We start from the raw sequence: 70273 nt of genomic DNA on the forward strand, positions 1-70273 counted from the left end.
CATGCGGACGGGGAGATGAGCTCAAGCACACTCTGGGATCCCTGCTCCAGCACACAGCAACCCAGCTATCTGGGACCCGGGGCCTGGCCGCCCCCCACAATCCCCAGGCACGGAGCGGGGCTTGTGGTGAAGGGGCGAAGACCACAGCAAGGCCCCCTTGACAACAGGGGCGGGGGCTGTGCCCGGAGAAGCAGCCGGCTCTTCAAACATAGCCCGAGGAGAGGCTCCCAGTGCAGCCAGGCCCGGGACAAATCTCAGATCCTGGCAGGCCTCGGGCCCAGGCCCGGACACACACCCCTTGACACCAGGAGGTCCCTTCAAGGGCAGACCCCAAACTGCCCCCGACACGTGCCCTCTTCAAACCACTCCTGCCTGTGGGCTGCGGACCGTCCCATCTGGGCAGCGACCGGGCAGCGAGGAGACGCTCAGCTGGATGGCCTGTGGCCTTAGTCACGTCCTCCTGTGATCAAGTCACTTGTCACCTGCCAAGGAAAGACCCTCCCAACCTCAGGCCTTGACCCCTCAGTTACAGGACATAGGAGTGCCAGGAAGGTCCTGAAAAACCCCAATCTGCTTTAAAAAACGGAGGGCGGGGCGGGGGGGAAGCTTAACACGTAAGAAGTGCCCGGGGCAATCTTCGGAGCTGACGTTTACAACCCAGCAGGCAAAAGGCTCGCGTCGCAAGACCCGAAAGCGGGGCTGTGGGATCTTTGTAACCGTCTAAGCCGCAGGATCGGAGCCAGGAAGCCTGCGGGAAGTTCGGCCAGGCAGGAGAGGGGTTAACTGCTTTCAAAAGCCCGAGCTGCCCGGCTCCGGCTCCCACCGTGCCCTCGGCCAGCGGCAGGCCAGGCCTCCCTGCCAGCCCGCAGCGCCCACTGCTGAGTCAGGCCAGCCGCGCTCCCGCCCGATTGTTCTCGTTCGCAAAGACAAAAGACAAAAGGGACGCTGACGGCCCAACTCTCCCAACTGAGGGGCACTGTGGGGGGGTAGAGGGGACGGCTGACCCCGGGCAGCCCCGCCCCACCTCTCTGGGGACAGCACCCCAGGGGCCCCTCCCACCACCCCGGAGCCCAGCAGGGCCTGGTGGGAGGGCGGCGTGAACCTGAGAGGCTTCGGTCCACCGGCCGCTGGAAACGAAGAGCTGGACGGTCCCCCTGACCCCTTGTCCCTGTTTGGGTCTCCGCCCCCTGGCAACCGGCAAATAGAGCTGGCGGCCTCCTCATTGTCGCGGGAGTCAGACGCCAGCCAGAGATTCAGTTACCAAACACCGTCACCTGAAGTCAGGAACGCACAGCGGTAAAATCCATGCTGACCCCCCGCTACCCTGGTGTGGATGGCATTCAAGGGCCCCTGAGGGGAAAGGCTGGGGCACCCTTCCCAGCCGCCTGCCCCAGAGAGTGGCGGGGCAGACTGTGGGTTTGGAGCCAGCCAGCCTGGTTTCAGATCCTGTCACTCAGGTCACCTTGGCAGACCATGAACCTCTGCCTCAGTTTCCTCATCGAGGAAGCGAGGATAACATCGGTTCCGACCTCAGAGGGCTGTCGCGAGGACAGGAGGGAGTGGGGGCCAGGGGCACGGAGCACCCAGCCCCAGGCGCTGGCACTGCGGGGAGGGCTTATCATTTCCATCCAGGAAACAACAGATGAGGCACCATCACCGGCCGAATGGGCCCGGCTGGACCGTGCCGGAGCCAGGACTGGAACTCTGCAGGCTCCAGAGGCTGAGTCCTGATGGTTAGTGGAGCCTTAGAGCAGCTGTAATGGATCAGAAAAGAGCTTGAACTTGGGAGGGGAAGGCACTGCTTCATCTGAAGCAGGACGGAGCCGCAGGTGCTCCCGGCCTGTGCCCTGAGCTTTGTGCACCCGGCCGCCCCCTCCGGCCCCGGTCCCAGCTGCGTGGGATGGACCTGGGGAACAGAGCCAAGGCTATGGAAATTGAAGAACGCCCTCCCCGTGTGACCTGAATCCCAAAGAGGAAGGACTAGGGTGATGGCAGGTGTCCCCAGATACCTTCCAAGATGGCTCCAGATGCTGATGAAGCAGATCCCAGGGCGAGAAGGAAACCCAGAACCACCTGCTCCCGGCCGCCCCCGGGCTTCCTCCCAGGGAACAGACCAAGAGCTGAGCTCCCACACACGCCAATCCACGCCAGGCCACCATGCAGACACAGATGCTGCCCGTCTGCGCAAGCACCCCAAGTCGCCCCCGAAGGGAGGTGACAGAGCAAGTCCTGAGCCATCTGTCTGACCCGCGCAGTCCACCCGAGCCCAGCTCCCACCCTTGCCCGGGAGCCAGGCCGCCCCTGAGCCTGGCCTTCCTAGGGCAGACGCAGACACACGCTCACACAACGTGAAGCACAAAACCCAAGGCCGGGATCTGGTCTCTGAGAGCTTAGGAAGTGCTGAAAGGGGCCACCTGTCTGGTAACGGCCCTCGCCACCCCCATCAACCTGCTCCCGGCCCTGGGGCACACGGCTGACATCAATCACGGGGCTGGGAAGGCACATCGCAGGGCAGGCTCCTTTGTGGCCCTGAAGCGTGCGTGTGTGCCCTTCCGCAACCAGCTGCCAGAACTCATTAGAAGTTAAAAAAAAAAAAAAAAAGTGAGGAGAGAGTGGGATGGGCCACACCAAAGCACGGCGGACAAAAAGGTCCACAGGCCGGGCCCCCTTGGGCTGGACATCTGGCCTGGGGCCTGTCTCACCTTCTGCAGCTCTCCTAGGCACCAGACCCTGGGAGGCAGAGACCTGCTGCCACCATCTGTCAGGCACCAGAGCGGTCAGCAGGCCCCCTGAGGAGAGCCCAGCCGCCAGTCCCACAGAACGTGGGCCATGTTTCCAGAGTTGCTCCTGTGCCCCCGCTGGGCCCAGCCGGAAGCTCTCCACCCACAGGACTCAGAGATGCCGCTACCGTCCCTGTTTCCCAGGGAGGAAACTGAGGCACAGATGGCCATGTAAGCCACTAGAGACCATACACCTAGCAAGGGGGGAGCCAGGACTGGAGACTAGGCTGGCAGGCTCCTGTGCCCACGCACTGTGGCCTCTGTTGGGGAGTGGAGAAGCACTCTCTGCCTTCTCTTAGTTCTCCCAGCCTACCACACCCTGCCCGCCCTCAGAACGCAATCCCGTTTCTGGGAATCAGAGAAAATGTGGAGGCGAACAGCACAGTCAACGCTGTGGGGCCAGCAGCCCTGGGGAGGAAGACTCCCTTGGACCGAGGAGCGCCCGTGGCCTGCTCCGGGTGGTCTGCCACCCCACCCCCAACCCTGCCCCCAGCAGCCACATCCACTCACCCGTAAGTCCGCTGGATCAAGGTGGGGTGAAGCTGCTGTACACCAATGGCAAAGCCTAAAATGAGACAGCAGTCAGGGGCTCGGCCTCAGCCCAGGGAGCAGGAGGAGCACACAGCTGTACCCCCACCAGCCCCAACAAAAGGGACCCATAATGGGCTTCCTCTACACTCCCAGGCCACCATCCCACCAAGCCCAAAGCGCCCTGCCCAAACCAGACAGGGTGGCAGCAGCCTCTGGCGGTCCGTCCTCCCACTCTCCAGCCCCGGGAACCAACTTCCTCCCTTCCTCCAAGACAGCTGAGGACTGGGTGATGTGCCCTCCTCACCCTGCCCCACGCGTAGGGTGCCTCCCATGCCCCTAGACCAAGGTGTCCAGCTCCCAAGCTGGGGGAGGACGGCCTCGTGATGGTTCTGCAAGCACATGATAGCAGACAGCCGCTCCTGGGGCAGGGCCGGGGAGGGGGGGGGGCCGTTTCCACCCCACAGACACCAACACTGAATATAGCAATCAAGACGAGCTGGGGAAGGAAAACACGGGCTCTCTTACCCGTCTGGAGGCTCCTCGGCTTGGCACCCAGATAGGCCAGGTTCACGTTGGCCTTGCGGCCATCAATGTTGGGATTAGGGTCTTTGCAAGCTCTCTCAGCTGCTGCCCGGTCGGCCATGGTCACCTGGAGGAGCACAGACGGTTCAGGGGCTTCCCTTACTGGGTGGGAGGAGCAGAGGGTTCTGCTCCCGCAAGGGGCCCTCACTTCCCCCTCTGGGGGGGGGGGGGGGGGGGAGGGGGCGGGGGCAGTGACCCAGAACCTCTGGCCCCATCCCCACTGGCCTCCCACCCTGGGGCCCTCCCACAGAGGGGCCCCTGGATTCCAACTCCTCCCTCCAAGTTCATGTGCTGGGAAACCCAGCCTTCAAGGACAGAAAGGATGCCCAGGGGAAACAAGGCACCCTCCCCCGCCCCAGGGAAGGCAGCGGCCCCAGCCCTTTCTGCCCGCCTGCCCGCGGGGGGTGCGAGTGTCCTCAGGGGAGAGGTTGGGGGATGCTACTTAGAAGGGAAGGAGGAGACAATTCTTCAGGCCGTTTTTTACTTAAACTGACGTTTCTTTGGGGCGGTTAAGGGAGCTTTTGTAAAATACTGGAGAGGGGGTACTAAAGGCCTCCAAAGCGCCCTGAGGCGAAGCCGAGGCTTCTGCTTGCTTGTTGCTCCAGGAGGTCCTGGCAGCAGCCAACTGTCCCCAAAACCTCTCCGCAAACTCCGAAGTACTAACTGAACACAACTGCTCTGCCTTTTAAACCGGGAGTGGGGTGGGGGAGGGAGCCGGGGCCAGGTAGCGGCGGTGCGACCGGCTGGAGCGTGAACCTCCGCCCCCGAGCCCAGGAGGGGGCGGCAGGTGCCGGGGCGGCTGGGCGTGCGCCCGCCGGTCGACTCAGCGCCCCCGGCGCAATAAGTGCGGGACCGGGTGCGCGCCCGGCCGCGGGGCCACTTACGAAGCCGTAGCCGCGGGACTTGCCCGTCTGACGGTCGGTGATGACCACGGCCTCCTCGATGTCCCCGAAGCCCTCGAAGTACTTCCTGAGCGAGGCGTCGGTGGTGTGGTAGGGCAGGCCGCCCACGAAGATCTTGGTGAACGTGGTGTCCTTCTGCGAGCCGTGCATGGCGCCGGGGGCGGCCGGGGGCCGCGGGAAGCCCGCGCTCGGAACGCACGGCGCGGGCTGCAGCAGCATGGGGGGGGGGCGCCCCGCCGCCTACAGACCCGGGCCGCGCGGCGCTGGGCTCATGGGCGGCGGCGGGGAGCGAGCAGGGCAGCACCGGCGCCGATCCAGCCGCCGGGCCCGTCCACTCGCGGGCCGCTAGCGCCGTGCGCGCCTCGCTGCGCTGCGCTCTGGCCGGCGCTGCGGGCACTCTGCGCCGCGGCGCCCGCCCCCGGGCTTTGTAAGCGGCCCCGCCCCCCGCCGGCCGCGGCCCCGCCCCCCCAGCCGCGGCCCCGCCCCGCCCCGGGCGCGCAGGGGCCGCCGGGAAGCGTAGTCGCGGCCCCGCCCCGCCTCGCCCCGTGGGCCCGGGAAACCCTGGGGCGGGGCGGAGCGGGGCGGGGGCGGGGGCGCGGCCGGCCGACTCCACTGTTCCTCCGCGAGAGGGGCGGTCAGCATACCCGCCGGATTCCCGCCACTGCCCTCGTGCAGTGAACTAGAGGGGAGCGATGATGAGTAACATGTTTATTGAGCCAACATTTATCTCAGGGCGAGGTAAGATACAGCAACATGTATTAGAAGGTGAAATGATTTGTGTTTTATATGCAAATATGATTCATTCGACGAATCCTTTTCAGGGCCCCTCATGCAACAGGCACCCCAGGATGGGGCCGCATGGGTGCATGGAACATACACTCTAGCTCCACGGAGTTCTATGAATAAGGCAGGTCAACGTCAAAAATACAGTGTACCACCGGGAGGGACAGAAACCTGGCGTCTGCCATCCAGGAGGGTCCAGAGTGATCGCAGAGACCTCCGGAGGGTGTCTAGGTAGGGGGAATTGTTCTGGCCTCGTCAAAAGTCCATCCGCAGCTGATATCACGGATTCCTCCTTCTATATGCGCGACCCTGGGGGAAACGCAAGCTCAGGGTGGTCCGGACCCTCTGTCCCTATCCCAGCCACAGAAACAGGCCATGCCAGGGCCTCTGTGAGCTCCACACCAGGCAGGACTGGCTACAGAACTCATTCAAACTCATTAGCAATTTCACATCAAACAGCAGAGCATTAAACCCTGCGTGGGGCCTTTCTGAGTTCGGGGCGTTGAAGCTGGCTCGGGCATCAGCGCTCCCCGCTGGCGGGTCACAACTTCGGGCAGAGCAGGGCGCTGCTCCGGGCCTCCAACCCCCCGCACGGCCAGGGGCAGCAGTGCACACACTAGCGCCGCTGAGAACTGCAGCTCTAAGTGAGGTCACTTTGGGCGGAGCCTGTCGCCTCGGGGACGGTGGGACACAGGCCGGGGTCTGCTGGACTGGGAGTGGCACGGCCTGCCTTGTGCCCTAGTGTTTCAGGTGTTCATCCCGCACCTTCTCTGTCTAGGCTGTGTTCGACTCCAGACCAAGACTGTCTCAAGTCCGAGGTCCCCTGGCCCTGCTCTCCTTCCCTCAAACCTGTGCCTGAGCCTCCCCCCGACGCGGGGAGGGGAGCCCCCAATCTTTAGCAGTCCTCCTAGGACACAGTTCTCTGTCCCACCTCATTCCTCCCTCAGTCCTATCGCTCAAGTCCCTCCAACACCCCAGCCACACTCCTGCCTCCTTTATCCTGCTTTTTATTTCCTTCGAAGTCCTCGGGTTTTCAGACCCCGCCCACCTGTGCGTGTGTGGCTCTCCCTCTTCTGCTAGGTGAGATCTCGGACGTCTTGCTCAAGCTGAAGGCCTGGCAAGCAGAGGGCCCTCGGCAAGTGTTTGCTGAGTGAATGCGCGATGAAACGGAGGTGAGGAGAGCTCTCCCGCAGACAAGGGGCCCTCAGAGCGCCCTTTGGAAACTTTGATTAAAGTGTGGCCTAAACGTGTTTCCTAGAGGCCAGGGAAGGCGGCCATCACTCGACCGCGCGATCTTGGGTAAGCAGAGTCCCTTCGGCCGGGCCTCAATTTCCCCTTCCGTCGCAGACAGGGCCTCTCGGAGGCTGCCCCAGCCCTGGCCAGGACGCACTTGGGAGGGGTGGGCGGTGCATTTGCGGCGGGCGCCGGCAGCTGAGGCTCTCCGCCTACAAGTCCCAGAGCCCCCTGCGCCCGGCCCCGCCCACCTCGCGGCGGCCCCGCCCGCCCCGCGCCCCGAGCCCCTCCCGGCGAAAACCTGGCGCGGGAGGAGCGCCGGCGTGGAGCGCGGCTGCACGCGGGCGGCGGGCGTTTGCGGAGCACGTGCTGGCGCCGTGGGGGCCTGGGGTTCCCCAGTCAGGGGCGGCCGCCCAGGGCGGGGACACAGGCTCGGAAAAGCGGAAAGCGCGGGGCTCGGGCGGGGCGTTTGTCCACGGCGGGCTGGCTGCGTGCACCTCGGGCTCCTTGGCCCGGGGAAGGGGACCCCTCCTCCTACCCCCGGCGGGGGGCCGTGTGTGCCCTCACGCGCGAATGCTTGGGTAGGGGTTCCTTCACTCGTTCACTGTGGCCCCCTGAGTTTCTGCATTCCTGACATCTCCCGTCGGGTGGCGCCACTTCCCCACGTGCCCCATCTCCGCTTGGGAATCCGCTCTTCCCCCATCAGATCCTTATGAATGGTCCATGGGGGTCAGGCCCCGGGACACTGCAGGTAAGAAACGAGCCCGCACCGCCGCCACCACCCCGAGGGCTTACATTTCAGGAGTGGAGAGACATGAATGAATGCGACTGTTCGTTTAGGTGTCTAGGGCGGTGAGAAGGGAGCAGACAGCAATAGGTGTTCTTTATAGAGTCGGAAGGCCTGTGGGAACCGAGCCAGAGCCACACTGAAGGGCAGGGAACAGCAGGGAGAACAGAATGCAAAGGCTCAGGGCCACCAACGTCGGTCCAACATTTTTTGAGTGCTGGGCACTTTTACGTGGTCAATCCTCGCACACCACTAATAATGATAAAGTTCTTTATTTGTTTGGGGCCAGCTCCTTGAGTAGGTGACCTTACGTACATTAGATGATCTAACTCAAACCAGCCTTTGTTATCAGTAGGTACTATTAGCCCAGTTTTCAGAGGAGGCCACCTAGGCTCCAGGTGCCTTCTCCAAGGCCATGGAGGGCTGTAAATGATGGCCAATCCATGGTCTCATTTATTCTCCCCATACCTTTTTTTTTTTTTTTTTAAGATTTTTATTTATTTGACAGAAAGAAACAGCGAGGGAGGGAACACAAGCAGGGGGAGGGGGAGAGGGACAACAGGCTTCCCACAGAGCAGGGAGCCCCATGCGGGGCTAATCCCAGGCCCTGGGGATCATGACCTGAGCCAAAGGCAGACACTTAAGGACTGAGCCACCCAGGCACCCCTCCCCATAGCTTTTAAGGAAGACTTGTCTCCCCACTTTGAGGGCTGGGCCCACATTGAGGGTGGGACCACAGAGAGGTTAAGTGAAGCAGAAGTCTTGGGGGGAAAGCCCAGACTCATGACCCTAGTCTGGAAACATGGGTCCTTGCGTGAGACCGTGCCTGGGTGTGGCCACGTGTAGGTTGAATTGCGTCTCCCCCCAAATATGTTCAGGTCCTAACCCCCTAGGACCCGTGAATGTGACCTTATTTGGAGGTAGGGTTTTTTTTTTTTATAATATAATCAATTTAAAAGAAGGTCATATTGGATTAATATGGGGCCTAATATAATAACTGTGGTCCTTACAAGAAGCCCATGAGATGATGGGCACACAGGTGACAACAGAGCAGAGGCTGAAGAGAGGCATCTACAAGCCAACCATGCTTGCTGATGGCACTGGAAGCTGAGAGAAAGGCACGCACGGAACAGACTCTCCCTTCTTCACGCGTTCAGAGGGAGTGCAGCCCTCCTGACACCTTGACTGTGGACTTCGGGCCTCCAGAACCATGTGCGAGTACATTTCTGTCGCTTTAAGCCACCCACTCTGGTCGTCGGCTGCGGCAGCCCTAGGAGACTCACGCAGTTAGAGGTCCTGAGGAGGACAGAGCTCTGAGTGGATGAAATCCCACAGCCTGTCCCTCTTGGGTCTGGGAACAACCTTCAGAGCCCGCCAAGGGTCCTGGGACTCCTGGGTGTCATTCCCATACCCAGGCATGGGTGGCAGTCCTGTACCGCTCTGGGCTTCAGCTGCTCAGCCGGGATAGGGGGGATCCAAGTAAGGGTTCTTCCACTTACACCATCCTCCTCCTCCCCACCCAAGCCCCACTGGGAACAGAACCAGCACCTGCCTTCCCTGCGCCCCTCCCGGTGGTCCCCAGATCCTGGGCTCTTCCCCTCAGCGAGCAACCAGGCTAGGACCCCACCATCCCCACCTGCATCTCAGAGGCACTGTCTCCTCTCTAACATCCCTCAAAAGCTAGTGTCCCTGCCCAGCCGCCCCCCCCCCCACCTCCGTTTGCTTCTCTAGGGACTGGCCGTCTCCCCGCCAGAGGCCAGCTCCAAGAGGACAGGCTGCTGTGACCCCAGGGCCTGGCACAGGGAAAGCACTCGGTCAGTGTGTGTTGAGTGAGGGAACAAGTACCCAAAGGAGCCCATTCCAGAAGACTGGGAGTGGGGGTGTGCAGGCGTCTTCGTGGAGACCCGAAGAACTCAGGGTTTCTGTGGCTTCGGGCTGGATTCACCTCAAAGCCAGGCTGGGGGTTGGGGGGGGCAGCGTGCAGACCCCCTGCACCCAACTCCCCCCCGAACTGGAGGCTCAGGGAACCTTGAAATAAAACATCAGGGCAACAAACAAAGGAGGAAGCGCAGGAGACTTCAGGCGTGCAGACTTTCTTGGGCTGGCTGAGCCCGACTGGCCTGCACACAGCTTGGCGGGGCCCCTCCTGCTCCCCCTCCGCGGGTGCTGAAAGCCACTCAGCTTTCTTTGCGGGCACCGGTGGGGGGTGGGGAGCAGAGGGCAGGCCGAGCCCAGACAGCCCCAAGCTCGTGTCCTGCGTGCATCACACATCCGCCAGCGGCAAGCCCCCTGGGCCTCAGTTTCCTCAGCTCTGAAATGGGCATCATGGTAGCGGCTTCCTCATAGACGCCCTTGTGAGCTGCAGGAGGAAAACACAGAAAGTGCTGAGGTCATCCTCGTGCTGGGAGCTTGGTAAATGCCAACTCCTGCGATTTTCGGGTTTTGTTTTACCAACACGCCTCTGCCTGCAGCCTACACAGCCACCTGTGGCCCTGTGGGGAGGTGGGGACGTCACCATCCCTCCCACACAGGCTCCTTCAGGGGTTCCCATGGCTTGTGGGACAGAGTCCCAAACCCCTCTGTTGGAGAGGCCTTCCCGACTCCCAGCTGGTGTGGAAAGGCCCAGCCTGCCCCAGCGGTGTCCCCTGTCGGGGGCCCCCAACTCTTTATGGGCCTGGGGTCCCCGGCAGTCTGCCAAGACCTTACTCCCCTCCTCAGACGGATGGTTTCAAACAGTAAGATGGTTAGCAGTGCAAAGGAGAAGAATCACCTTAAAATACAGCTGTTAAAACATTTTTTAAAAAGTGTGTGATACAGGCATGTGTGTGCCCTTTTGCTGACGCGTTAAGTCACAAGAGCGAGTGGTAGTTTTAACCGTGCTGCGGTAGTGAAGGAGCGATGAGCAAAATGTCCGGGAGCACCGTGCCCTGCATGCCACGGAGCCCCAGGGTTCAGGGTCACAGGGGCTGTGGAGATAGTGCTGGTTGCCTGTGCCCGCCTCTGTGAAGAAGACTCTTTCCCCATCAAGTTCACGACCCTGCATTCCGCCCCTGGGCTGGGTGGGTCTGCGGCCCTGCTAGGAACTCCTTTGCATTACTGCTCAAGCGACCCACCCTTTACGGCTTAAAGCAACGCAGATCTCCTCTCTCCTCCTCCTTGTTCTGGAGGTCAGAGCCCCACAGGGGTCTCCCTGGACCAAAGTCAAGATGTAGGCAGGGCTGGTTCCCTCTGGAGACTCTGGGGGGCAATCCGTCCCCTTGCCCTTTCTCAGCTACTGGGTTCCTTGGCCTGCAGCCCTCGCCCCGGTCCTCAGAGCCCACTGCTGCTCGGTGGTCTGTCCCACGCCGCAGGAAGGGGACGCTCTCTCCCTCTGCCTCCGGCTCCCACCGCTACGTGAAAGATGATCTCCCCATAATACGGATCATCTCCCCGTCTCAAGGTCCAGAGCCTCAGTCACATCCGCAAAGTCCCTTTGCCACATGAGGTAGCATGGAAAGCAGGGGCCATCTCGGGGCTAGTGGGGGTGTTTCATCAGCGGACAGCGTGGGCCACTGCCTCGGTCACCCTTAGGAAAGTGGCCAGTGCTGATTTGAAAACATGGATTATAAGCACGGCAGTTCCCACTCTGAAGGCTTCACACCTTCTGCCACTCTACAGGTTAGCGGGTGTGGTGTGTGGCTCATCCCTGAGCTTCGAGAACTCTATGAGGTCCGAGGCTGGAGAGAGGCTGAGCCTGTCCCCGCAGTGGGAATGAGGGAGCTGGCCTGCTTCTGGGGACTGCCGGTCCGGGGGCCTGCCCCAGCAGGTGCAAGACACACTTCCCCTGGGAGCCCGGGAGTGTGTTGGTGACGGTGCCTGCAGGTGCCTCATGGACATGGGTCTGTTCTGGCCCCACGGTGGGGGCAGGGGGCACCATGGCACACGGTTGAAAGGGGAAAAGCTACTGGGAACGCTGTCCTAGGAAGCTCAGGCTGCTATGGCAGAAGACCACAGACTCGGGGGCGGGGGGTGCTTAAAAGACAGAAGTTTATTTCCGCACAGTTTTGGAGGCAGAAGACCACGATCGAGGTGTTGGCAGGGTTGGTTTTTTGTGAAGCCCCTGTCCTTGGCTTGCAGCCAGCTGTCTCCTCCCCGTGTCCTCACATGGTCTCTCCTGTGTGTCTGTGTCCTAATCTCTTCCTAGAAGGACACCAGCCACACTGGATTAGGGCCCATTCTGATGACCTCGTGTAATTTAATCACGTCTGTAAAGACCCTGTCTCTCAATGTTGTCACATTCTGGCGCACTGGGGGTTGGGACTAACCACAGGGATTTGGCGGGGACACGATTTATTCCATAACATCTACTTACTCTGCTTTGGCAGACAAATCACAGAATTGCTCTTGGGGCCTCCCATGTGGGTCACCACGAGGCCCCTCCTGCAAAGTCCCAGTGAGGCGGCCAAGGACTGGGGTCATGTCACAGGAGGTCCCAAGAGAGGAAGTGGCCCCCAGCACCAGGACACATGCCACACACCTAAAGACAGTGGGAAACCCCATGCCTTAAAGAATTCCCTCAGCAAAACTCAGCCTCCATTGCACGTTTTGCTTTAAAGTTCAAGCCCAGGACTCCTGGGTGGCTCCGTTGGTTAAGCGTCTGCCTTGGGCGGTTCAGGCCGATGCACAGACTCCTGGGATCGAGTCCCACGTCCGGCTTCCCGCTCAGCAGGGAGTCCGCTTCTCTCTCTCTCAAATAAGTAAAATCTTACAAAAATAAATAAAGGTCAAGCCCAGAGTCAGAAAGATGTGGAGTAGAAATGCAGATTTATGTGGTGCCTCAGGCCCAAGGTCAGGAGGGGGTGCTCAGCCTGCTGAGGAAGGCCCCGGAACACAGAGAGTCAAAGGCAGCCCCTCCAGTCCCTGGAGTCACGGTGACACTGCCCTTCGTGCTACCAGTGTCACGGCTCCAAAGCAGAGGAAGGGCCTCATGCTTCCGAGCCGTCCCCCTCGTGGAGAAGAATCAGGAGCAGGAGGCAGCATGGCCGGTGCCCGGGCGACCCGAGGGCCAGCGTGGGCTAGGGCACCCCGGGTGCTGGCAGTTGAGCTGCTTCTAGCACTTTCGTCCACCCCGTCCCTGCCCGCCCCTGCTCAGGAGGAGACTCCAAAGATGAGCTCACCCGCCGGGTCTCTCTAGGGCCTGCCTCACGTTTTCAGCAAGTTTGCAACAGGCTTTTGTTTGCTTTGGCAACAGCCCTCATCTCCGTATTTCTCCGTGTGTCGAAGCAAATTCACAACAGACTCACAGCGGGCTAGCCGATGGTTTCGTCTGCTGTTGTGACACACACACACACCTCTTAGTGCGGCAGCCCCGTGGTTCTCCTGCCTCCTCCCGCCTCGTGCAGCTGGAGCTCTGAAATCAGGGCACCGCACTTTGCAGGCAATCCCACCGCTGAGCTGGGAAGCGCTGGTCGTCTGCGGGCGCCAGTCCAGCTCCTGTCACAAGAATGGGACGCTCCTACAGCCAGGACGGACGTCCCCCGACCAGCACATGTACGTCTAGAGTGTTCAGAGTTACTAAAATTTGCCTCAAAATGGCCCTGTTGGCCACCAGCACCCATCCGGGATGAGGCTGGCATTTCCTTCTCTTTCTGTCCCAAACCAGGGTGGGTGAGTGGGGAATCCAGGGTCGTCAACACCACAGGCAACAGAACTTCAGTGTTCCACAAGGAAACCGGGCAGTGGTGGGGGGGGGCATTAAATCTTAAGTAGGAAAATCAGGAATCTGACCTCTGAAAAATTACCGAATTTAGTATTTTCTAAGGAGGCCATCAATCCTTGTAAAGGTAAAAGTGTATAATTTTAAAGGATATTTTTCTAACAGGATAAATAATCCCTCAACCCCACTTCCCAACTATCTTACAAGCTTGGTAACACCACCACGTGGGGAGCCCGCACTCACTTCTGCCAACAAGCCCAAGTCCCAGCCGGAGAATACGCAGCCGCTCCCTGCAGCCCGGCCCTGGGGTCGTGGGCGCCATCTGCCGGCGGCCTGGAAACAGGGCCTGGGGCTGCCCGAGGCCTCCTCCCGGAGGATACTGTGGACATTTTGGGATAATTTGGTCCTTTGGGCGAGGAACTTCCGTGGACGTCACCGCACCTGGACACCCCACCAGGTCACCCCACCTGGACAGCAGTAGCAGCTAGAATTTGAGCACTTACTATGGACCAGCTACAGAAGCACTTTGCAGGTTTGAACCCTGAACACTCTCACCAATCTTTGGCGAATGTATTTAATGTCTCGCGTTCTACAGATGAGGTCCCTGGGGCTCAGAGAAGTAGAAATCACATGCTCACGGTCCCAGGGCAGGACTGCGAGGCAGGCAGTCCACGTCCTTAACTCCGTACAATGCTATACGGGTATTTCAAAGGTCCTATTACAGTCCATAGACAGTCCTTCTCCCATCTGGGGGGAAGTGCAAGGAAGCAGTCATGACCCTTACACGTGGCAGTGTTACCTGTCCTCAGCCACGTAAGACATGACGGGGGAAAGCCCCAGTCCACGACATGACTGAGGTCTGTAACACATACACGTGTAGACCCATACAGACACACAGAATGGTAGCCCGTCGAGCAAGCAGTGATGCCTACCATCACTGTGTGAGGTGGGGAAACGTGTCTATTTTAATGCAGTCTTGGAGCTCCGTTAAAAAGGCACTGGTAGCAACAACTACACTCATTTCACCACCGTGATCACGAATTAGTCCGGAAAATGCTGACTTCTGTGTTCCTCGTGTGTTTGGTAATTTCTCATAGAGCCCCTCCTTCAAAGGAAAATCACATTTTGGTTGAATGAAAAAGAAAAAAAAAAAAGAGTGGATTGACTTGGGGCGCCTGGGTGGCTCAGTGGGTTAAAGCCTCCGCCCTCGGCTCAGGTCATGATCCCAGGGTCCTGGGATCGAGCCCCGCATCGGGCTCTCTGCTCGGCAGGGAGCCTACTTCCCTTCCTCTCTCTGCCTGCCTCTCTGCCTACTTGTGATCTCTGTCAAGTAAATAAATAAAATCTTAAAAAAAAAAAAAAAGAAGTGGATTGACTTAAAGAAAAATGAGAAAATCACGGTGAAAATGGTGACTGGATGAGTGCTTGGGGAGCTGCCCGGGAACCGGCCCTGAAACACCCCAGCAGGCGCCTGAGCAGCTCCTCATGCGACTGAATCCCGCTTCTCGGGAGGAAGGGCGAGGACACGAGCTGGCCGCTCACCCTGTTCTACCAGGTCCCACCGTGGCAGCCTTCGCGTCCAGGCCCAGGATAGACCAAGCCGCCCCTCACATGCGTCGGCCAGGCAGGGTTCGGGAGGCCCCTCTGATGACGGCAGCGGACTCTGGAGCAGCTCGCAGACCCGCACACAGAGCACCACGTTTCCAGGCCACTTTGGGGTCTGTCTCCCAGAACACGTGGTGGGACCAAACATGCAGGAACAGAGGTGGCCTTGCTGCCCACGACTCCCACCTGCTCGGCCCTGCCTCTGAGCTCTGCCTCCTTTCCTGTGAGTTCTCACTGCCAGGCTGTGCCCATGGTTACTGCCAGGTGTGGCATCGTGAGCAGAGCAGAGCAAAGGCCTAGGAAAACCAAGTGGAGACATCACGCGAAAGCAACCTGTTAACTTCAGAATCTGGCTGGTGGGTATGTATTCACTGTGAAGCTGGAGACACTCCCGACACGTTCAGTAATTTTCATGGTAAAGTGTTGGAAAACCTAAGTGAACAAGACAGCCTGTCTTCTCCACGAAGCTTATGCACCCTTCTTTCCAGGAGAGTGGGACCTCTGGTTTTAACCGGGTGTAAATCTTTTTTAAGCTTTTATCTGAGAGAGTGAGCGAGCGAGGGAGCATGTGCAGAGGGAGAATGAAAGGGAGAAGCAGACTTCCCGTGAGCAGAGAAGCCAATACGGTACTAGGTCCTAGGACCCTGACATCATGACCTGAACCCAAGGCAGACCCTTAGCCGACTGAGCCATGCAGGCGCTCCATGGATATCCATCTTTAATGGCACAATGACTTATCTTTTATTAAGGCCATCGAGATTACTCTTGTATCTTTCTGAACCAGAAGATGCTGGCAAATTCACAAGCAGCGTGTAGTATGGGTTCCTGCAGGGGTGATCTTTAAGATGGAGAACTCCTCAGACTCCACATCGTTTTAGAAAACATGGAAATAATCTTAAGTAGTTCAGCAATTTCAACAAATATTTCCTGGTTCATTGCGAGTAAACCCATAGCAGGCTTTTATGCTCTAGGTTCTGGACAGCTGGAGAAATGAGCCTTGGCCCCATCTATCAGGGTTCACATCCCTGTGGGCACCAAGGAGCTCCCTCACTCCTGGTTTCCGGTACCCCAACAAGGGTAACTTTGGTAAATGGACTCTGGCCAATGTTTTAAATTAACCAATGGCACAAACTACCTACCCCCTTGGTGATGTGGTGAGGCCCAGTCTTGGAAAAGAACACTGCAAAGCTCCTGGTTTAGACTCATGATTTCGAGGTCTCCTTTCGAGCATTACCAGTCACTAGCTTGTAAAGAGCATTACGAAACCACAGCTAAACCAGTGCTCACAGACCTGCCTCCGTGCCAGCAAAGCCAACTACTGGGGTACCTGCGCCGACTCAGAGAGAGAACAGTGGTCCTGCTTGCCCTCCCTTCCCCACAAGCACAGGGCTGATTCATGGAGTGAAGTGTAAATAAGTAACTTGAAAATTCAGGCTTTTTTTTTTTCACCAGTGCACCCGCCCTTCTCTCTCAAAAAATACATTTTCATCCGAAAAGATAGAACGGAATAGTTAATGAGTCTGATTTTACTTGTGATCGGACTACCGAAGAATTTAAACCATTCAGTGCAGGCAATCTCTTCCAGTAGAAAATTTTATTTTCGTTGCTTTTCATGAGAAGGCAAACACAACTTACAACACTGTCAAAGGCAGATTTCCAAACTCAGCAAGTTTACGTACCAGCCCCGAACAGTAAAGCGTTAAGCAGCATTTGGGATCACAGGGTTAAAAACACAACAGACTCAAAAGTCAAATGTTAAGCTGAATTTCATTTCGGATACTTACCAATCAAGAATTCTCAATGACACGGAATAAAAATAGCTACCAGTACTGGGGCACGACTGAACAGCACCGGGCACAGAGGGCTCGGGTCCTAACCTGAGGGCCATACAAACATCACCCGCTCGGGCTTGTGCACAAAGGCCTGCACCTCAGCACACGGGGCAGGCCCCACTCTGGCCACGGGGACCTCTGCCCAGCAGAGCCAAAACCACTGGGGAGGTTAAAGATGGCACGAAGGAAGCAAGAGAAACACACATCCAGCCTCTGCTCGCCGCTACCACTAGGCGCTCCACGCGGCGGGCACAGCTCAGGATGCCCTCTCGAAGGGGCAAGGCTACTGCATGTCCCCAAGAGTGGCTCCAATCACAAATCAAAACCCAGGACGCTGTGGGACAGGATGGCCACTTCAGAGCTTAGGGGGCAGGAGGGGGAGAGACACACAAAGGGAGCTTAGCAGGCAATCTTCAAAATATTTTATTACAAAATACAGTACAGTGCTCACAGGATGTTTCCCAATGTTCTCGAACACACGCGGCTGAATGAAGCACGGCAAAATACGTGGTAGTCGGCCACAGGAGTCTAACTTCTAGAATCATTTCAGTCCCCGTGGAGTCACAGAAGAAATCTGTAACAGGCAGTGGAATGGACAGACAGTCATCGTGGCCGGCGGGGCTCCTGACTGCAGATCGAGGACATTTTCTCCAGGGCGTGAGTCCACATCCAGGGCTGACAACCTACCAAACACTGGGACCCGAATCCGTACAAAGACGAGGCAGAGTGGAGAGGAAACAACTCTGGACAACCCAGAAGTCTCGGGCCACTACTTCTTATTCCTGGGTTTTAGCTCTTCGGCTGCATTACGCAGGAAAATGTAATTTTTCTTTTGGGGGTTATAAAATTCGTGTCCCTAAGGGGGGAGAAAAACACACACAACAATCTTATCATTAAAGAGTAAAAATCAGCATTTTATGGGCACTTTGTATATGCCAAGTCCTGTGCTACGTACACAAAATAACGTATCTGGGAGAACAAAACAGGTTTATGGAGGGACAGAAAAGCCAAAACGTTAAACAAATTTAAACTTTGGTTTCAGAGGAAAGGTTAAGGACTCGGTGGAAATCTGTCTTCGCTGACCCACTCAGAGGCATGAGCTTTTACGTATTTTTCAGAGCTGAGCCTCGTTAACCCCTCACCACTTCAATGCCAACGTGACCGCCGCAGGAGCAAGCCGGCCCACACGGACCCAGAGACAAGTGCAAGTACATGTGGTGGTCAGTGGGTCTGCCCTCCATGGGGAGGTGGGAGGGGAGCCGTGCGAGTCTCGGGGAGCCTGGAAATCGGGACCAGGATGGACAAAGAAGGACCATGAAGGGCGAACTGAGGCCTTCAAGCATCATCCCCCAGGGAAGAGCAACAGCGGCCTCAGCAGCTCTTGGCATCCACAGGGACAGGACAGCGGAGGGGGCGGTTGGCACGGCAGAGCAACGGGCACCTCAGGTGTCAGAGGACCGTCGCAGCAACCTTTCATCCCCTGTGATCGCAATTTTATGCCCAAGAGAACTGTCCTTAAACCAGGAACAGTGTGAAATTCGCAAACCAACTCTTTTTAAGCGAAAAACATTACGACGTAAGTAACTCCAAGTGTAAGCTGACATTAACCGTCCGGCGGCGCTCGTAGCAACGCGCCTTCTCCCTTCGTCCAGCCCACTCCAGTTCGCCACTGCCCACACCACGCAGCGCCCTGAGCGGCACCGGACGGGAGGCAGGGAGCGGGGTGGGGGGTGCAGCCCCAGGCAGCCGGGGCCTGGGCACGTGGACTAGGGCAGGCCCCGTGTGGAGAGCCAAGGTCCCGGCCACAGCCTGCTCCAGCCCCAGCTCGGCAGGACCGGACCAGGGATCCTTTGCAAAAGCTGCACATGTGGCTGCCACAGGCGGGCGGACACACACGTGGCGCACCGGCCCCTCGGACCGCCTGGCAGCGGGGCCACTCAGCGCCGGGGCGGACGCCACCATCCTTACACAGGGTGAACGCAGCCACGCCAGAGAGAGCACGTAGTGCAGAACTCCTCTGACATAGAGTTCTGGAAGACGCAAGCTCATCTACAATGACAGGAAGGTTGAGGGTCGTGTGTGTGTCGGGGGCAGAATGGCGGCAACACGCGTGGAAACTTCTAGGGGGGCTAAAACTGTGATCTTAAACAACAAGGTTATCTGGGCTGTGGCGATGGTTTGCTGGGTACAGACAGACACCGAACGCACCCACCATGCACGCGCACTGCTCCCCCGGGGCACCTCGGCAAAGCAGCTTCCAGAAACACCGCTCCGCTGCCCGGCCCGCATCAGCTCAGCCCTGGCGGGAGGGGGCTCGGGTGCGGAGGCCGGGCAGGCAGGGGTACTGCCGCTAAAGCCACCAGACAGGGCCGCTGCCCCGCGCTTCTGAGAGACAGAGAACCAAAGGTGATGCCGAGACGCCCAGTGAGCGGACAGTGATGGACTCAAAGGGGGACCCAGGAGAGGCAGCGAGCCTGGAGGCTAGAGCACGCGCGGGCGGAGTCACTGGCCTTCCACCTCCTAAGGGAAGGCGCTCCGGGAGGGCCGCGCGTTCACACAGCCGGGACGGGGATTCTGGGAGGAAGTGGAGGGCGAGCTCGGGAACCAAGTCAGAGACCGAAGGGTCACTGGTTTGCGCTGGGAGAACCCCAAGACGAACCAGTCAGCTCAAAGCTGACGGGGAAGGGCGGCCCCCAGGAGGCAGCCAAAGGAACGGAAGGTAGCAGGTGCCAAGCCCGCTGCCGTGGTCGTCGGTCGGGGAGAACAAGGGTTCTCAGCTACAGCCCTGGCACAGCCGCAGGCGTTGCTGTGTCCTATAGACGGACGAGGAGCCAGTGGGCAGGCAGAGAAGGTGCTCGCAGGAAGAGAGAACGGAGGGGCGCCAGGGAGTCTGGAGCAGGAGGCGGGCGGAAGGAGATGGCAGGGCAGACGGGCACGCGTGCGGATGAAAGGGAAAGACACTGAGAAGGGCAAAGCCTTTCTGGGTGAGGCCGGCGACCTCACCAGTCAGGAACCTGGGCAGCAAGGGCAGAGCAGGGAAAAGTCTGGAAGGCTGCTGCGGAGAGGGGGCTGGGGGTGGCACGAGAAAAATGAACAAACGATCCAGGAGACCCAGCTGCTGAGAAGCTAACACTGGGGCTGTCAGTCAGCGGCCTGGAGCCCCAGTCCCGGGTCTGCTCCCCTTACCACCACGCTGGGAGGCCCCAAAAATGCAGCTACAAGCCTGTCGGCCCCTAACCCCCTCTTCCAGATAATAGAAAAAGAAGCAATTTCTCCAGCGAAAGCCTCATGACCTGGCCCCACCGCGCCCCCTCACTCTCTGACCGCCGCCCTGGGCCTCCCTGACGGAGTTGGAGCCTCCTGGAGTCTCTCTGCATGACCAGACGCTTCCCAGGGTCAGGTTCCCAGGAAAAAGGCTCCACAGGTATGACTGAGTCCCCACACCTTGTGAGGAAGGCCGGCTATGCCCCTTTGCAGGGATGGGACGGTGACCTTGGCAGGTCCAGAGAAGAGTCACAACTCAAGCCCAGGCCTTCCGAATGCAGAGCCGGCGCACTGCCTCAGTGCGCCCAGCAGGCCCGGGGACGCTCACCTTTGACCAGTCGTAGCTGGAGGCGTAGGCGAATATGTTCCCGTTGTGATTGAAGCAGCAAGCCGCTATCGGCTGGTCGAGCTGTTCGGAGGTTTTTAGTTTCGTTCTGGCATCTTTGTCCCAAAAGCTGAATCTGCCATCCGACCCCACCGTGGCAAGCGTGCCGTGGACAGGATGGAACGCGATCCCATTTACCTGCAAGATTCACATGCGCACGATGAGCGGTGGAGGAGGGAGGAGAAACCAGGTTTGTAGCGACACGCCTCCTGCTTCACTCCGGAAACAGAACGCGCCGGCCGCCCGCGGAGCACGGAGGAACTAGCCGCGCTCCCGGATCCACTGGGAGCCCAGAACCGAATCGCGTCCCTTGTTACAAACACAAGGCCGCAGAAGTTAACAAGTATGCAGCCAGCCAGGACGCCAAGCAGTGGACCTCAGGAAAGCGCCTTTTCTTGCTCAGTTTCAGTGAAGTGTCGGAGCGGCCGGGCAGTGCTCAGGAGGAGAGGGAAGGCCCTCCTGAGAGAGCCGTCCGCTCGCACCCAGCAGCAGCACACAGACAGCAAAGATGGCCAATGTGTCACAAAAACAGAAGACCAGCATCTGCAACGTAAGCCATCGGTCTCTGCCCGTGAACAGGCACGATGACAGAGGGCGCTTTCCCGGCCCGTAATGACTCAGCCACCCACCTCCAAGTCTAGTTTCTAAATCTCAAAGTTGAAGTTTCTAAAAACATACCGCATAGATGTCCTGAGGAGCTGAGGTATTGGTTCCGTTCGAGCGGTGACATTTAAAGGTAAAGTTATCTTTGGCGCTGAAAAGCAAAGGCTCAAATGAGTTTTCCATTCTGAACAAGTCTCAAGTGAAAATTCGCCAAGTGAACCGAGCCCACTTACGGATTTGGGGGGTTGATGTAGTGAATAGCAACCCTCCCCTCGATGCTTCCCAGGGCGAAACCAGTCGGCTTGTTCTGTTTGTCTTTAAAAATAGCCACACATCGATGCTACGATTTAAAAGAAAAAAAAACAACACAGTGTGTTACCACAAAGTAAGATACAAGACTTCATAACCAAGTGGAGGTACATAACATCCACCTCATTTTTGGGTTTCAGAAGAACCAGAAACACATTATATAAACGCGACATGTTATTTCTAGTTCCCTACCAAGCAATATTTTCTACCTTTTGAGAAACTACCTGTACTCAGCCCTGCGACTTTATGAACAAAATCCAGAGCACGTGCTGTGTCTGCCCCTGCTTGGCCTTTGTCCTCGCAAGGGCCCTGCCGTCCCCCCAGCAGTGCACACGTCCCCCGGAATCCCGCCAGGTCCTATTCTGGCGCTGGCCCGATTCACAGCCCACCACTAACCAGAGGGACACCCTGCAGCAACTCGCCCAGTGTGTCTGGGCCTCGGCTTCCCCTCACGGAGAAAGGAAACAGCATCTGCCCGGTGATCGCAGGGAAACAAAGGTCACATGGGACAGTGGACGTGGCCAGGACTTTCTAAACTGGGACCACACTATGCAGAAGCAACACGCTGCACCTGACCTAACACTGAGTCTCGGGACCCAAACGAGGGTTCTCCCGAACTCTACAGAGGGTCCCACAAAAGAGCCCGAGACCCAGCTGCCAGGGGCGGAGGCCAGGGCCTGGGTGCTCACTCCCACCTTCCAGTGTGACGACCTGGCCTCCTCCAGAGGCCTACCCACCCTACCCAAACTGAGGTCTTATCTTCCGTGAGGAGTTCAGGAAGCATGGGGGCAAGGTCAGAGCCTGGGGACGAAGCCACAGAAGATGGAGATAGAGAGCAGTTTCTGTTACTGCGACGCTTGCTAAAGCTCACAAATTTCCTAAGTAAATGGAAAAATACATGCTAGCTCTATTTCTATACCATTTGCCTTTTTTTTTTTTTTTAAAGATTTTATTTATTTATTTGTCAGAGAGAGAGAGGGAGAGAGAGCGAGCACAGGCAGACAGAATGGCAGGCAGAGGCAGAGGGAGAAGCAGGCTCCCTGACGAGCAAGGAGCCCGATGTGGGACTCGATCCCAGGACACTGGGATCATGACCTGAGCCGAAGGCAGCTGCTTAACCAACTGAGCCACCCAGGTGTCCCGCATTTGCCTTTTTTTGAACAAGTCCATTACTTTTGTGAGTGGAAAAAACATTAATGAAAAGAGGCAAAAGCCTGTAAGTCACCAGGAACCATGACTGTGCCTCCCATGCTCAGCACAGAGACCGGGAAACTGCACTCCCCTGGGGCACCGTTTACAAGAACACAACCTCACAGTGGCCCTACGCAAATGCTGAGGCCCTGCCTCGGCAAATCAAAGGCCAGGATGCCTGGCGCAGGCAGCTGGTGGTGAAGGCAGTCACACTAGGTTTTGTCAAGGAATCTGGGATTTACCCAAAGGGAAATGAGGAGTCGGTGATGGGTTTTTAAGCACAGGTGTGGGAAAGTCAGATGTGCCATTGTAAGAGCTCCCTGACGCGCATGAGGAGCGGACCAAAGGAGGGCCAAGATCTAAGCTCTTAGTCACGCAAGGGACTCGGACTAGATGAGGCAGGAGGGAAATGAACAGATTCCAAAACACCTGCAGAGCAGAAGGGAACCTGGAGACCAGTGAGACAGGAGAAAAGGAGGGGAGCAGATCAAGGATGACTTCCAGATTTCCAGCTCAGACAAGAGCAGGTGGGGGTCCCGTCTCCTGAGATGCAGAGCACATGGGGAAGAGGCGGCTGAGGGTGGCAGGCAGGAGCAGGTTAAGGCTGTTTGTTCACTCAGCAAACATTTGCAGAAAACTTCCATGCACAAGACCTGGTCCCAGGAGCTGGGGACGAGGAGGCAACAAACAGAGATCCCTGCCTCCCCTGGGTTGACATTCCAGTGCCAACACGAGGCAGGACATGTAAAACATGTATGCGTAGCTCTGTTAAGACACACACAGTCTTGGGGAAAGCAGTAAGGGAGAAGCCTGACGAGAGGTAACATCTCAAGACCTGCAGGAAGTGGTCCCAGGTTTGATGTGGGATACTGCTGGGCTGAGATGCTGGGAGACATGCAAAGGAGCTGTCAGACCATGGGTGTCCCTCTAGGGATCCCAGAGGCGAGGTCTTTTGGGGATCTGGGTCCCCCGCCCACAAGGTATGCCTACATGACAGCGAGGACAGGGATGGGATTCTGCTTCAGTAGAGAGGGCGGCAGGCAAGGGCAGAGGCCTGGGGAACCCCAACGTGCAGCGAGAACCGGCCAGGAAGACAAAGCAGCCACGGAGAGGCAGGGGGTAAGAGGTGGGCAGTACAGAGGCCAGGGACAGGGTGTTTAAGAACAGATAAGAACAGTCGTGAAAGCTGCTCTGCTAAGCTAAGATGAGGGCTGCTCAGCGTCCACTGGAATTACGGATGAGGAAGTCATCAGAGGCCAAGGCAAAAACAGTGTCACTGGAGTCACTGGGGCAGAAGCCTCAACGGAATCGGGTGAGAAATGAGTGGGAGGTAAGGAAACTAAGAAAGCTCACGTGAGATGCTTCACTGCAAAGGAAAAGGGTCCAGGTGGCATCGGAGGGTGTAGGGCAAGAGTGTTTTCGAGAACAAATGAGACCGGAGCACGAGTCCGTGCTAGTAGTGCTGGGGGGGGGGCTGCGGCAAGTGTCCAGACACCGGGGGTCGGGGGGAGGTCAACCACAGAGCCCCACCACAACACGGGCCTTCACAGAGCACAGACCTCACCTAACCAGCAGGAGTAAGGCAGGGAAAGACACAGGTGCAGGCAGACTCCTAGATTCCCCAGGAAGAAGACAAGCAGTTCCCCACCACGATGTTCTCCAAGTAGGAGCTGAGCTGATCTGCTGAGACAAAGGCTAGAGGAGGGAAAGCCTAGCCTAGGAGTGAGAAGAGAGTGAAGAAAATCTAAGAGTCTGTGGCAGCGGGGAGACTGCAGGGAGAAGCCTGGTGGTGTGTAGGCCCCACAAAGGCAGAGCTAAGGCTGGGCGCTAGGACCCGACGGAGCCCATCGCGGAGCCCACAGCTGTATACAGCAGCGAGATGACAGAGAAGTCAGGCTCCTCCAGGGCTGGACAGTATCTGCTCACAAAATACGTGCACTTGTATCCTTAAACTGACTCCTTCGAAAACACTTCTCGGTGTCTGAAAGCACATCGGTGCTGCCCACACAGGCCCTGAACTGCGCATGACACCCAGTAAGCACGTGCTTCCTGAACAGACGGGTGACTCGCCTGATGCTTCAGTGGAGACTCTATCCTCCTGAACTCGGACGGTTGGTTCTCTAACTGGTAGACAATCAGTCCTCTCTCTGCAGTGGCCACCACGGCCATAGGGTAGATCTAGGGAACAGAGGAAAGCAAAGACATGCTTAAAATGAAGGCAAGTGTTATTTTCTTTTAATACCAAAATATCAGATCCGTGTTTTTAGACTCAGAAAAGTAAGTCTGAATTTTCTTAAGTTTAAAAATCCAATGATACCACAATACTCTTCAGGAAAACCTAGGGCAATAATTATTTCAAAGTAGAACGTGCATTTTTAAAAGCCTAATTTTTTAAAACTATAAAACACAGGATTATTTTTTAAAAAACACGGAGGAATATGGGGCACCTGAGTGGCTCAGTGGGTTAAAGCCTCTGCCTTCAGCTCAGGTCATGATCCCAGGGTCCTGGGATCGGGCTCTCTGCTCAGCAGGGAACCTGCCTCCCCCTCTCTCTGCCTGACTCTCTGCCTACTTGTGATCTCTGTCAAATAAATAAAAATAAAATCTTTAAAAAAAAAAAAAATACAGAGGAATAGAGAAGAAATGAAGAGCACCTACACCACCCTTCCAAAGGCTGACTGCCATTAACATGTTGCGTTCTCCTCTGGGGCGCGTGTGAGCGTCACGCATGTGTATGTGCGCACGTCCGCTCCTGTGTACTTTATACCTTCATGCGAGGCGTGCTGTCCAAGAATACCAGCAGCTGCTGTCCAATATCCCCTCAAATGAGCTCATTTAAACGCACTTGTGGGCTCATCAGGCCACATCCAAGCTTTCATTACATTATACAGAACAAAGACCATCTGCGTCTTTATTTTTCTCATGATAAATTCCTAAAAGTGGAATTACTGGCTGTTAGCACAAAACTAAGACTTAAAAACCAAACTGGGGCACCCAGGTGGCTCAGACGGTTAGGCGTCTGCCTTCGGCTACGGTCGTGATCCCAGGGTTCTGGGATCGAGCCCCACAATGGGCTCCCTGCTCAGTGGGGAGCCTGCTTCTCCCTCTCCGACCGCTGCTCCCCGTGTTGTGTTCCCTCTCTCACTATCTCTCTCCCTGTCAAATGAATGGATAAGATCTTAAAAAAAAAAAAAGACTTATAATCAAATGGAGAGAGAAAGTTCTTCAGTTTCTCTTCCAGTCAGTCCTCAAAGATCCAACACCACACCACACAGTCAGTGCCCACTTTCCTACGTAACAGTAACTGTTATATACGCATAGTACGTGGCTCCCAAACATCTTCAAATAACAAATGACAAAAAAACCTGACAATCAGTATTTAGTATTTGGGGGCAAATGCAGCACAAAAATCTCCTGATTTAAGGTAACTGCAGAAATCGGTACTAGATCTTCTGTGTGTTCATTATTCAAGTGAGAGGGATTTTTAGATCACCCTCTAACTGCAAGATGTCACAAGGTAAGAAACCTGTATTTCTCTTAAAAGGATAGATATGAAGTTAGAAATTCCTTACCACATCGGCACAGTAACATCTTTCAGGGAGCTGCAAAACCATCATAGGATTTGATGATCGTGTATCCCAAAACTAAAATTTAGAAAAAAAAAAACACCCAGTAAGTGACCATTTCAGAGCTATCATCCCAACAGTGTAAGAATTCACATCATTCCTGGCCAGGCCATGCAGCCCCCCTCACTGGAGTATCAAACCTTCAGAGTCTTATCCCAACTGCCGGTCATCACGCAGCTGTAGTTGGGCGCTTTGATCCAGTGTACGGTCTTCACAGGGGCATCATGCTTGTAAGAAGACAAAATCAAAACAGGTCAAGATAAACTAACTACGTGCTAAGCACCTTTAGTTCTAGAAACTCAAAGAGAAGGCACAAACTGAAATACTGAGGTCCTACCAAACACCAAAGGACATCCAAGCCCTTCCTAAAGACCGCTGACACTCAATTTCAGCTAAGAACGTATAGCTACTTTCCATCCTGACAAACGTTAATTTTATTTTACCTATAATGAGAGTCAAAGGAAGTCCCTCCCCAGGGATATTCAGAAATAACTAGTACAGTTTTATCTGTTGACTCAGGTGGCGTGAATGAAGAGATCAAAGAGATGCTTCTGGAATACAGTCACTCATACTGGGAGCCCAGAGTAAGCAAGGTCTTTCTGAAAATGGTTTTGGGTCAAGAGGCCCTTCCCAACCAGGTCGGACCCTCTGGGTCTTGCTTCTCTGAGCTTCATTACTTCTGCCCTTCGTGCCTGCTGCTCCTGGTAGACTAAAAGCTCCGGGGGTATGTAGCCCCGGTATGTAGTGGACCAGTGTCCAAATGCAGCTGGTAAAAGGCAAGCCACACATGGCTATCAGAACGTCAAACACAGGAATGTTGAGGCCCATCTGTAACGTCTGTCTTTTACAGGCTTTGATAGCACTAACTCCTTAGGACGCCCCCCTCTCCTACACACATACAGAAGATCCACGACAGACCGCCTGTGCAATGCCAGTAGGAGTAAGGATGGTTATTACCTTCGTGTTACTCTGATGCTAAAGAGGTTTCTGGAAAGCTTAAGTCTAACTGATTTGGTAGAGTCAACTGCAGTTTTCTATACTAGAGAATTAGAATTTAAAATTCATCACCACCCCAGGCACCAGCCTTTCTGGACTCAGTGTTTATTACCTGTGCAATCTGTATTGCTTGATTGCTGTTGAGGTCCCACATTTTGGCAGTTTTATCACATGATGCTGTAAATACTTTGCTCCCATCCTAAAAGAAAAATCAAGAAAATCTGTCATTCTAGAAAAAAAAGTATACAATTTCTATCTGTACGTTAGGTTGATCATCTTGAGGCGGGCTTTGTTTTGCAATTTTTATTTTTCTAGTTATTTGGGGGCCGGTGTATTATAAACTCCACTGTCATATACGAAACACATTTTTCGCTCTATTTCTTTATTACTGATTAATTTTTCTAAGAGATACCAAATTAACAGGATAAAGAAAAAAAATCAAACAGCATGGGAAGTTATATAGGGAAAATGAAGACTCCTGCCCCGGACCCACTCCTTTCTCAGGGGCCAGACTTCCTTCCAAGAGTAGTTTTTGCAAATCCTGCATCACATATAGTACCAGGGGCCACCTACACAATTTTTTCTTGTTCTGGTTAATTCCAAGCCCTTTTTTTTTTTTTTTTTAAAGATTTTATTTACTTATTTGTCAGAGAGAGTGAGCACAGGTAGACAAGAGTGGCAGGCAGAGGCAGAGGGAGAAGCAGGCTCCCTGCTGAGCAAGGAGCCCAATATGGGACTCGATCCAAGGACGTCGGGATCACGACCCAAGCTGAAGGCAGCTGCTCAACCAACTGAGCCACCCAGGCACCCCAATTTCAAGCCTTTTTTTGACCATAAGTTGCAAGAATGAAACAATGACCAGCTATAAAGCCTGTACCCAGAATCCCCAGTGGTGAACACTCTGCCACAGTCAGGGCATCAATCTCTCTGCACACGCACGTGCATCTGCTACCAGCACGCGCTTGTGCGGCTAGGTCTCTAACAGCATTCTAAAGTGCACACCATAAAACTACACTAATTTCCAATAGTCACTGGTCCTATGGAAACTATAGAACAGCTTAACAAATTAGCAATCATTGTGTAGTGATCTTAAAAATATTTAAATATAAAACTCATAAACTGGTCATACATGAAACAGCACAAGGTAATTTTTAGAAAGAGAAAAAACTAAATGGAAGTCTAGGCCAGTGGTTAGAAATTTCTTCGGAAAGGGCCATCTATTGAGTATTTTAGTCTTTACAGGTCTCTGCTGCAACTCCGTAACTATCATAATAGCCTGAAAGCAGCCACACACATTACGTACATGAATGAGCATGGCTGTGTGCCAATAAAATTTTATTTACAAATATAGACAATGGGCCATAGTCCGCTAAGCAGTGACCTAAATTATCTCATCTCTGGTTTCAAAGTTCAAAGATTTACTGCCATCCTTCCTTAGCAAAAATGTCTTCCCATAAAACTCACCAGTTCGACAAACCATAAATGACTCTTAATATCACAAAACAAATTGAGGGTTGATGGGGGGAGGGGGGTAGGGAGAAGCGGGTGGGGTTATGGACATTGGGGAGGGTATGTGCTATGGTGAGTGCTGTGAAGTGTGTAAACCTGGCGATTCACAGACCTGTACCCCTGGGGATAAAAATATATTATATGTTTATAAAAAATAAAATTAAAAAAAAAAAAAAGTAGAATGTGACTTGAGCACTACAAAAAAACAAAAAAAAAAAAACCAAAAAACTCACCAGTTCTCCAACTGGAAGAAAAGATAAAATCTGCTTTTTGATCAGCGGAGTCGTAAAGGTAACTCCATAAAACCTTAGAAGGATACCCATGTGTGTCGTGGGCTACCCTGAGACTGAGCGACACACTGGCTCTCGATGTCATTATGAAATGCCCATCCTACCAGCTGCAGTCGGCACTACGGAGCAGCAGCGTGCCTGATCCGCGGCCGTGCAGACACGGAGGCTCATCTGTCAAAAGGCCAGGGCAGAGAAACGGTATTTACAAGCGCTCTCCAGCCAGCGGCTCCCCGCCCCCTTGCTATGGCTACACGGCAAGCCATGTCCCTACGGCGCCCAAGAAATCAACTCCACCAAGTTTGGGTTTTATGCCTCAAAGGTTATCTGGCTCTTTTGTGCTTCTGTGCTATTGTCACATGTGTAGCTTCCTCTCCCGACCACTCTTCCCACCTCCCACGCTAGCCCGCTCCCTTTCCTGGAAGCCTCTGAGGGAGGCGGTCCAGCACCTGGGCTCTGGAGCCGGGCAGGTCTGGGTCTGGGCCTAGACTCAGCCATTCACCACGCTCCCTCCGACAAGTCTGTCAACTAAGCCTGTGCTAGTCACTTCATGTAGATGCGGTCTCGCTGCCACAGAGTTCTACCGTCTGCAGTTCTGTCTGTCTGTCCTGACAGACCAGGAGTTCCATGAATGTGGTATTTGCCTACCTTGCCTACTTCCCTTTTCACTATATCCCCAGGGCTTTAGTGCCCTAGGAGAGCCTGATAATTACTTCCGTAATTAAATACCATCTGCTGTAATTATTATTACCTTCATTTTACAAAGGAGGAAACAAATACAGGGAGATTAAGTAACCTGACAAAGTCAAAATGCCAGGAAGCTGGAGCCCCAATCTGAACTTGGGCCTGGGCTGGATGACACAAAGCCCGAAGAGTTACAGGCACACACAGCTCGCTGCTTTTTTTTTTTTTTTTAAGATTTTTATTTATTTATTTGACGGACAGAGATCCCAAGTAGGCAGAGAGGCAGGCAGAGAGAGAGGGAAGCAGGCTCCCCACTGAGCAGAGAGCCCGATGCAGGCCTCGATTCCAAGACCCTGGGATCATGACCTGAGCCAAAGGCAGAGGCTTAACCCACTGAGCCACCCAGGCATCCGGCTCGCTTCTCTTCTAAGATTCAGTTCAACTCGTCTCCTCAGTGAGGCCTTCACGGCACCCCTCCCAAAATTCACAGTTGCTTTCTATGTTCCCTACAAGCCAGCACCAGGACACCCCGCCCGTCTCGGAGCTCTGCTCACTGCGTTAGAACTCCTCATCACCAAGTTGGATTCCTCCATCAGATGACGCACAACTTGGAGAAAGGAAACAGGCTTTGTTTTTATAAATGCCAACAGCCACTCAGTAACATGGGGGCAACAGCATTCCTATCACAGTTAATTGTACTTCTTATCCTATACTTTGTAAGAAACTACCTTCTGGTCCGTTATCCAGTCGTTAAAAAAAGACCAGCAAAATCAGAAAGATTCTCAACCTACTCAAGTTGCTACTTTTCCACATGTAAATGAAAAACAAGTTGTATCTGCAATAAATGCATCACTTTTCAAATTGTTTTCACAGATCTATTATTAGTCTCATAATAACCCAATCCGATAGGTCAAGCAAACATTTTCAGATGACAAAAATGCTCGGAGAAGCCTATTCAGCTACTGATGAAAACAGGAGCCAATTCTAGGGGCACCTGGGTGGCTCAGTGGGCTAAGCGTCTGCCTTCAGCTCGGGTTGTGATCTCAGGGTCCTGGGATCAAGCCCCCCTTTGGGCTCTCTGCTCAGAAGGGAGCCTGCTTCCCCCTCTCTCTGCCAACTTGTGATCTCTGTCTGTCAAATAAATTCTAAACAAAACAAAACAAAACAAAACAAAAGGAGCCAATTCTGGCTCCTAAACCACCTCAAAACATAAATAGGAAAATCATTTCTTAATTATAAATTAAATAAGATCACATAAATTTTATAATTTAAACATAAAATTTTTTATGATTTATAAATAAAACAAAATTTATAATTTAATTATAAATTAAATAAGATCTGAAAATGACAACATAAACTAAGAGGAATCTGGCAATTTCTCACAAAGTTATACATATAATCGACATAGGACACAGCAATCCCTCTAGGAGATAGTCACCCAAGAGAAATGAAAACTTTTGTTCATAGAAAACCCAACACACAACGGTTTATAACGGCGTTATTTGTAATGACCAAAATGGGAATCAGTCCAAATGTCCTTCCCCCGGTGGCTGGGCAAACAAACGGCGACACAGCCACACAACGGGCCACCGCGCAGCACGAAGGACAAACTACTGACTGACAGAATGACCTGCGTGGGTCCCAGGCGTGCTGTGCAGAGCGAAAGAAGCCAGACGCCAAGGTGACACGGTACAGGACTGTTCACGTGACACTCTGGGACAGGCAGAACCACAGGGACAGAAACCACATCGGTGGTTTCCAGCGGCTAGAACTGAGGAGCATGTGACGGAAGGGCAGGAGGGAATCCGCGGCTGGTGTTCTGTATTGTGACAACTCTCCGCGTCTCTTCAAACTGACAGAATTATGCACTAAAAAGGTTCAATTTTATTGTCTGCAATTCTTATCTAATGAACCTGACTAATATTACACAGAAGGCCTGACAGGGGCCTGGAGGCTTAGCTTCCTCAGCACGGACGTACATCTGTCTGACCGTTTTCTTGCCTCTGCTGGGTTCAGCCATTGGGCAGCAGTGGCAGGAGGGAGGAAGGCTGGGCTGTCACCATGCTGGCTCCTCCTTTAGGAAGGCGATGGGCCCCTTACAGCCTCCTGCCGTGGCTCCCCACTTACCTTCCCTGCTGCTGCCCCCTTGTGAAGGGTCTCTTCATTACAGTCTCCCCAGTCAACAACAAAAGCTCAGAGCCAGATAAACTTGAACATATTTGCTTGTATTACTGATGCTCAGGATTTGGGAGGAAAAAGAGAATCCCAAAAACCCAAAAGACTTCAAATGCTATTAACAGAAAATGATTCTTTTTTCCTCTGGGATTTATTTTTGTGGATACTAAACTTTTCATTTTAAAATGACATAAATTCACAGCAGAAAGGTAGGAATGGCTTCCAGAAATTATTCAATTATTTGCTTACGATAATGTGTCAATAAAATAATGAACTTTTTATGCAAGAAAAACTTTCAAATAAAGTAATGCTAACGTTAACTGTACCACGAATATCAATACATTATTATACTGACAATCAGAAACTTAGAATCCCAACAATGTGTATAAATACACAAAATTCGTGGTTCAGGTTATATTAAAGTAGAAATATATACATACTCCAGATAACACGTGATTTTATGTTGTAGAAAATATGAAAAATGGGATGCCACTTACATCACTCCAGCAGACATCTAAGACAGGCCCTGTGTGCATCTGCTGGGCTTTCGGAATAGTCTGTCCACTATCTTGAACTTCCCAGCAGCGAACCTAGAGTGACATGGAAAATTAATGCAAACACAGCACCTCGTGACATCTTACATGCACGTAACACCTAATAACTAATGTGTGCGACTTAAATATACACAAACTTCTCGTATCAACCTAATTATCTAACTTGAAGAATAAAGCCATTGAGGGCCACCTGGGTGGCACAGTCAGTCAAACGTCCGCCTCAGGGTTTCAGCTCAGGTCACGATCTCAGGATCATGGGACCCAGCCCTGCGCTGGGCTCCGCGGTCATCTTGGAGTCTGCTTCAGACGCTCTCCCTCTGCCCCTCCTGCTCATGCTCTCTCTCTAAAGTAAATAAACTTAAAAAAAATAATAATAATGAAGCAACTGAAAGTCTACTCAAGTGGCTATTTTCCTGTATTTCCAAGCCATCAAAATATACAACTTCTTTTGCTTACACCTAAAACTGCAGATAAATTCATCACATTTATGAGATGTATTTATCTTCTAAAGCAGAATGTCATCCATTACCATTCAGAGAATCAAGACCAAAGGGGAAACTTACCTTTCTTCTCTGAATACTGTTTTTTTACAGTTTTTCCTGATTATAAACATAACGCATTTTACTTGAGATAAATATGACAGGAAAATAAAAAAATCACCTTAATCCCACCAGACTATAGTTAATAGTGTTGTGCTTTCAATGTTTCTATGCACACATATTTTCTTCAAAAACCTAGATTACAGAGTACCTTCACTCTTTTAACTGAAACTTTCCTCCCTTGCATTATGAATTGCCATTAAACAATTCATGTTTTTCAGCAATAAATCACGTGAAGTCTTTCCAGAAACTACATGTAGAAACCAAACCTGCTCAACCATGACTACCTTCCTCCTCCTGCTATTCTCTCCTCAATCCCCTCACTGCCCCTCTGTTGCAGAAAAATCTTTCCCAAAACGTTTAAAATGCTAGTCCAGCACACAAACATACCATAAAATACATTATTTGATATCATAATTTTCAAAACTTCCACTAGCATGAAGACTTTTTAAAACGAGGCTGGGACACCCAGGTGGCTCAGTCAGTAAAGCATCAGCCTTCAGCTCAGGTCATGACCCCAGAGTCTTGGAATCAAGTCCCGCATTGGGCTCCTTGCTCAGTGGGCAGGAAGCCTGCTTCTCCCTTTGCCTGCCACTGCCCTTGCTTGTGTGCGCTGACAAATAAATAAAATCTTTTAAATAAAATAAAAAGACAATGCAATACAATGAAGCAGTGGCAGACAGTAGCTAGGAATACAGATCCGGGCCCATACTGCCAGGTCAGCAGCCTGACGGCCAGTCCCTCAGATGCGGGAGCTTGGCCAGCTACTCTACAATCCTAAGCTCCACATTCCGCATCAGAAGAGAGGACAACAGGATCACAGTGCTTTTGCTGTCAAGAGATTAATTCAGTTACGCACGTGAAGTACAATACTTTACCCCAGAGGGGTACAATACTGCCTCAGAGGGGAAGCACTGAGAGGCAGGGTATAAACTTAAGGATTTCTGATCGATACTGCCAAATGACCTTCAGAAGAGCTGTGCCAATTTCCATACCTACCAGCGGTACATGGAAGATCTCAGCTTTTTTTTGCTAGGACCAAGTGTTATTCTTTTTAACTTTTCATTTTGTTAACTTGGTAGAGTCCATCAGGGAAGTCTGAGTTTACCTGCTTATGAGTGTGGCTGAATGGTTCAAGTTCACACTAACAGGCCACCTGCACTCCTACAAAGAGCCTCTTCATGTCTGCTGATTCTTCCACCAGAGTTTTTTATCTTTCCTTTTGTGCACTGTGATTTCTTGTCCTTTTTTGTACACAACAGGTTAAGTGTAACGTCTCTGCAGGATTTGTGCCATATCCAAAGTTGAAGAAGTTTAATATTTGCCTTAAGAACATTTTCAGGATACCTCGAAGTTTATGTATAACACCATGGGTAACAGTCATTCTCAGTGCCACTACCTGCGACGTGGAAATCCATGCCAAGTCACTGAACTAGGGCAGGAGTTCTGAGTGAGGCCTATGACCATATGACCATGCTTTCATAACAGACGTCAGTGTGACAGGCAAAGTCGCCTGCTCAGAAGGGCCACTCCCGCTAACTGATTTCTTTAGAATGGCCGTGAATAAGCTTTACCTTTGCTTCATTCACTTGGGAAAGAATGGAACCAAATGGAAAGCTAACCCCGCCCATACAAAGAAATAAGACTTATAGAACATGCGTGTAAGGAAGACTTACATCGTTAGCCCATGATCCTGCGATAAGGAAGTTCCCAGGCAAGGTTGGTGGGCTAAAAGACAGACAACCAATGCTGTCATCAGGAGAGGATGTTACTTCAATATCCTGGGGGGGGGGAAAGTCAACGTTACAATGTATGCATCATCGATTTCATTCAAAATTGTTTTCCTTCTCACTGAACACTCATGGCGGATTTTCCTTGTGCTAAGAACTAAGTGAGTTAGACCTCTCTTGCTTTGATCCAAAATAGGAGTAATAAAGAAGCTAGTGGAAGGGCTAGCCCTACTGGGACCGGAAGCCGCACTCTCAATGAATGGCCAGGATGATTTCCACGTGCTGGCCCACTTGTTCACTCTGGCCCTAAAGTGCTCAATCAGAGTCATGGCCTGACCCCACCCCAGAGGAAATTCTCATTCAACAGTTGTGGGCTGGGCCCTGGGAATCCACAATTTTAATAAGCACCCTGCTAACTTAAGTGGTGAAGAAAGTCGGGGGGACAGGACACTAGCACAAGAGACACTGTCTCTGTGCTCCAAGTTTGAGAAAGTGGGCTAGACAAAGATTCAGAGCTTTCGCCCCAAAGGAGGCTGCCAAGCTATCTGGATCTCTCTCATTGTGGGAAACCCTGGCTTGTAATTTCATACAAGTCCCATGAAGCTTCATGCGGTACCTTCATAGGGTTGTGGTTATCTGTGCCTGTGCTGCCAAACATGCTGGTCCCACTAGTTCCAAAACCCGAGGTTGTCCCAAACAGACTCATTTTGGCCCTAAAAAATAATAGAAAATGTTAAGGATAGGTCTTTTCTTCAGTCATCAATATCACTGAGAGCTAATATAAAGCCAATTAAGTCACAGAAGGGAAAAAAAGACTCTAAATGACTTGATGTCAGGTTTTTCTCTTCCAAAGTGATCTAAATAATGATCACCAGAGCGCCTGGGTGGCTCAGTTGGTTAAACATCCGCCTCCAGCTCAGGTTAGGACCCTGGGAGCGAATCCCACGTGAGGCTCTCTGCTCAGTGGGGAGCTTGCTTCTCCCTCTCCCTGCAGCTCTACTTATGCTGTCTCTATGTCAAATAAATAAATAAATAAATAAATAAATAAAAACTTTAAAAGAAATGCGAAAAGTGCTTTTTAAATATGTACTATTTTAGAATAGTTTTTGACATATAGAAAATTGTACAGATAGAGTTCCCATACACCCCCATATCGTTTCCTTATTTCCTTTTTACATTTGTCACCATTAGTAAACCAATACATTACAGCAAAGTACTTTTCAATCATCAGCTAGAAGATAAATTCACCCCTTTCTTACATAATTTGAGACACTTAGCTTTGCACCAGGAATGTAATAATAAACCAGCAGAAGGCCCCACTCCTCCAGGTCTCTGCTCAGTGAGAGTTCACTTTCTACTTAATAATTTCTATACTCTGGCTTAGGTCACTATCTCTGCAGGATGTTACTAAGAAAAGCAATCGGTCCTGGCAAAGATTCAGCGATTTCTCTGTAGCAGTTTTAAGAAGTAATCCACTCTGGTGTGACTGGGTACCAAAAGGTCTGGTATTGTGTTCTGGACAACACAGAATGGGGAAATTGCCAGGGATTTTGGAAACGCACTTGGGATTCCCAACTTCATGAGCAAAATGAGTGCAGATATCCTGGCCAAAGCAACAGCTCGGAGCATGTTAGTATCTTGGAAAGCAACTCTGTGAGAGGAAGTGGTATGTGCCAGCTACTTGTGCCTCAAATGTGAACTTGCACTTGAAGCACCGGTTAACTGCACGAGTGAACAGAGGAATAACAGGGCTTGGGCAGTCAGAGTCTAGGAAGGAGCTACGTGGCTTTGGGAAGGTTATTTAGCCTTGATTTTCTCATCCACAAAAAGAGTCACTGACATCCGGTTCGAGGAATGATGAAAACCAAGTGAGATCAGTCGCACACCCGGTGGCTGAAAATTCTTTCTTCTGTCCCTTCTGGGGATGAATTTAGGGAAAGAGCAAGGGTCATTCACGTATTAGTCAGCCTATGTGGACCACACACTATACAGGGCACGGGGAACCCTCAAGAAGTTCAGAGAACATCTCCAAGCGATCTCCTCGCCTGCCCCACTTGCTGCATTCCAGCCCTACTGCTCTGGGGGCACCCTTTCCGCCTGTGACCACAGCAAACTCAGCCCCACCCTGCAGCATTCCTACTATCTGTTCCTGCGACCTGGGATGATTCGCCCTCCCCCAAACCTCCAGCTGCCTCCGTCTGAATCTTCAGATCCCAATTCAAAAGTTGTCTCCTGAGAACGCTGGGGGGATGGGGGCGGGGATGGAGATGTTCTCAAACTCTGGGGGTGATGTTCACCTAACTGTATTCAACTTCCCCAACGCATCAAAAGGCCCAGTGTTAAGTGGGTGACAGCAAGTAAGCTGTACTTGAATAAAGCTGTTAGACCTACCTTTTTCAAAAAGGTCACCTGCTCAGAGGCTCCCCTGCCTTCCTGATTTAACATACCCAACCTGCGATACCACCACCCTGTTTTCTTCGTAGCACCGGTCACGACCTGGAATTGTGTGCAATCAACCTCTTCCCCGGGAAAATGTCAGCTCCAGGAACAGAGGGCGGTCTGGACTCCTTTCTAAGATACGCCCGGTCCTCGGCAGGGCGCCTGGGCCAAGGCGGCTGGTATTTAACAGACACCTGACGGGGGCGGCGGGTCTCTGTGTTCACAGCCAGTACTTGGCGGAGGAGGGCAGAAACAAAGCAACAGACCGGTTTCAGAGGAAAGTGCAACGAAGATTAGCGCGGGAGACCGAAGGGGACGGACGCCTTTCTGCAAGAAGGGTCAAGGGAGGCTTCTCCGAGGAGGTGGGAGCATGTGTCTGATAAGACAGACGTGTTAACGGGGAAGAGTGGAGACGACAGACGCTGCCATCAACTGTGACCCTCCCGGTGCCTCAGTTTCCCCAACAGAAGGACGAGGGGGTTAGACGCGGGGTGACCCCAGAGCCCCTCCCAGGGGCCAGTAAGGAAGCTCGCTAACCGGCCGGCTCGCGCCCAGGTGCCTCGCCGCGGGGCCCACTCCCCCGAAGGGGGGCGGGCGGCGTTGGAAGCGCCATGACGGCGGCGGGGAGCGAGGAAGGCGGCGCGGGGCCTACCTGAGAGTCACGCCGCGGCGGAGAGCCGGTGGCGGGCAACGCGGAGGACTCGGGAGCCTGCGAACCCGCTCGGGAACGGAGGAGGAGAAGGCGAGGTGCTGGGCACCGAAAGCCCAAGGGCCGAAATACCCTCACGCCGGTGGAGGAAACTCCCCCAATTACCGCGCAAGCACCGCGCAGGCGCCTCGGAACCACTTCCTGTGTCGCCCGGAAGGCAGGTAAGAACACGGCTTCCCCCGCCCACGAGGCGAAGGCACATGCGCAGAAGCGCCAGTGACGCCGAGAAGGAGTCCCCGGGCCAGCAATTTGCCGATTGGTCGAAAGTTGGTGGGGCCGCTTGCTTGTTGCCAAGCAACAGTTTTGATAAATTCGCAGCCCGCTGAGGGAGGGTCGTCAGTATTTTCTCTTGAAAAGTGTAGCGTATTTCTGATTCCCGCCAACCTAAGTCCAAAGCCATCCTCGGAGAAGCCGACGGAACGCTGCCTGGGTCGGCGGCGAAGTCGGCCAGCCTGGGTCCCGGCCCCCACCCCGACCTCGTGTTTGCAGATTGAGGCGTCCTAAGCCATCCGGGGCTCCCTGGGCCTCGGTTTCCCTCCGTGAAATTGGCATAACGGTGCCTGACTTCGAGGGGACTTCTTAGGTTCAAGTGAAGCCACATACGCCAAAGACTTTTTGCGAAGTCCAAGGTTTCGTAAGACTGTGAAGGGGCTGTTCAGACACAGACACACGTGCCAGCTCCAAATATTTCAGCTGGTGGCTGGATTTCTGAAGGAAAAAAAGAGGCAGGGGTCCGCTGAATCTTCTTGGCTAGTCGGTGTGGTCTGCGAACCAGGAGTCTTGGCATCCGCAGGGAGCTTTCAGACCCGCAGGACCTTGTTATAAAATGCAGATTCAGGGGCACGTGGGTGGCTCAGGTCATGATCCCAGGGTCCTCGGATGGAGATCCTGCTCTTCCCCCCCACCCCCACCCTCGTCCCTCTCTGCCTACTTGTGATCTCTGTCAAATAAATAAAATCTTTAAAAATTAAAAAAAAAATGCAGATTCAGAAGGTCGGGGAGGGGCTGAGAATCCATATTTCTAGCAGATTCCCAGCTGAGCTTGCTTCGCCATGCACCCAAGAATCTAGAGGTATTTGGAACCATTTGGGGGAACTTCCGTAAAGCCCTGATGCCTGGGATCAGGGAGATTTCTGATCTGGTCAGTCTTGCGGAGGAACAGAGGGAATGAGTCGTTTTTGATAAGCTCCCCCAAGTGCTCCTAAGATGTAGGCGAGACTGAGAACCTCTAGTCCAGGTCGTGATAGTAATAATGGCTCTCTCTCTCTCTTTTTTTTTTTTTTTAAGATTTATTTATTTATTTGACAGAGATCACAAGTCAGCAGAGAGGCAGGCAGAGAGGGGGAGGCAGGCTCCCCGCTGAGCAGAGAGCTCCACTCGGGGCTGGATCCCAGGACGCTGGGATCATGACCTGAGCGGAAGGCAGAGGCTTTAACCCACTGAGCCACCCAGGCGCCCCATATTAGCTCTCTTGAGCACTAGATGTTCCATCTCCTGTAATTGCCAGGGCAGCCCTATCAAGTAGGTACTGTCATCTCCATTTTTTAAAAATTATTTTATGAGGCTGGCCAATTCTTTATTTGACAGAGAGAGATCACAAGTAGGCAGAGAGGCAGGCAGAGAGAGAGAGAGGAGGAAGCAGGCTCCCCACCCAGCAGAGAGCCCAATGTGGGACTCGATCCCAGGACCCCGAGATCATGACCTGAGCTGAAGGCAGAGGCTTAATCCACTGAGCCACTCAGGCGCCCCTGTCATCTCCATTTTATAGGAAGGAAAACATAGTGGAGAGAGATAACATACCTGTCAGTTAAATCGCAGATTTAGCTGTTAATTGTTAAATCGCAGAGCCAGAGAGGTCCATCTGGTACCTATCTCCACCAGCATAATCTTGGAATCCTCTCCGACAAGTACTCCCTCCTCATGGACACCTTTCCTCATTCTTTCCCAGATGGACGATCTCATATGATCTCTTCTTTAACCTCTCAAAGCCCCCTCAGTGCTTATCATATTCCGTCTCATAAAACAGTGCAAGTATTTGCCTTGTCTAGCTTCCTGGACACTATGCCTTACTCCTATGCATACCCTTTGCAGCACCAAGCACAATGTCTCTTACACATATATGCTGTTAGATCAGTATTTGTTGAATTATATTTTCCATGCCTGAGGAATATTCCAGAAACCTCTATTATGATACAGATTCTCATATAATACTGGTTATCCAGCATACTTTAGAAGAATCTTTCTGCCGTCAAGGGACATGTAACAGACAAGCTCCTTTTGCATATACCATCAGGGGAAGGAGAGCAGCAGCATGGGCAGCCAAATATAACAAAAACGAACACTCCTTGACTTTTCCTGAACAGTGTTACTCAAACACTTTCCATGGATCATCTCATCTAATCCTCACAATGACACTATGGGGGCATTATTTTTGTTATTTCCATCTTACAGCGGACAAAACCAAGGCCAGGTTGTAACTTGTCCCAGTCACAGAGTCAGTGAGTAGAGGGGAACTGGATGCATGTAGCCCGCCCCCCGCAATCTGACTCCACACCCACAGATGGCAGGCTACAGCAAGTCACCCTACTTCTTCCCTCTAGAAACAAGAAGGGGAAATCAAAATCATCTGTATGCATGGGTAGAATTACTGAGCCATAAAGTATAGGCAAAAAATTATCAAAAATAAAAAATAATTAGGGGCGCCTGGGTGGCTCAGTCTGTCGAGCCACTGCCTTCAGCCCGGGTCAGGATCCCGGGGTCCTGGGATCGATCCCTGCATCCAGCTCCCTGCTTAGGGGGGGAGCCTGCTTCTCCCTCTCCTGCTGCTGCTTCTTCTGCTTCTGGTCTCTTGCTTGTGCTCTCTCTCTCAAATAAATAAAATCTTAAAAAATATAAGATAAAAAATAATTAAAATTCGGATATGTCTATCATTCGCATTGGCAAACACTTCTGCAATATTTATATTCCATTTCTAGGTGAATAGAAACTAAATACGCTTGTAAGCTTAGTATACATCCTTTTCACTTAAAGTGATTTTTAATTTTGAAATTTTAATTAAAAAGTCCTAATATGTTAAGGTTTTGTAAAGAGCTTGGTTGCCAAGAAGCATACACGAAGTGCAGCTTTACGAGGGCTTGGGTGAATCCAAAGCTGATGATACAGAATGGATTTTTGTCCAGAGGTAATACTCTGTCCCACACAGGAATCCTCATGGTTTTACCCAACTACTTTTGCTGTGTCTCAGACTCTTCTACCCATTCCTAAAAGCAATGACTTGAAAATATTTTAAAGAAATATCCACCCAGGGACCTTGGTGGCTCAATCAGTTAAGTGTCCGACTCTCGATTTCTGCTTAGGTCATGACCTGGGGGCTCTGGGATCAAGCCCCACGTCAAGCCCTACGTCCAGCTCCACGCTCAGCAGGAAGTCTGCTTCAGGGCTCCTCTCTCCTTCTGCCCCTACCCCTGCCCTATAAATATGTATGTATGTAAATAAATAAATCAATCAATCTTAAGAGAGAGGGAGGGAGAGAGAGAGAGAGAGAGAGAAATCCTGCCCAATAGTGGGAGGATTTGGGAGACCAATAGAGCTTTTGCCAGCAGAGGGCGCCTTTGGCTCGTGTTTACAAGATTGTTTCCTTGGGTTATAGACTTTAAGGGTAAACCCAAGTCCGAACAGAAGTAATGTTTCTCCACCCTTTGCTACGAAAACACTCTGCTGCTAGTATTTTTTCATGCACGTGTTCGTGTGGTTTAGCTTTGACAGCGTCTATCTTAGCATCCGTTCTTTTGAGTATCAATAAACAGGTACCTCCGTCAAACAGTTCAACCAAGATGCTCCAGTTAAAGAAGTCATAGATGGCAAACCTGGGATGTTTTTGCCCATTTTGTAGAAACTGCAATGTTTTTTTTTCCCCATGAAATCATGACGTCTCAAGTCACTCAGCACCATCAGTGATGACAGAAACCTGGGGATACTACAAGAGCTTTTCTTTTATGAGGGTGATAATGAGCTCTTAAGGAAAAAATAAGATTCTCTGAACATCTTTTTGTTGTACTAGTTTTTATTCACTTTCATTATAAAATTCCAAATTCCAATACCAATGTTCTTGCTTAATTGAAATTATGAAAGTATGAAAAAAAAACACAGTAGATGATGGCCGAGGGGATATCTTGTCAGTTACCATGTTAAATGGCCATCTATTTTACAGTAATCCTTTTTAGAAATAACTCTTGAGAATTAGAATTCTAGATGGTTCCCAATAGCTACTAATGTTAGGTTTTCATCTGCATCAAAGATAGGCAGCAAAGCCAAAACAGTGTATTTTGCTCTCCGATTTCCTTTTCCCAAATAAATGAAAATCATTTTAAGTTTCCATCATAAATTGAAATGAATGTAATTATCTAAACTGAATGTATCTGCAAGCCCCTTTCAAATTTTCTTTCAAACAATTTTTGATTTATTTTCAAAATTTAATGACTACTGTAGACTTTTCATTGCTTTCCATTTTGACAGGACGTCCTCATCCAGACACCTTGCAGCTTGGCCATGTATTTCTAGGTTAGTGATACTCTCCTTCACTTGTCAAAGTTCAGTGATATTAGATGTTAAGGAAGGAAGGTATAAATCTAAAGAAACACTTGTGATTTATAAAAATGTCTTTACAATTTGGGATAGTCTCACAAGTCAAGTTGAGAGTCTCACGGAATATTCTCAAAATGAAACACTTGGTTCTGACGTGACCAGAGGAAGTAACAGCACTGTTGACGTTGCAGGCTTGGCATCGGGAGGACCTGATTTGACCACTAGCCAACAGTAAGATCTGTAGACCTTTCTGGAGCAATGTGCCGCCTTGGCCACATGTAACACACTTCTCAAATACCAGTGTCATGGCTAAAGCACAAGGCGTGGAGCCAGGCTCTGGAGGTGAGTCCCAGCTCCACTGCTTAGTACTTATGACCTTGGGTAAAGTTTCTGAGCAGTTCTGTACCTTTGTTGTCGTATCTGTGAAGTGGGGATGATAAGAAAGGTTCCTAGCTCACAGAGTTTCTGTGAAGATGAAACTAGTTGATAATCAAAAGCACCCAGAAAAATACGTGGCACATAATATGTGCTCTACAAGTATTTTCTTTTCTTATTATAGGACCTTATTTAATGTTTCCCAGAACCTCTGGAGTAGGGCCAGCTTCGTGGATGCAGTCATGCCAGGCCCCATGCTAAGAAGAGCCCCCAGTGTGTGCTTTAATTCTCTGTTGATGTCTTGAAATTCTTAATAACTTTTGAAGGAGGACCCTACACTTATATTTTGCCTTGGCCCCACATATTCAGTAGCTGGTCCTGCTCCGTTACTGTCCACACTCTGCCCCGTTCCTGCTACGTGGCTTTGGACATGCAACGTCGTCTGTGTTCTCACCTGTAAACTACAGACGTAGTTACAGACCTGCCAGGGCCCTTGTGAAAGTCAAGATAGTGTGTAAGCCGTGACTGGCACAGGTAAGTTCTTAGAAATGGGACCCACTATTACTAGCATCTATCTTGTTAAAATAACTCACCAACAATTCTGTTCTTCTCTAAATACATATTCTTGCTTACAATTTACAGGTAACCTCAATGCAGTTAAACGTTTGCTGAAAGTACAGAATAAAGTCATTAAACTTTATTTTTAACTCTGGAAACATTCAGATAGGGTTATGAGGGGAATCGATCAATTCTTTACTATTACAGAAGGACCTTATTAAAAGTTGAGGCTTCTGTAAATCTTGGACATGTTTTATAAACATGGACTAGAGGGGAAGTCAAGGGACTTGATTTGGGGTGAGAATGAGAATGGATAAAACCCTGGGGAAATTTTCAGATAAATTATTAAAAATAAAAAGTATACTCAGAAACAAAATTTAGTGCTTCAGACTGCATCAACTCAAATATTTATTCATGATAAATTTTACTACTTTCATGAGTGGACGAATGGGGGGGTGACCCCTACACCATGAAGGCAAAAAAAGAAATGTTAGACACTCTAATTCATTTTCAACTTCTCAAATTTAGGCTATTATTAGTTTTGGTACTAAAAAGATGCTTCATGCCTTAACTTTAGTTATATTGCAGGAATTAAATATTTCTGTAGACCGTGATGGTATTTGTACAGTATTTTTTCAAATAAAATTTAGAAGTCAAAATAATATGTACTTTTTTATAAGTTACTTTAGAGTACAGGATAGAACTCAGGCTCTACAGAGAAGGATAAAGTCTTCCAAATAAAATTGTTTTGACAAAAAATATAACTAGTGGAAAATTATTTTACCTCTACAGGATTAAGAATATATGTTCTTTCCAAGATGGTATCTACTACCAAAAATAAAACTAATGAAAAACCTCTTACAATCACAAGATATATTCTGATATATTTTTATATCCATCCTCCAAATTTTAATTTGTTGGGTAGGTACACTCTGGAAAGATAATCTGATGATAGGAAGGTCAAAGCTTGAATTTCTGCCTTCAGTTTAGAGTCTGCCATTATCTCCATCTGTCAATAGAAGTAAAGCACAGCTGTGACCAAGTCCTGCACCGCAGCTCTGTCGACTCAAACTAGGAAATCTAGACTTGTCCCATTCCCAAAGCCATGGGCAATAGGTTTTAGCTTGGCCAGAACACTCCAGAGGTGTTCTAGAAAAAAATGTAAGAAGAATACCCAGTATGGATGTCTTGATAACTAGGAATGCTCCAGTGTCTTTATGTGATTTCTCTCTTTTCTTTCCTCCCCTCATAAACTATGACAGAGCCATAGACGATGGGTATAGAACTATGATGAGGATAAAAATAGGTCAGCTCCGTCTATCTGATCTTATCATTTCAGTCTTTCAACAACCATTTACTGCCAAACACCACTCACATTAGTTGTTGGTTATATAAAATTTCAGAGAGGATACTTGCAAAATATTATGTGAATAACCACTATGAAAGTTAAAGGCAATACAACATACGACACTTGAATTTTAGAAAGAAACATACTTCTCTTCTCCAAAATGGTTGGCAAGTAACATAAGGTCTTTTCAGGACACTGTCAAGTTTCAGCTGGTCCTGTTTTGTTAGCGGAATTAAGGTGTCTCTAGGTATATTCAACCTAGGAAATAAATGAAAAAAAATCAGCAAAAACAGAGTGCTCTGATAACTTAAAGGTCATATATGTATTTTAATTTATCATACCATTTCAAGAAACTCAGACATAACAGATAAGCAAATTATTACAGGTCCTTCCTTTCAAAGCCAGAATTTGGGGGCGCCTGGGTGGCTCAGTGGGTTAAGCCGCTGCCTTCAGCTCAGGTCATGATCCCAGGGTCCTGGGATCGGGCCCCACATCAGGCTCTCTGCTTAGCAGGGAGCCTGCTTCCTCCTCTCTCTCTCTGCCTGCCTCTCTGCCTACTTCTGATCTCTGTCAAATAAATAAAATCTTAAAAAAAAAAAAAGCCAGAATTTGTCCTAGACCAGCAAGGATTCAAATTCATAGTGGACGTCCGTTGTAAATTGTTTTCCTTCCAGATGCACAGGACAATGACAAGAAGAACACAGACACTGGTGATAAACACAAAGCCAATGGCATTACCATCAAGTGTGTGGACACCCCGTGTTCTCAGAGCGCTACAGCCTCAAAGCAGTGGCCTAGAGAAAATGTGTGGCCAGCAGTGAGAGTCACGGTGGGATCTCAGGCTCCATGGAGCACTTCATTCTTTGTAATTCATGAAAACTTTCTGGGTCAAGGAAGTTAGTCTATTACTAATTTATTTCACTTAAGTGCATGTGTGTACACACACAAATACACACACCCCTATCTAGTTTTACGTTTTTAAAAAAAAGGTGGATTGTAATTTTTTCTTGGTGTGTGTTTTAAAAATAGAACAGCGGGGCACCTGGGTGGCTCAGTGGGTTGAGCCTCTGCCTTCGGCTCAGGTCATGATCCCAGGGTCCTGGGATCGAGCCCCGCATCGGGCTCTCTGCTCGGCGGGGAGTCTGCTTCCTCCTCTCTCTCTGCCTGCCTCTCTGCCTACTTGTGATCTCTGTCAAATAAATAAATAAAATCTTAAAAAAAAATAGAACAGCAAAGGTCCAGGATTTATGGTATAGACTACTTTTTGAAGTCACAAATCCTGGATTTCCCAGGAGAACTCTAGTTTCAAATAGTCTTTTTCAATGTGTCCCCACAATTATGATAATTTGCCAGTGGCAGCTACCAGATAGTGTGACGATTTGATTAAAATTGGGGGTAGGGGCCCAAGAGGATTTCCCATGAAGCTATGTTTGTGTAGGCATCACACTCTGTAAAAATTTCATTGTCCATTTACTTGGAGCGGCTTCGAGGGCACTGGCAGAATTCATGAGATGCAGCTAGAGTTTGTTTTTTTTTTAAGATTTTATTTATTTATTTGACAGACAGAGATCACAAGTAGGCAGAGAGGCAGGCGGAGAGAGAGGAGGAAGCAGGCTCCCTGCCAAGCAGAGAGCCCGATGTGGGGCTCGATCCCAGGACCCCGGGACCATGACCTGAGCTGAAGGCAGAGGCTTTAACCCACTGAGCCACCCAGGCACCCGCAGCTAGAGTTTCTCCAAGCCCTCCACCTTAATAATTATCAGATCATTTGTCCTGACTTTGTTTTAGGAAAGCTTTTCATACAAACAGATCGCCCCCTAGGGATTTTGACCAGGACACATAAACCAAATGGAACAAAACTTCAATCCAAAAGAGTGCAAATATTCAAAAACCAAAAACTAAATGTTTTCTCTTATGCCCTCATTTTGTAAGAAGTGGCAATCACCCAAAACCTGTTCACGTTCCAAATTTAGGAAACAAGGACCAGGTAGCAAGGTTTGCTCATTGCTTAAAGAAATCCAATAAACATGTTTAAGTTCATTCACACTGGCCAATTAAAACAATGAAATATTTTGAAGTATCACATTAGCAGAGATGAATAAAAGGGATCATATCCTGTGCTGAGGGACAGGTGGGCTCTCACTCTCCAGGAGAAAAAAAAATAATTAACCTATCTGGAGGGCAGTCAAAATCTTAAAAATGTGCCTACCCTTTGACCCAACAATTCTGGGAATTCAGCCTTCGGGACTAAGGGACTAATTAAAGATGCAGGCACAGATTTAGTTACAGGAGGGGCCCATCAAAGCACTATTTATCAGAGGTCTGGAAACCACCCAAATGTCTGACTACGAGGCACTGGCTGAATAAACACTGGTACATCCAGAATTGGAACTCAGTAAAAGAAGACACTAGAATGAGGTCATGGATACGGAAAAGTGATTTCATTGTGTTGTGTGAGAGAAGCAGACTACAAAGTAACAGAGCATGATTCCATTTTTGTGAACAAGTTACAGCTACAGGCGGAGAGTAATAATAATTTGCACGGGTAAAGGTGTTCATCATTAGGTGATTTTTATCTTGTTACATAATGATATTTTTTTCTGTAATGAACATATATGGTAAACTTGCCAAAAGTTAGGTTCCTAAATGTTAAGTAATCTTAAAATGAGATTTTTTAAATGAAATTAAAATTTTTAAATGAAATTAATATTTTAAATCTACAGTAAAATTGATTCATATAGCAAATGATGTTGTCAACAATTACCATTTCACTAGAGCCAATGTCTTATACTTTATGACTGTAAAAATATTACAAAGTCTTTAAAAAATTAAAAAATAAAATTAAATATTACAAAATCTTTTAACCATAAGGTAAAAAAAAAATATTTTCTAGCTGAAAGTTCAGTTAACCAAATTCATTCAAGGATTTTTGTAATTGAAACAAACATCCATGCATTTAATTCATAATTTTATAATCCTGTGTCATTGTGACAATATAAACAAAACACATTAACAGCTTTCCTGTGCAGTCACTTTTTCAGCTTATTGTTACATATTATGATGAATCATCATTTTAAATATCTTAGTTTTACTAAGACTAAAATTAATCTCACCGTTTAATATCAGAAGGGAGGAGACCAAGCCATCTAATAGCTGGAACTGTGAGATTATGGGCCTCAAAAGACATCGCCTAAAATAAAGAGCAAATGCACATTAGGTGAGGCTAATCTGCAGAAAACCGGCAGACCTGTTTCTGCAGCCCCATGTTTCACAGTAAGAAGGATAAATACGAAAGACTACATACTCCCTGAACCCACAGAACTAAAAATCACCGAGACTTTTGCTAACCCTGGCTTTCAGTGAAGGTTTTAAAACTGCTCTAGGATTTCTGTATTGCTTTTATAGAAGTTAAAACGAAAAATGAACCTCTCTGACCTTCATTTATTGTTGTTCATGATTCTGTGTTTTAACATCTTACTTCACCATCCCTTACATCTAAATATACATGTCACATAAATGTATCTGTCGGGGACGCCCAAGGTGTAAACCGGTGGTGCCCAAACTTGATCATGCACCTGAGTCACTTGGGGTCCAAGCCTAGAGATTCCAGTTCAGGAGGCCTGGATGGGGACGGAGCTGTGCATTTCTAGCAAGTTCCCCGGTAACGCCAGCACTGCTTGTCTAGGACCATACTCTGAGAACAACTGATGTATGGTAGTTCAGACTCTAGTGGTGAAATTTGGTGATGTTTTCATTTGGGTGTAAAGGGAATCGGCAATGTCAGAATTCAAGGTTATATATAATTTTCAGAGTTTATTTGGCAATCAGACCTTGCTGTTACCCTGAGGTAACAGAGGTAATTACAGGGTAATTCAGCAGGCTGGGAGAGTGGAGCATTATATTGCCTCTTGCCCACAGCTAATCCCACTCTGTCGTCTGTGGTCACACTGGTCATGCTGGAAGCTGGAATCACAGCCACTAGCACAGATTGGCCGTAGACTAGGAGAGGAGCTCCCCGGCACACTTTGGGGGTCCTCAGCTAAGGGTTGGTAAATGAATGCAGCAATCACCCTGATGAAAATGAACTACCTCAACATTGGAAAAGGGAAAATACTCTTCTGTACTTACCATAGATCCATACTTGTAGATGCACATTATTTCTATGCCTGTAAAAAGAAAGTCACCTTTACGGTCCGTCTCATTGCATGTAACAGGCTGGATCGTGTGTACGCTCACATTTCATCTAACACCCGCAACTTTTCTTTTCACAGACACCACCAATAAAAAAACTTACTGTTCAGTTCAATGGGGCAAAATAACAATAAATTGCCTCAGATGATTACAGTCAGTAATTTTAATCTAATAACCATCTTCTTTTAAAATAACTTATGAAAGTGTTCTAAGAGCAGAAGAGTACATCGATGAGTGTGACAGAGAGGATTTAGTTAGGACAACTACTTCAAATAGTCCAACGACAAATCACCATGTGGATCGGCGTCGACAAGAGCAAAAACAGGAATATGAAATGTATCCCACAGCTTCTTGACCAAAAGTCTTGTGTTCAGGTCAGGTACCCCCTTTCCCTAAAAGCAAGATTGAAATTATGCATTTTAATTCCAGCAGAATGAAACTGACAAAACCTTTTCCTTATCAACAATTTAAAAGTTAGATCACCTCAAATTTCAGGTGGAAGACTAGTGGGGACTGTGAAAAATGTACAGTCTACACAACAGAATGAAGACGCCTGCCTCCGTTTGTCACTGTGACCCAACTACCCCGGTCCTGGGAAATGATCCCAAGGAAACACTTCGGCACAAACAGAAATAATAAAAATCGGTCATATCTACCAACAGGGACATGGAGAGGCAGCATCACACGTCATTTGTCATCCGGCCCTAGTCCAGCAGGTGTCCCTGATTACTCCAGGGTTATCGACTCCTCCCACACGACGCGGTGCGGGAAGCTTACTACCCTTTGCTCACTGACGTCTGTGGCTGCCCACGTGGCATCTCAGTGTATGCTTCTGGGTTCTCTGCCGTTCTTGGCGCATATGTATGTATCTGTATCTGTTTCTGTATATGTACATATGTGTGTATGTATGTATGTATAGGAAAGCAGACTCTCTTTGATGGAATTCATGTAATTACCTGACGTACAAACCTGTGGGAGGCGGAACACAGCTCCAGTGTTACCACATTACAGTTGAGACAAGCCGCCGTGGGGGAATGGCCTGTAGGTGACTCTGAGAGCCTGTGCAAACTCACTGTGGTATTAGAAAATCACTGCTGTTTAAGAATTGGAACCACCAGGGGCACCCGTGTGGCTCAGTCGCTTAAGCGTCTGCCTTCGGCACATGTCATAATCTCTGAGTCCTGGGATTGAGCCCCGAACTGGGCTCTCTGCTCAGCGGGGAGTCTGCTTCTCCTTCTCCCTTTGCCCCTCCACCTGGATCCTGCCCTGTCTCTTTCTAATAAAATCTTGTTTGTTTGTTTTTTAAAGATTTTATTTATTTGACAGAGACCGAGATCACAAGTAGACAGAGAGGCAGGTGGAGAGAGGGAGAAGCAGGCTCCTGTCGAGCAGAGAGCCCGATGCGGGGCTCGATCCCAGGACCCCGAGATCATGACCCGAGCCGAAGGCAGAGGCCCAACCCACTGAGCCACCCAGGTGCCCCTATCTCTCCCTAGTAAAATCTTAAAAAACAAAAAAAAAAGAATTGGGACCACCACTTTTTTAAATCAGATTTGAGGATGTTTAAATAACCCCCTTGGAAATTCTTACTCTATCACCCCAAAGGATGTGCCATGCGGATAACAGAATGTTGTGTGAGCTGCAGACATAATGTTATAAACCCCTCTTGCCAATTACCAACGTAGTATGTTAGTCTTGGCATTGTAGTAAAGGGCGACAATATAATACCGTAACCATGATGCACGGGGACATTCTGTTGCAAAAGCTGTCATCCAGGAGTCGCTGAAATGTCGCATCTTTTTCTACAATTAATAGAAATTTTGCATCTGTAATTAAATCTGTGACGTTAAGGCTGATAATTCGAAGCCAAGAATATTTCCATTTAATCGCCAGCTAAATAGTGATGCCGTAGAAATCAATTTTCAAACAGCTGCATAGTATATTCCTTTTTATCTTCAAATATATAAACATCTATTCACATATTTCCATACCTGTCTCACCTACTAGACAGAGAGCCCCTAAAGCAGAAACCATGTGTGTTCGTCTTGACCACCATAGGGCCTAGCATGACGGTTACACACTATGAAGGCTTGGTTTATCAAAATAACGGATGAACGCACATTCTACGAGCTTAAATAGTTTTCCCACTCAAAGGATACTTCGAATTCCTTGAATATTAGATGGCACAGCAACAGCCTAAGTTAACAAAACAAGAGAGTTTTTATTTTAAATAAAAAGCAAGTTTAACCACATTTAAAGTGTATCCCCAAACCCTATTTCATTTTTCTCTGAATATACCAGTTATCAGAGACTTACTCCTCAGATTTACCCCTCACTAAGAAGACAGACGTGCCACCCAAACTACTTCCTGGCAGGTGAGAGTCTCTCGGAAACTTTGTGGCTACGTGGCTTAAGCAGCAGAAAGTGGTGAGTTAAAGCCCTCCTTACCCTAGAGGGCACAGGTGTCTCCTGCTCATTTCCAGACTGCTGTGCAGGTTAATGCTGTGGCCTTTCCAGGTGCCAAAGCCCAGCAAATAGCTCAGAATTAAATAGATCAATTTCCAAACCAGGAAACTCTATCAAGATTACATAAATAACCATGCTAACATAGCCAAGCTCCATTCTACCCGAAGACAATAGTACATTTTTGTAAGGAAGGCATATCTTTATTTTAATATGACATTTGACAACTGGGGTATTTTAAAACTGCATAACGGACGACCCCCTAAAGCATACGCTTACTCACCCTTCAGTTTTATTTGAACATCTTAAGCTCCAAACTACATAAGAAAGCAGGAAATAAAATACATTTTGAAAACAAAGGATCTGAAAGGGAGTTAAAGCAGGTGCATGAATATGCTTACTGTGGAACCACAGGTACAGTGCACTCTGGTGCCGTCTTCCTCCAGATACCTTAAGTTGCCAGCGATTAAACCTTTTGATGTAGATAACTGAAAAAATAATAGCTGTTTTTGAACACTGTTTCACTGACATATTTTTTAAAGTTGATTTATTTAAGTTTATTTATTTAAGCAATCTCTACACCCAATGTGGGGCTCGAACTCATAACCCCAAGAGCAAGAATCACATGCTCCACTGACTGAGCCAGCCAGGCGCCCCTCACTAACATTCTACATGGCTGAGTCAGGCCTCACGTTCACCTGCCACACTACATGTATTTTAGCTCAGATCGGAATTTAAGAAGCAAAGGAGAAAATATGTAAGGATATTAAGGAATTAAAGAATACCTAGTAATTCACTTGTTGTAGTCCACTCATCCAAGGGAATATACTGAGAGGAGATTACTTAAATTCATAATGAAAGACATGTGGTATCAAATACTACAAAAGGCACAGATTACATTTGTTTTTCTATTATGATTTCACACAAATCTTTCGTCTTAAAATAAGATGTTTTGTATTAAATGCTACTTACTATATGTAGACTTATCCTTGGCATTTTTAACATACAAGAAATGTCATTGATAATATTGTCCACGACAGTCTGGTTACCGAAGAGTTGGCTGTCAGTATAATATATGTCTCTATGAAAGTTAAATATATATTTTTAATTAGCCATATTCTCTTCGACTATGACAAGTTATTGGAGTATTATTTTTAGGAGGCTTTAACTGGACGGAACACAACGTACAAGGAAAGTAATTTATTACCCATAGTCTAGTCTTATGTACCATTTCAAAACATAATGGGAGTTACCCAAACTGTCTTAAAGGAATGATTTACCAAAACAAGTATTTACCTTTTGGTTGCATAAGTGTTGCTCTGTACTAATTTATAAATCATGGACAATATTTTAAGAATTAGGGCTGGAAAATAAGATACAATGAATAAGTTACTCATCATTTTTCTCATTAATTCAAAACACACCACTATCAAGGATTTCAACTACCCCCAGTTACTTTCCATAACATTAAAAAAAATTATCTTTCCAAAATAGAAGTACTGAGTACAGGATAATAATTTCCTGAAGGATCAAATAAAATTAATTGCTCTCTAAACAACAAAATTGAGAGAAAACTTTTCTACTGAATCATGTACCTTAAAAATTTATTTTGGAATTATAATCTGTTTCCATAGTTACTGACAATGAAAAATTCTGTAACTTTATTTCAGGCATAAGGGTGGTCTATTAACCACAACTAAAATTATTCAACTAGGAACAGCTAAACCCAAGAAGTAGCCAAACTTACTTATTACTAAAAGCTAAGAAAGATTAATTTACCAAATTTTTTAACTGATTTTAGTGAATCGCTTTTGATTTTTCTTGTGGTACAATGAGATGCCATCTGAAGACCCACAGAATCTTCAAACCTGTCATTTTGTTGAAAGGCGATAAGATAAAAAAAGAATTACCTTCTGAACACCAAACAATATACACTTAATACACTCTCTGCACATCATCTAAACCCATATTTCTTCTCAACAGAGGCACTGAAGCTTTAGGACAACTTCATTTACAATCCTAGGTAATTCCAAGTAATAATAAGGTAATTAGCTTTGAGACATACAGAACCACTAAGATAAAGAGTTTAAAATAAGTGAATTAAATACCTTTGAGTGTAATGTGCGCGCATGTGTGTATTTAGTGTATAATCTGTGACATTTAGTGTACGTGAACTATTTTCACAAGTTTATTAGCATTTTGCTCATTTTAATATTTACTCATTAATTTTGCTCAATTTAACAAGTTTTGAACTATATTTCTGATTTACTTCCTAAATGACATTAAATGAAATAGCAATTTCTTATTAGGTTGTTAAATTGAACTGCCAAGCCTGTCCTAAAGGTGGCAGAAGGCACCAGGCAAATAGGCTGAACGTCAGCGGCCTCATCTGCTGGATGAAATCCATTCTGCAAAATTATGCAAAGTAGGATTCAAAAGTTTAGTTTGTATTAATTATACTGACCATAAAAGAATACTTAGTGACTAAGGAAACTCAAGATTACTTTTATTCTGTGTCTGTAACTCTTACTGAGGACTATTGTAGTGTTTTCATTATTGAGACTCTGCAGGCTGAGCATCTGAAAAACACAAAAGATCTGAGCAGGTTGGAGGGCTTTGACAAAGCTGTTTGCTGATTTTACCTTCTTGGGACACATGACTTAGCAGGGGAATCTACCAGGAGAAAGAGCCTGTGTTCCGGACACATTTATTTTCCTCCCAGTATCAGGATTGCTTGTAGCTCCCCAGAGCAAGTGCTTTGCTTTTGCAGTATTTCTGCAGAATTCCACTGGTCATATTACCCCACTTTGAGTGCTAGAAAGCTTAGATCCCAGTTTGAAGCCTGTTTTTAGCAGAATTGTAAGAGTTTATCATATGCATTTTGAATTCTAACCTCTTTGGGTGCTTCATTTGTTGTTCCTAGCGTTGTTTTCCCTTTGCCTTATCTTTCACACCCACTTCTAGTTTATATGACCTGCCTATGAGGTATGTATTTTGTAAACTTCCTTAAATCCTTCTAGGCAGGGTAAAAGCAGTAAAAAGAAAGAAATCGGATTAGAACTCAAACTCAAATAAATTCAAATAATGACATAGGTATTGTATTCAAAAATTAAAAATGCAAAATGCCCACTTTATATTTTCCCAGCTTGATCTGTTGTCTATGGTGAATGCAGGTGCCTCATTCCTTGCCACGCTTGTGATGACGTCCTGGATAACACTTTCTATAGATCCAAGAACCTCAGAACTGAAAAAATAAACACACTATAATTCAATCTTAATTTTAAATTAGACCTTTACAATATGTAACATTTCCCCAGATCAACATAAAAGTAGGTTTTTGTTTCATTGGTTAAGTTTTTTAAGACTCGGTAATTCACCTCCATGCAAATCTCTCCTATTAAATTTTGACATCGGCATTGCACTAAACCATCTTTATGGTGGTTACTTGCAGAGAAATCTCATTTGCTTGTCATTTTACTTCTCAAACAATTACCAATTGAAGTAATCTCTCCCTTTTAGACAGTATCAATAACTACACAATGATATATAAATATATTTTAATCTCTTTGTATTAACCTAAATTCAAACTTGTTGGCTTGAAATACTCCTGATAAATGTTTCAATTAAAAATGATGTAATATTGGCTTTGAATTTCTTTCCCAAAAATGCAATGCAAAAAATATTCCAAAAGAAATAACTTCTTATTGTAACACATCACCCTGATTGATCTCATGCCTTAAATCTGCCCTTTGAATTTTAGTGATACAAAGAGAAAAAACTTTAATCACTACCATGGAAAGACTTGGCAACCATTACCCCACTTTACAGCAAAATAAGAAGACCTAGCCCAGTTTTCTGTGAGCTGACTTTTAATTTCACAAGCCATCAGCTTCAAAAAATGTTGTTCGGTTATAAATACCATTAGTGTATTGCCTAAGAAGGGAAATCAAATTAAATCTAGAAAATGCGCAAATGTAGAATGTAGAATGTTCTAATTCCCCCAGAAACTTCAGAGCTTGCTTTGAAAACACACGTTCGTCAAAAAGAAAGGAAGGAAGGAAGAGAAAATGCACATTATCAGAAAGCAAATCTTAAAACAATCAGTATTTTCTAACAGGGAGAGATAAAAACGGACTCAAGGAAAGATCTCATTTTTCCAGTTTGGAGAAAAAAAAAAAAGTTGCAAGGTAACACTGTGACAACCTTGAAAATACAATTAGGTTAATTTGCATCTGAAATTCAAACAGGGGACTTCCAGTCCCTCCTTTCCTCACCCTTGCAAGTTCTCCTCCTAATATTTTCATAAAAATCGGTTTGCTTATATGTTTTCCACTTTGTGTGTGTGTGTTTTGTTTTGTTTTGGTAGTTGGCTTAGTCTTCTTAAAGATAAGACAGTAATTTGTTTAGGCTGAAAAACTTTGCTGATAAACCAGAAGAGCAGATCCGGGGCGGGGGGGCGGGGGGGGGGGCGGGGGAGGACAGCATCTTAAGTAAAAATGGTCAATAACATAAATACATTCTCTGTAGCTAATTCCGAGCGGGGCAGCTGGAGAATCGCAGTAACCGGGCTCCTCAGCACCGGGCTCTAACCAAACTCGCCAGCCGTCAACTGCTTCACCCGTTTTAAATAAATCACTTAAAACGTGTGTACATCGTCTCATTATCAACCGCTTCCACGTTCATTTTGATAAAACCCGGATGGAGAGAGAGAGCGCCCAACACTCAGCTTCCCTCTTCCTCTACACACACACACACACTCAGCTTCCCTCCTCCTCTACACACACACACACACTCAGCTTCCCTCTTCCTCTACACACACACACACACACACTCAGCTTCCCTCTTCCTCTACACACACACACACACACTCAGCTTCCCTCCTCCTCTACACACACACACACACTCAGCTTCCCTCCTCCTCTACACACACACACACACTCAGCTTCCCTCTTCCTCTACACACACACACACACACTCAGCTTCCCCCTTCCTCTACACACACACACACACACACTCAGCTTCCCTCTTCCTCTACACACACACACACACACTCAGCTTCCCTCTTCCTCTACACACACACACACACACACTCAGCTTCCCTCCTCCTCTACACACACACACACACTCTCAGCTTCCCTCCTCCTCTACACACACACACACACTCAGCTTCCCTCCTCCTCTACACACACACACACACTCAGCTTCCCTCTTCCTCTACACACACACACACACACACACACACACACTCTCAGCTTCCCTCCTCCTCTACACACACACACTCAGCTTCCCTCCTCCTCTACACACACACACACACACTCAGCTTCCCTCTTCCTCTACACACACACCCCGAAAGCTTTTTAAGCTAAAATGGAACCCAAAAAGAAACTGTTTTAAACAAACACAAAGCCAGGCTGTGCCCTCAGCTCCCTGACCTCTGTGACTCTCAGGAGACCTGCAAGCCTCGCTGTGGGGATGCTCCTGGAACATTCTAGAAGGGGAACATTCTAGAAGACAGGAGGGGCGGGGTCTGCCCCCCCGGCTTTTTGAGTTCAAAAGGAGAGCTCAGCGCCGACGAGAGAGGGAGCTCTGAGGAACGGCTTTCTCAGAGTTTCCGAGCAGCCAGCGAAGCCAAGGGGGTCGCTCCTGGGGCCGCCTCATCCCGAGACTGGGGAGAAGGCAAGGGCCGCCAGCCATGTCCCTTCACAGGGCCTCAAGCCCCCCCCCACCTCCCGGCTGGGGACCCAGCTCCTCTCTAACTCCCGAGCATTGTGTCCCAGAGAGACCCCTTCTACCTGGAGGCCAGGCGCGTCCCCCCGCCCGCAGTCTCCCCACCGCTTCTCCTCAGGGTGGCCAGCAGGGAAGCCCTGTGCTGGTCCAAAACCTCGAAGAACGAGGCCTCAGGCCCCATGGGCGCAAAGGCCATGAGGGCGGACAGCAACGGAAAGCTCCAAGGGCAGGAACCCACAGGCGACCACGATGGCCCTGCCGGGCGCTGCAACGAACCCTCCCTGACAGCCTCTCTGGCGATCTTTCTAACTTTCTATCTGGGCATGCGCACACGTTGCCCCTCCCCCGTCCCCGCATGCGCATAACGTTGAGTGGAGTGCACAGGTGCAGAGTTCAATCAGGTTCTCTCCCACCTGAGGGTCAAAGCGATGGGCCCAGGGGGTACCAGAATGACGTGTTTGGGATATTGGATCCAGTTTTCCTTGAAATGGATTTATGATAGTTCTATTTGTTTCCTTGTTTGTTTTTAAGGGGATAAGAGGCCGTATTGAGGCAAAAATAGTACCAGCGATTTTTTCATGAAAAGAAATAATTATGGTGATTCCCCACCCCCTACGCCCCGCCCCGTGTGCTTGACGCAGCCCTAGGCACTGGGTTCAGCTGTGATCAAGGCAAACAAAATTCCTGCCTTACTGATATTTTTATAGTAGCCGCTCTCTTAATTCTCAAAACCATCCCAGGAGGTTGCTGATGTGGTCCTGGTGATTTCGCAGGAGAGGAAGAAAGTGAGATCCACAGCGGATTCAGGCTGGGTAACAGCCTCCCAGTTTGATCACTTTGAAGGATCGCCAGATTTAGCAAATTAAAATACAGGACACTCAGTTAAATTTCAGTTTCAGATAAACAACAGATACTTGTTTGTTTTTTTTTTGTTTGTTTTTTTTGTTTTTTTTTTTAAGGATGACTAGGTCCCATGCAACCTTTGAGACATACTGTTACTGGAAAATGTTTTGTTGTTTATCTGAAATTAGAATTGAACTGGACATCCAGTTTTCATCTAGCAATCCTGACATTGGACCACATCCTTGCTTGGCAGACTTGGTGAGCTGTCCGTGTCCATGTCCATGTCCGTGTCCCACCCAACCCCCTAACCCCCTTGAGCAGAAGCTAGGAATTCTGAAGCCTCAGGGAAGGACCCTTGCCTCTGGGGAATGACGTCCTTGAGAGAGAGGAAAAATGGGGAGAGATTATAAAGCAGGGTAAGGTCCCGGGCCTGTGGGGGGCTTGGTCCTACAGGAATGGGAGGCCAAGGGCTTTGCCCCAGAAGAGCCACCTGACAACAGGCCCCATCCAGAGAACTATTTTGTTCTCTCACTTCCTGGTTATTTGATATTTTGAAATGAAAACTGCTTTGCCATCAGAAGTAACAATGAGCCCCCCCCACCCCCGTTCATAATGATGGCTGCCTGTGCCAGGCACTGAGCTAAGGGCCTTGGTTATTATAATCACAAATACTTTGTCTCTGCCTACTCTGAGTTAGGAAGCATTGGTTACTGAGGACACTGCTGTGAATATGGCAGACAGAGTCCTTGCCCTTTGGTTGCTCGCCATCTAAGAAGAGGGTAAATAAGTGAACACTTAAAACGTGAAGCTGGCAGGGCGAGAAGCACATTTAAATTGACAACCCTAAGAGGTAAAAATTATTATCCCCATTTCACAGATGAAGAAACTGAGGCTTGGAGAAGTTAAGCAATTTGTGCAAGATTGCACGTTGGTATGTAATAGAGCTGAGATGTAAATCTTGCCTCCACCTTCAAGCTGCTACCACGGGGATAGGAGGCCCCACGTCAGGGCTGGCTTGGGAAGGGGCAGGAATATTGCAGAGGCTTCACTGGTGGTGGAATTACCCCCTCTGGTCTCAGTTTCCCTCATGATGAGATGAGGGTGGTGCCACAGGTGGGCTCTCATTTATCATCCTCAATGTGGAACAAACAACAGGCCTTTGAAGGGAGAGAGCGAGTCAGTGACACCAACTGGGCTGGTCTGCTGGGAGGTGCCTCTCTCCAAGGACTAGAACCATCTGTCTCGTTGTCTCTGCCGCTCTTGAGGACAGGCTGTTCCGTCTCACGTAGTGCTACACTCAGCCGGGAGCCAGCGGCCTCTCGGGATCTTCGACATGAAATGAAAAGTCCTGAGCGGGGCAGGGTCCCAGGGAGGAGATTGACATGGAGGAGGGAACAACCCCTAATCAACGTGACATCCTTGCAGGGAGACACCACAAGGGGCTGACTTGAAAGGCGTCACCGTGTTCTGGCCGCAGGAGACCAAAGCAGGAGGCGTTAGCCGCACTCAGGTAAGCTGCCACCTTCACATCAAAGTCTGCCATCCCAGCCCCAGGCCCCGAAACCAGAAAAACAGATTCCGCACCTCCAGCCACAACTTGCAGATGAAACCGGGAAGCCACTCTGCAGCGTAGTCTCCCTAGTGGGTCCTTTCTTCCTGCTGGCCCGTGACGCTCGGCACAGGGACAGAGAAGGGTCTCAAAGCTGTGCCCGAGCTGCTCTTCGGAAAATGGAAAGATTTTCCCCAAACCCCACTAGTGGGCTGGGCCTTTCATCCAAACCCAACCTGACATCCGGAAATTTGTCTGGGAATCAGAGCCCCCATGCAGGTTGGCAAGGAACATTATTTAAATTAGGCATGATTATCGTAGGGAAGGATGGGGAGACCCTTCTGGCGAACCAGACAGGAGATGATGCCAGGCTTGTTACCTTTAAGCAAGGTGGTGTCTTTAGCAAATGTGGATGGATTTTAACGTATTATAGATTCTTGAGGAAAAAAAAAAAGTAAATGCTACAATAATTTGTGTCTGGGGGCTTTAGCAGTTGTTTTTCTTTTGTATCTGTGGGGTTTTTTAGGTCTTTAAAAAATGTAAGAATGATATATGCTTTTCATAAAATATTTGCATAATTTAGAAGGTACAGCGTGAGAGTGAAAGAAACCCTCTCCCCTTGCAGCCACCCACCCACCACCTTCATTTGTCCTCCTGGGGCTCTGTCATCCTCTGAACCCTGGAATTGCTCCTTCTTGCCCCAGGGCCTTTGCACTTGCTCATCCTTTAACAGTTTGGGATGTTTTGTCCTTTTTCTCTCCTACTCCTTGCCCTCCCTCCCCCCAAATCTAGCTTTGCTGATTCTCCTGTATCCTTCAGATCTCAGCTGAACATCTCCCTGGACCACCCCTAAGTCTTGACCCCTGTTTTCCCCCGTCTCAATATACCTGCACTTCTCTACCCTGTCACCCCCATGGGGCGAGCTCTCAGTACCCCACAATTGCACTGTGTCTGGCACATAGAAGGCACTCAGTCGTGTTTGTTGAATGAATGAATGACCCCTTGTGGAATTATGTCCATTATCTACTTAAAGTATTTCAGCTCCGACATCTCTCTGTGCATGCCCAAATAAGCATCACTTTTTATATGAATAAGACGCTACTCAACATTCTTCTGGGATTGCTGCCACTGGTCATAATCATAACCGCAATTTGCTGATGGTCAGACACTGAGCCAAATGCTCCACACACAAAATCTCATTTACTCCTTCCCACTGTGTGAGGGAGAAAGTTGAGGCTTGAAGAAGTATAAATAAACCTTCTGGGTTTCTTAGAGAGGCATATGAGAAAACTCTGACAGGAACAACGTCTCGGCTGTCAGCTGCTATACCAGGTTGCCTCAAAGTGAAGGTCATTTAGTACTGATGAATTAATTTGCCCATTTTTCATAACCAGTGATTATACAACAGGATGTGTGGTATGGAGTAGATCAGTGAAAGGAAGATAAGTCAAATTTTAATAAGATCAGCAAAACATTTGGGAGCATGTGGGTCATCTTACTGATGCGGGCATGGTGGGGTTTTTTTCCCCTTAAGATTTGATTTATTTATTTGTCAGAGAGAGAGAACAAGCATGCACAACCAGGGGGAGTGGCAGGCAGAGCAGACAAGGAAGAAGCAGACTTCCCACTGAACAAGGAACCTGATCCAAGGACCCTGGGATCATGACCTGAGCCAAAGGCAGATGCTTAACTTACTGAGCCTCCCAGGCACGCATGGTTGTTTGTTTTAAAAGAGACAGAGAGAGTCACATGGACACAACACCAGCTTCCATGACTGTCCGCCCCAGCCAAACTTTTTCACCTACATCCACCCCCTTCCCAACCCTCCTTCCGGACTATTTGGAAGCTAATTCCAGGCATCATATTATTTCATCTTAAGTAGTTAACAGGTATCTCTAAAAAACAAGGACTCTTTTAAAAAAACAACAACACAATTCCATTTTCACAGCAGCACTTCCATTCACAATCATCCTTGAATATCCCCCAATACTCCATCACTGCTTAATGTCCCCCATTATCCCATGAAATGTTTTTATAGGTTGTTCTTGTCGAGGTGCAGATAAGGTCCATCCATTCATGGCTGTTGGTTGATAGGTCTCCTAAATGTCCTTAGTTCCATAGGTACCCCTCTTTTCCTTCCTTGCCCTTATTTGTTGAAGGCACTGAGTCATTTATCCCAGAGAGACTCCTGCAATTAATAGCTTGTGGACTGCACCCCTGTGGTGTCACTTGACATGTTTTTCTGTCCCTGGTATTTCCTGTAAATTGGAGGTTAGATCTAGGGGCTTGACTGGTCCTGCTTTGATCGTCCACCCTCCCTCCCTTCCTTCCTTCCTTTGGCAAAAAATATATCCTAGGTTTGAACTGGGTAGGATCTCTACTGGAACCTTCCAGGACCTCTGTGGCTGGGTTTTCCAGGTAGAGAAGCTCAGAGCCAGCCTGAGCCTCTCATGAACAGAAGGAGAAGCTCACCCCAGGAGGCGAAGTCATGCTCAGCAAAATCCTGAATCCCTTCATGGAAGACCAACCCAGAGGAGGAAATCCAGGGAGAGCTCTTTGAGCCACCACTTCCCTCAGCCGCAGATGCCGGCCTGTGGATTTGCGGGGAAGCTTTCTCCACCTCGCTGCTTCTTGGCTGGCTAGCAGGCAGAGTCTTCTTGCCACGGCCCAACCTGACTCATCCCCTCTGCTTTTTATTTCTTCCTCACACCCCAGCTGGGCTGCTCATCGCTCCCCTCCACCCACCCCGTGTGTCAGAATCCTGGCCTTAGAGACACCCTACCACCCCAGTTTTCCAGCCCTGCTCCAACAGCCAGTCTCGGCTTTATTTGAAAAGTCAGTTGACACTAAACAGTGACTTGCTTTGATTTAAGGAGGCTTTAAAACTTTTAAGTAGTTCTCATCCTCCTTCTCTGCCACTTCTTTGTCGTCTTTTTTGGTTTGTCTTCCATTCTAAAGACTTCCTGGCAACAGGCCTGGACAGGAAGAGACCTTTTACGAAAGACCAGAAGGCATCTTTAGTGGCTAAACCCAAGGAGATAACACGCTCCTCAGGTGATTCCCTCTTCACTTCTCCTTCTCTCCTGTGCACAGGTCCGCACCAGAAGGCCTCCCCGGTTTCCATCATGACATGAATCATCTGGCAGAGACAAGTGCTTGCCTGGCACCCAGGGCTCTCCTTGGCACCAAGACTCAACAAAGAACAAGATCGCCAAGTGCCATACCCACATGGCTGGTACTTTGGTGGAGAAGACAGATTATAAAGACAACAAAGAAATCTACAACATAAATGCAATAAGGTTGTGTTGCTGGGAACACACATCCTGGTATGAGGACAGGAAAGAGTAAAGAAGCGACCAGAAAAAACGGGATCATGAAGAAGGGCCTGCCACAGGCTAGAAGGAATGGCACATGCAAAGGGCCTGAGGAGAGATGGGATTGGAGAGCCAGCCAGTGTTAATGGATGGTGTGAAGAATGGGAAGGTGGTGGCAAGAGGGTGGGCAATGGTCAGACCATCAGGGGCCTATCAGCCAGCGGGAGGAATTGGGACTTTGCTAGAAGGCAATGATTTTAACTGGGGCAATTTTGCCTCCACAGGACATCTGGTGGTGGTGGGACATATTTTGGGCTGTCACAACTTGCAGGAGGTTGAGGGGAGGGGTGGATGCTCCTGGCATATAGTAGCACAAGGCCGGGGATGCTGTTAAACATTCCCAAGTTAAGCATTCCCAAGTGCCCGGGGCCGTCCTCGCAGAAGAGAATGTGTCGATCCCAAATGTTAATAGTGCCAAGGCTGAGAGAGCCTGGTCCCAAGGCAGGGGAGGTCATCAGAGGGTTCAGAGTGAGAGATTGGTACAAGCTGAAATAAGAAGAGAATGGAGCACAGGGGAGGGAGGGTGAAGGCAGCAAGCCTGGGGAGGAGAACTGCCCCCCCCCCCCCGTGCAGGTGAGCGGTGCTCCCGGACCAGGTGCTGTACTCCAGGAAGGAGAAAAGGCACAGGGGTGGGGATGCGTGGTATCAAAGTCAGAGAGGGTCACACATGTTTTGGAAATGCTGGATACTCCGTCAAAACAGCAGTCTAGCACGAATCCCAGAGCAAGACTCAATGGGTTCAAACCTTGGCTTTGCCGCTTACCAACTGTGTGATCTTGGGTAAGACTCGCAATCTCTCTGTGCCTCAGTTTCTTCATTTCTTTTTTTTTTTTTTTTTTTTTTTTTTTTTATTTATTTGACAGACAGAGATCACAAGTAGGCAGAGAGGCAGGCAGAGAGAGAGGAGGAAGCAGGCTCCCTGCTGAGCAGAGAGCCCGATGCGGGGCTCGATCCCAGGACCCTGGAATCATGACCTGAGCTGAAAGCAGAGGCTTTAACCCACTGAGCCACCCAGGCGCCCCAGTTTCTTCATTTCTAAAGTAAGGACAACAAGAGCACCCACCTCACAGGCTCAGTGCGGAGAGTTAACTTGCTAATACGTGTACATGAGTTAGTATATGCCTGGCACGTGGCGGGCACTCGGCAAGCATCGCCCTTTATTAGAGCAAGGTCCACGTGGGGCGTCAGCAGGCGTCTCTACAAACTGAAGGCTCTGCGTAAAAACCTCATGAACCTGTTTAACTCTCATTTACCAGACTTACTTTTTCATGACTTTTCCTCATTGACACTCAGAAAACTGGAAGTCCTTAGAACACACTTTAAAAACAGCTACACTGAGATATAATTCACTGATCACAAAATTCACTCTTTTAGAGTCCTACTTCCAAGTGAATTCGCAGAACTGTGCAACCGCCATCGCAATCCACTTTCAGAAGATTTTTGTGTTCTTCCCTCTCCCTGCCCCTGGAAAACGCCCCCAGTACCTCTTAGTCCTTTCTCATTCTGCCTTCCTGCAGCCCCCTGGCAACCTTCTGTCTTCATACATTTGCCTGTTCTGGAAATCCATATAAACGCAGTCTCACAATATGAAGCCTTTTTGCTTCATTCAATCAGCATATTCTCGAGGTTTATCTGTGTGTATCTGTGCTTCATTCTTTTGTATGGCCAAGTCAGTCTCCCACTGGGTGGAAAGAACACGGTTTTGTTTACCCATTCATTAGTTGATGGGTGCTTGGGTTGTTCCCACTTTTATGAATAATGCTGTTTATTATTATTATTATGAATAATGCTCCCACTTTTATGAATAATGAACGTTCTCGTACAGATTTTTGTGTGGACGTGTGTTTTCATTGCTCTTGGGTCCAGACCTCAGAATCAAACAGCTGGGCCAGCATTTTGCAGAAGAGGGCGCTCTCTGAGACACATTGATGCTGCCATTGTGTCCACTCTGCCATTTTCCTCCCCTGCCCCCCAACCCCTTTCCCTCTCCACCATCCAGGGTGCAGGCCAGAACTTTGCCACTTCCCAGCTGTGTGATCTTGAGCAAGCACTGTGCACCTCCCTGAGCCTCGATTTTCCAATCTGTAAAGTGGGAATAAGATGCAGGGAGGTTGATTGTGGAAAGCATTTGTTCCGGTGTCTGCCAGTCCTTCAGCGGAAGCTGGTAGCATCTCTGAATGTGTCCTGTGAGATCTTACTGATACAAGGAGTGTATCTTGGCAGATGGCGTGGACAGATTCCTGGGCTTGTCTCTGGGCAGGACACAGGATGTGCACATCCTCACCTTGGCTAGCGATTGTGAAATAAATCTCTGAAGTGGCCGCCTCGAGAGGCATTCCCCCGCAAGGGCCCATCACACCCATCCTTGTCGATCTGGGACAACCCCGCTTTTCCAAGGGTGGGAAATGGTGTCCTTTTACGATTTGGCTTTGAGTGCCTGCCGCTTCACCTGGGCTATTTTGCTTCTACGGACACACTTTGAGGTAGGTGCTAGTGTCGCAGAGGAAGAACCCTGCTCTTCGAGGTGCAGGGCTGGCCCATATGTTTGGAACACAGGCCGTCTGGCTCCGATCCCTGGGCTCTCTGCCTCGGCTTTACTGTGCCTCCCACAGAGCCCAGGGCTGGCGGCTAAACACAAGAGAGACCTCACGGTGACTAAGACCATTAAGAAGATCTAAGAAACATGTCCATCCTTCCAGTCAACATATACTTATTGAGCAATTACTCTGTGCCAGGTTCTGCAAACACAGTAAAAGTCCCTGTCCCAGGGCTTGCCGTCCAGGGGGGCAGGGAGAGCGAATACATCTGTGATACCCCGTAAACTTCATGAAGAGGAACAAAGCAGGGTTAAGGGGCTGGGGAGTGAGAGGGGTGATGTTTCTGCAGGGAGGGCGGGGGCGTCTTCCCAAGGAGGTGCCATCACCATCACCATCCCAATCACGAGGAGGTGAGTGGTGAGCCCCGTGGGCACTTTCCAGATGAGCTCTTTGGAGGCACAGACGGCACATACAGGCTTCGAGGGAGAGCACAGATGGGATGTTTGAGGAACAAGGAAGCTGGAGGAGTCTCAAGTTGGCTCCCCCAAGATTCCCATCCTCTGCTTATTCATCCAGACTTAAAGCTACGTGCTGCTGGGCAGGGACTTTATAATTGTGATTAGACCCCCGAGTCCGTTGACCTCAAGATGCAGAGGTAAGCCAGGGGCATTGAACCTCATCAGCGGAGCCCTTGGGGAGTGGAAAGTGAGTCCTGTGTGGCTGGGGGGTGGGCACAGGAAAGGTCAGAGGGACTGGAAGCCGAGAGGATCTGCTGTGCCATTGCTGGTCAGGAACCACAGGACGTGGTGGCCCTCTGGGACCTAAGAGCTGTCCTGGGCCAAAAGCCACCAAGGAAATGGGGCTACAGTTCTGCAACCACGAGGAATGGAATCCTGCCAATTTACAGGAATGAGCTTGGACGAGAACCTTCAGCTCCTGGAGAGAGCACAGCTGGCTAACACCTTGACTGCAGCCTGAGCGGAGAACCAGCGACGCTGTGATGTCCTTCCAACCTACACAACCGTGAGCTCATAAAAAGCTGTTGTTTCAAGCTGCTAAATTGGGGTCATTCATGACACAGCATAGAAGATGGATGTGGGGTGGCATAGCTAGACAGGGGACGCAAATGGGAGACAGAGACGGTGAAGCTCAAGAGTAACAGGCCAGATTCTGCCAGGCTGTGCCTTTGTGCCAAAGACACAGGAAACGACCACAGCTGAGTAACTCTCAGACCTCCTCACCGTCCTGGCTTTTCTCACTTCCCATCCTGTCCTGCGTTTGTCCCATCCCCACACCCTGCTTCTGTCTGTCTACTGACATGTGTTTGTGAATTGGCTGGGACCCTGTTGACTGTGAGTGACAGGAAACCACACAAATTACTTAGCCCTCAAACCCAGGGGCTACAGGAGTAGCTGGATCCAGGAGCTCAAGTGTTACTTTCAGAAATCTGTGTCTTTCCATCCCTCCACTTTGCTTTCTTCTGCCTTGCTCTCATTCTCAGGCAGGCTCTCCCCCATGTGGTGGTTGAGACGGTCACCAGAAGTTGTGAGTCATATCCTGTCATCTTCACAACCCAATCAGAGAGACCCCTCACCTTTCTACATGGCTCCCTAAAAATCCTGGGATGACCTGGGATGGCCCAGCTTGGGTCACGTGACTACTACAGAACCAGTCGCAAAGGGTCGGGGAAGGAGAAATCCTGGGGGGAGGCCTCAACCATGGAGCTGTTCCTAGATGTGGGGCTCAGGGGACAGGAGCAAGGGGGCTTCAGGCCTACCTTGAAACCTCCTAGACTGATAAAGGGGAGGGTTGGTCCCTTGGGGTCCTTAAGGGGGTCACTGGGAGGCTGTGAACAGCAAAGGAGAGAAGCAATGCTATGGCGGGCTAAGCCAGCAGATCCACTAGGAGCCAGCTCTGCCCACGTCTCTGGGTGTCGTGGGTGCTGTGGGTGCCGTGAGAGCCAGGGGCGCCATGGGCGATACAGCTTCTGCATGGAGATCCCAGAGCCTTACCCCCTGTTCAACTCCGATCGTGGGGCCTTCATTCCTCCCCTCGTTATCTCTGCATCCTATTAGAGCTTGGCACAGGCAGCTGGAGCTGTGGAAACACCACACAACCCTGCCTTTGCCCTGGTTGTTTACTGGAGAAATAAATAGAGAAAGAAATTTAGCAGAACAAATGCTTGGACCCCTGGAGCAACCCTGGGAGGCTCTGCAACAGTCATCGTCATAGACAGAGGCCGAGAGCAGCTTGGGAAGTCTGTGCCAGCCCCAAACGAATGAGGGCCTGCAGCCAAGTGTGAGGCCGGCTGGAAGGTCCCAGCTGGAGGGGAGCCCTGGGGTGGGGCCGGCCCAGCGGGATGCCCCAGCCCACCGCCTGTGTGTGCATGTGTGTGCGTGTGTGCGTGTGCGTGTGTGTGTGTGTGTGTGTGTGTGTGTTGGGGGGCACCAACAGCGGCATTTTCTCCCTGTTACTTTTTAAATGCGGTTTTGGAAACAGCTCAGGAGGACAGGTGTGCTGGTTGGTTTGGAGACCCTCCCCTCCCCAGACACCATTAAGCCTTGTGCTTGGCCTTACAGTGGCCCACAAGGATGCAATGGGTTCCCCTCTGCCCCTCTAGCTCCGTCCTACTGCTGGAGCTACTCCAGCCTCAAGGCCTCCTTGCTGTACCTGGAATGCGCCGGTGCAATCTTTTGCCTCAGGGCCCTTGCACCTGCTACCCCCCCACCGCCACCGACAACACTCTTCCCACATAGTGCCCTGTGGCTTCCTGCCTCCCTCTCTTTAAGCTTCTGCTCCCTTAAGACATGGGGCTTTGGATCAGGCTTAGTGATGCCACAATCAGCAACCCTAAACTCTCCGTGTCTCAGCACCAGGAACGTTCATCTCTCACCCTCACTGCATTGCCAGTATCATGGTCTGGGGGTTCTCATGGCCGCTCAGAGGCCCAGGCTGACTCAGGCTCCTCTCCTTGGGTTTTCTCAGTCCCAGTGGCAGTGGGAAGGGACCATGGCAAGACACACAGTGATTCTGCGGTTGCACTCAGATCTGGCACCTATCACGTTTCATTGGCCAAAGCAAGTCACAAGTGTCCGAAAGGAGGACCATGACATGGGGCTGCACAGCCCAGGGCTACCCCTTTCCTGAAACTCCCCGTGACTGTGCCCCCTCCCCACCCTCCACTGTAGCGCTCTGCCACACCACTCTCTACCTGACCTGTTGCTACATGAACTGCCTTCTTCACCCCAAAAATCTAAACCCCAGGAAGTTGGGGTTTGTCTGCTTTTGTTTGCTGCTAAACTGCGGGCCTCAGAACACTGCCTGGCATACCAGAGGCCCTCAGTAACATTTAGTCAAGTTGATCGGTAGGAGTATGAGAAGTTGTTGACGAAGGATGTTCCTGGGGCTGGGCACTGTGCAGAGTGCTCTTCGCCCATGAGCTCATTATAGCCACACCTCAGTCCCACGGGAGAGGGAGGTCTATCATGACCCCCATTTTCCATACATGGAAACTGAGGCTTAGAGGAGGCCAAGACACTTGCAGAGGTCACATAGTGAGTTAGTGGGCAGTGCCAGCCTCCTGACGTCCAAGAGGCCCCGTAGGACCCGGGTGTGGGGGCCCGACGGCCAGGCATGGCAGCTGAGCGTCCAATGTGTGTGGGGTTGGGGCCTGGGAGTGGGGGTAGAAGACAGAGTCACAATGGCATGACCTCGTCATTCATTGGTCCCCAGACACTGGGCTTAGGGAAGCACAGCTTAATTCATGCTCTTGAATTTGCCCCTGAGCAGAGGAAGAGACTGAGGGAGGGCTAGGTGTTTGCAGGGTGCCACCTTGTTGGAGGGAAGCTGGGACTTTGGCCCCAGCCACCCAGACATGGAGGCCGGAGACCTACCCACAGCCTCCGGCCCACCCCAATGGGGGAGGGAGCAAGAAGCCCACTAGCATCCTCACCGCCACGGAGTCCCCTTGGTGCACCTGCTGGACCGGCTGCTGGGTGCCTTCCTGCCTGGCAGGGACAGATCGATTTTTCCAGCAGAGTGCTTTTCCTGCTTTCTTCCCACATGTGCTCTTCCCAATGACCCGAGTGGGTCCTTGACCTCCCTTTGGGCTCTGTCTCCCCCTCCCCACCCCTCCCAGGACTCTGCGCTCTCCCGAGTGTGGCTGCTGTGCTCACTGGCCGGGCCTTCCCCTTCAGGTGCCTGGGTTTCATTCCAGCCCTTCCACAGACTAACCCTGTAACCGCAAGCCTCCCTTTGCCCATCTGTAGAGTGGGGTCGCCCATCACACCGGCCTGAGAGGGTCGTGAGGACGACATACCTCGACGGTGCAAAGTGTTCAAGCCTTAGGAGCAATCCTTGTTTCTGAGACCTCTATGAGCACCAAGGGTCTATTCTAAAACATTCAGCGGCTGTGAAAATTGGCACATTCATTGGCTCACGGCTTGGAAAAGCAGGAGTGTTGCAAACATTCAAATATTCTCCAGCACTCGACAGGTTTGACTCAGGTTTTTCAGGTACACAGAGGAAACTGCTGAGGCTGATAATGGGAACTAGCACTGTTCGGGTTCACTTTTTTGAGGCAAAAATGTCACTGGTGTCCCATAATCCCACTTTAGTAAATGATATTTTCACCTTCCATATTATACATTTCTGAAATGTTTGAACTGGTTTTGAAGGCAGGGATTATTCTGTAATCAGGACAAAGGGAAAAAGGTATGAGCCTCATAGAACAGAAGTCAATGAGGACCTTTGTGTATCTGTGACTTTGTCTCCTTCTGTCCCTGACTTGGCTTCACACAGTGTGAGGGAACTGAAAGTACAAATCTTCATCCCTGCTCTTTTGGGGGAGCTCTTGATTTACAGCTGAATAAGAAAAGAGTAAATAGCTCTTGGATGTCTGACAGTGGTCTCGCCGTAAGGACATCGCTCATTTC

The 70273-nt window shown here is 49.7% G+C and overlaps 3 protein-coding genes across 5 annotated transcripts in view; all 3 read right to left on the reverse strand.

Moving 5' to 3' along the window:
* Positions 1-5210, reverse strand: part of LOC111141693 (RNA binding motif protein 38) — a 15067-nt gene extending 9857 nt beyond the window's left edge. Inside the window, exons 1-3 of the mRNA XM_022494455.1 lie at positions 4778-5210; positions 3837-3960; positions 3291-3345 (exon numbers count right to left, since the gene is read on the reverse strand). Coding sequence (XP_022350163.1) covers positions 3291-3345; positions 3837-3960; positions 4778-5014 — 416 coding nt within the window. The 5' untranslated portion in view covers positions 5015-5210. The remainder of the gene's footprint in view (positions 1-3290; positions 3346-3836; positions 3961-4777) is intronic.
* An 11927-nt stretch (positions 5211-17137) lies between these two features.
* Positions 17138-37942, reverse strand: LOC111141667 (ribonucleic acid export 1). 2 transcript variants are annotated; one of them, XM_022494405.1, is made up of 12 exons: positions 37734-37942; positions 35259-35355; positions 34589-34693; positions 32257-32349; positions 27217-27303; positions 26249-26335; positions 26055-26126; positions 24553-24660; positions 21216-21322; positions 21058-21133; positions 20323-20517; positions 17138-17586 (listed from the first exon to the last, which is right to left on the reverse strand). In XM_022494405.1, the coding sequence occupies exons 2-12, from the start codon at positions 35346-35348 to the stop codon at positions 17500-17502; spliced, it is 1107 nt and encodes a 368-aa protein (XP_022350113.1). In that variant the 5' UTR covers positions 35349-35355; positions 37734-37942; the 3' UTR covers positions 17138-17499. The 2 variants fall into 2 exon arrangements, with proteins under 2 accessions (XP_022350113.1, XP_022350112.1); XM_022494404.1 differs by lacking the exon at positions 37734-37942 and having other exon boundaries at positions 35259-35357.
* A 6254-nt stretch (positions 37943-44196) lies between these two features.
* Positions 44197-57232, reverse strand: LOC111141818 (SPO11, initiator of meiotic double stranded breaks). 2 transcript variants are annotated; one of them, XM_022494647.1, is made up of 13 exons: positions 57102-57232; positions 54440-54553; positions 53089-53177; positions 52606-52672; positions 52282-52390; positions 51711-51797; positions 51006-51042; positions 50575-50684; positions 49139-49238; positions 48784-48821; positions 47769-47845; positions 44802-44913; positions 44197-44316 (listed from the first exon to the last, which is right to left on the reverse strand). In XM_022494647.1, the coding sequence occupies exons 1-13, from the start codon at positions 57230-57232 to the stop codon at positions 44197-44199; spliced, it is 1191 nt and encodes a 396-aa protein (XP_022350355.1). The 2 variants fall into 2 exon arrangements, with proteins under 2 accessions (XP_022350355.1, XP_022350356.1); XM_022494648.1 differs by lacking the exon at positions 54440-54553.
* Positions 57233-70273: the final 13041 nt, after the last annotated feature.

Source organism: Enhydra lutris, unplaced genomic scaffold (assembly GCF_002288905.1).
Source record: "Enhydra lutris kenyoni isolate GAN:26980312 unplaced genomic scaffold, ASM228890v2 scaffoldscaffold6, whole genome shotgun sequence".
In the NCBI taxonomy this organism is placed as follows: Eukaryota; Metazoa; Chordata; class Mammalia; order Carnivora; family Mustelidae; genus Enhydra; species Enhydra lutris.

Coding starts and splice junctions, on each gene's coding strand:
- LOC111141818 (XM_022494647.1), bottom strand. CDS start 57,232: ATGGCCTTTGCGCCCATGGGGCCTGAGGCCTCGTTCTTCGAGGTTTTG. Junction 51,798..52,281: donor CAAGGATAAGTCTACATATA/GTAAGTAGCATT, acceptor TTATTTTTTCAG/TTATCTACATCAAAAGGTTT. Junction 44,317..44,801: donor AACCATTTTGGAGAAGAGAA/GTATGTTTCTTT, acceptor TTCTATTGACAG/ATGGAGATAATGGCAGACTC.
- LOC111141667 (XM_022494405.1), bottom strand. CDS start 35,348: ATGAGTCTGTTTGGGACAACCTCGGGTTTTGGAACTAGTGGGACCAGC. Junction 34,694..35,258: donor ATAACCACAACCCTATGAAG/GTACCGCATGAA, acceptor CCCCCCCCCCAG/GATATTGAAGTAACATCCTC. Junction 17,587..20,322: donor CCAGCTACGACTGGTCAAAG/GTGAGCGTCCCC, acceptor CTCCCCCCTTAG/GGACACGAATTTTATAACCC.